At 39.7% G+C, this 52,659-nt stretch overlaps 1 protein-coding gene across 1 annotated transcript; it reads right to left on the bottom strand.

The window, feature by feature from the left end:
• Window positions 1–5,219: 5,219 nt before the first annotated feature.
• zswim7 (zinc finger, SWIM-type containing 7) lies at window positions 5,220–52,441 on the bottom strand. The gene is made up of 6 exons (XM_004911686.4): window positions 52,242–52,441; window positions 48,637–48,712; window positions 32,838–32,859; window positions 32,323–32,425; window positions 11,740–11,844; window positions 5,220–7,305 (listed from the first exon to the last, which is right to left on the bottom strand). Exons 2-6 carry the CDS (start codon window positions 48,710–48,712, stop codon window positions 7,198–7,200), a joined length of 414 nt encoding a protein of 137 aa, XP_004911743.1. The 5' UTR covers window positions 52,242–52,441; the 3' UTR covers window positions 5,220–7,197.
• Between the last annotated feature and the right edge of the window lie 218 nt (window positions 52,442–52,659).

The raw sequence follows: 52,659 nt of genomic DNA, 5'->3' as shown, positions 1-52,659 counted from the left end.
TACCTTGTACCTGCTAGGCCTGTATATATGCCCCAAATATTCCCCAGATGCTTTCGGGTGTGCATCCAAATATACAAGGATTCTGAGACAGACAGAGGCTGTGTTTGGACATGCAGCTGGAGATATATCCATTCCATTCTATTGCTTGATATATGTTTCCTTTTGCTGTTAGCACATTCACCATAGCTGGGAAGGGATAATGCTAATCCATTATTCTCTTTTTTGTCCTAATGAAGAAAGGACAAAGGGTGCAATTGTAAAGCAGATGATTTTAGAAGGTCCTTGCTCAACCTCCATTTTTTCCAGCAAGGATGCTGAAAACTGGCTCAAAAACCACAATTCAAACATGCATTTATACTAAAGAGTCAATTGTTTATAAAATCCATAAACCATATACACAAATATAGCGTCAGTGTTTATAAATGGCAACAAGACTTGTCATAAACATGCCAGATGAGAGACATCAGTTCTATGAAGAAACACTTCTATTACTGGTGCTTTCTGTAAGTGGTGCTTCCTAGCTCTACCCATAATGCATGCAAATAAAGAAAAACAAGGCACCCCAATATAGAAAATATTACAAAATTATAATGCAAAATATTCCACCTTTTGACCATAAAGGGAACAGCCGACCTTATAGTTGTTGGGAAAACATCCCATAAAGTTATTTTACACAAAAGATATTTCTGGCACTTAGAACATTTGGTGCAGTCTTGACATAAACGTATTGCTGAAATTATAAGGGGAAAAAAATCATGTTCCAGCAAGTATTTGGCAATTGTGATACCTAAATGCTGAGTTAAAGCCTGTACTTGTTTTTAAGCCCAAAGGATGAGTTAAAGGTAACGAAAGGAGCCATTAATCCCAGTGCCATGGCTGCAGGAGATTGGCTGTGCAGCACCATTTGTAATTTTTTATTTTAATCTGAGACGGGAGAAGAATTTCCTTCCAAGCAGTAGTCAAACCCTTTAATCTAATTCAGATCTAATGTCCCATAAATTAATTAAACTTATTATTTTCCAATATATTCATTAGAAACAAAGCTCAGCTGTAATAACAAACAGCCTCATTATTCATCTGCACGCATGCTACCAAGGCGAACCACAGAGAAAAACAATTAAAGGGAAGGTCACAAGGCCCTGGGACAACTTAAACGTGCTGCCCCATATCTCATATAGTTCCATAAGCATTACATTGCTCTCCATATACTGAGAGACCTCTGAACCACTCAGAGTAATTTACTGGCTTTGAATTGTTTTGTTGTTCAGGGTTCAGTGGGAGAGCAGTGCTCCATTTTATGAAGGATGAACTCAGGCTTGAACCCAATAGATGAAATGAAGCCCAAAAAGGGAAAAAGCTCAAAAACACCACCATGTCATTTGTTTTAGGTTGGTAAATATATATTTATATTTTTGGTGGAAGAACCCTACTGTAAATAATGTCAAAAAAATCTAGCTTTGTGAATGAACCCAACATTTATTATTTGTCACTGTATTTCATTTTGTTACAGACAATCCAAGAGTAGTCAAGGGCTACACACTATTGTGATCCTACGTCCACGTGACAATTTAATACTATATTGTTTGGTTATATGAAGAACATTCCTAGTGATCAGTGTAAGCTTATGGAGTTGCATATAGCAGGCATAATGTTTGCTCTAGGACTAGTAACCCAAAGCATCTAATAAGAAGCTTGGTTTCAAACAGCAGAACTGTAAAATGTTACCAGCTTATTGATTTCTATATTACTAGAATGGAAGCAGTTGATCTCTATGGGTAATTAGAATGGGAACGGTTGGTTTCTATCACAAAAATGGGAGCAGTTGGTTTCTCTAAGTTACTAGAATGGAAGTAATTAGTTTTTTAGGTTAGTAGAATGGCAAAAGTTGGTTTCTGTGGGTTTCTACAATGGGACTGCTTGCTTTCTGTGGGTTACTAGGAAGAGACTGATTAGTTTCTATGGATACTAGAATGGGAGCAGCTGATTTCAAATGGTTACTAGGATGGAAATGAGCTAGAATAAATGTGGTTGGTTTTTATGGGTTAGTAGAATGGGACTGGTTGATTTCTATGGGTTACTAGAATAAAAGTGTTTGATTTCTATGGGTTACTAGAATGGGGCTGGTTGATTTATATGGCTTACTAGGATGGGAGTGATTGATTTCTGTGGGTTACTAGGATGGGACTGGTTGATTTCTATGGGTTACTAGGATGGGACTGGTTGATGTCTGTGGGTTACTAGGATGGGAGTGATTGATTTCTGTGGGTTACTAGGATGGGGCTGGTTGATTTCTGTGGGTTACTAGGATGGGAGTGATTGATTTCTGTGGGTTACTAGGATGGGACTGGTTGATTTCTGTGGGTTACTAGGATGGGAGTGATTGATTTCTATGGGTTACTAGGATGGGAGTGATTGATTTCTATGGGTTACTAGGATGGGACTGGTTGATGTCTGTGGGTTACTAGGATGGGAGTGACTGATTTCTGTGGGTTACTAGGATGGGACTGGTTGATTTCTGTGGGTTACTAGGATGGGAGTGATTGATTTCTATGGGTTACTAGGATGGGACTGGTTGATGTCTGTGGGTTACTAGGATGGGAGTGACTGATTTCTGTGGGTTACTAGGATGGGAGTGATTGATTTCTATGGGTTACTAGGATGGGACTGGTTGATGTCTGTGGGTTACTAGGATGGGAGTGACTGATTTCTGTGGGTTACTAGGATGGGACTGGTTGATGTCTGTGGGTTACTAGGATGGGAGTGACTGATTTCTGTGGGTTACTAGAATGGTAGCAAACATTCTTCCTGCTAAACAATCCCACATGAGCTCAAGATTTACCAATGAAAAATGAGAGCACAACAGAAGTCTTTTTACATCCAGTGCAGTCTCATTACATACCAAGTGTTTCACAAATTGTTAACTTTTTGATATATTAACTTTATTTTAATACTGTGATTTTTTAAATGCTGTACTGTTTTGCACTTTAATGAAGGAAAAAAACATGGCATCATTTTACAATATTTATAATGGACGTGTTTGGTTTTGGTCTTGTACATTCCCAGGAAATACAGAAATATTGTCTTTAGGTCTTATGTCTTTCTTGTTTTTATTTTGAAGGGGGGAAAAAAGTTTATTTTAGATAAAATAGCAAACACACAGAATAAAAAAAAAGTGCTTTATAGTTAGGCAGCTAAATCTGTGTGATCATGTCTGTACCGTGTGTGACATGTAGAACAGTCTTTGCTTTGTGATTTGAAGCAAAATCAATGGACAGCGTTTCTTGTTCCTCGGCGCGAGGTCACAAACTGTACCCAGCTCACTACTTGGTGAGGAACACTCATGTGCAGCACCTCTATGATACTAGTGGACTCTACTTTTCTGTTCAGGACATGCTTAATATTTTATGCTGTGGGAAAATAAAAGCAAGTGCCGGACATTTTGGGGGCTCTTTTGGACTACAGTGACTATAAAAAAATGCAATGCCTCAGATCAACACGACACATTAAAGGAAAAACTATGAATGACCACGCGCCGTGAAGTCTTAGATGAACAATATGTAACTGTTCCAGGTTACTCAGAGCCTTAATGCTATGCTTCCTGTATGTACATGTGTAGTAACTAATGGTGTCATTGTATTAGTTACAGGAACGGGGGTGACAACACTCCCACTAAACATTACTGTTGTGTGTGCAATACAAAGCTAAAGCTAATTTAATCATAGGAATATTATTTATTAAAATATATTTTTATCATACCATAATCATCAGGGACCAGGGCACCTCTTTTTTTTTTTTTTTAACAGATGGAACAATGAAAGGGAAAGTTCTATATGGTGGACAGCACTGGGGTTGCTAGCACTGGGTGGCAATTCCAAAAACTTGCAGAAGCACTTGGACCTGCCACATTGAACTGAGTTGGATATAATTACATCATTTGCATAGTTAATACTTAATCCACTAGTAAAATGTATTGTAGACCTCTAGTTGAGTCACTTAATATACCAAGATAAAGGCTGATGTTATATAGCAGGGGTTAAGCGATCATGAAGCATTCAGTAGCCCTGCCTTTAGACATGTTCTCCAAAAGTTCTTGGTTCAGTCAGTCCAACAAAATCCTTACTTGCCTCAAGCTCCAACACTTTCTTGTAAGCCCTGCTGCTTCTCAGGTTGGGTCTCCACACTGGAAATGTCCCACCTAGATAAGGACAGTATGGATTATATCTAATCACATACATTGTAAAAGTTGAGGGCAGTCAAAATGGAAAAAAAGTAAATTAGTGGCTAATTAAATCAGTGCCACTATATAATCGGGTTTTTAAAATTTACATATGAATTTATATCATGTACATTAAATGGCAGGTCTGCTTTAAAGGTGAAAGTGATTCCCCCAAAAAGCACGGTTTAGGCATTTATGCTTTCATATATGAGAGGGAGTAGCTTATTGCTTCTATATGTAGATACTTTCTCATTGAAAAGTTGCAACATATTTATGACCTCTAGGGTTGTTGTTTTAGTAAAATCTACAGAGAATAATAGAAATGACAGAAATGATATAATTAAATGTACAATAGGAAATGTGTTAATGACCTGACTGTATAAAGCTGAAAGAGAAAGTAATTCTGGGAAATCTACAATGGAGCACTTGGTCACCAATCTTTTTCCGGATGTAACATTTTATACAATAATGGCTAGACTTCCTTCATAAGTAGACAGGGATATAGTGGATGTCTTAATCATGTCCCCAGTCTTTCATCAATTATAGTCAATTTTCTTTAAGACAATAGCTACAGGCATAGCACAGCAGTGGTCATGGTAAAATATCTTGGAACGTCACAAATAAGATCCTGATTTTAATCAAGGGATTCTGCAGTAACAAAGGAGACTATGTGCATCGTGACTTAGTTTTTCATAAAGCCAATTTGGGACTGTAGCCTTTGGGTCAGAGTCTCCCTCTAGTGTTGTACCACTACAACCTTCAGGAATTTCCATTTTGTGCAATTAATTGCCATTTCCCCCATGTCCTAGCCCTAATACAATCCATTTCCTGTATCTTGTTAAAATGTACTGTTGCGCTGTTCTACTTCATGCATATTTCAGAAGCACTTATTTTCTTGCTTTCTTTTTAGCTAATAAACATTCTCTCCAAATAGGCTTATTTCTGTATCAATGCTCTCTGTTTCCCCCCGTGAGAAGTAATTTCATAAAATTAATATATCCCATAAGACTTCATGTGTTTAATTTATTTCTCATTAATACAAAACATCTTGGATGCATTCATTGGTTGAGGATGTTGACATGAACAAACATGGCTTTTGGCAAAGCAATGTCTTGGTGACACCCTCCTATCTGAAGTGTCCTATAACAACTGTCTTATTAGTGATGTACCTGTGACATCTGACCCATTACTGTAATGTTTATTGACACTTGTATATAAAAAGGAATACAGATTTTACATAAAACACAAAGCATTTGTCTCTCATTATTCTTTTTGAAACCTTATCAGTGACTATGGGGCATATTTATTATAGTATGTAAGCCAACATCACCAGTGATGTTGCCCACAGCAACCAATCGGCATTTAGATTTGAATGGTAACAAGATAAGCAAAGATCTGATTGGTTACTATGGGCAAAGTCACCAGTGATGTTGGCTTACACACTATAATATATATGCCCCTAAATGTTTAGTTTGGTTCTCCAATAGAAATGTCACAGCTTTTGGAACAGCTGCAGAGTTACAGTATGTTCTTCTACTCAGGGTTCTGCTACGCTGCACAATGCATTTAAACGGAAGATCAAGGCAGTAACTACAGTATGTCATGCAGAAACTGTTTGCAGTTTGTAGCTGTATGTGTTTCTATATATATATATTTGCTTGTCCAGATTTCAACACTGAGCCATGTATTCTTTTGTGGTACTGTAGCTATAAAACAAATATAAGAATGAAGGTTATTTATTAACAACTGGGGGTTATTATGGCGCTGAGGGAAGAAGAGCATAACAGTTTTGCCTTCTTAAAATATATAAGTTGGGGTGTACACAAAGCTCAGAGTCAAGGTTGGCGTGATGGGCTTCACACAAAACACAAGGCAAAAGCAGCATAATGTTTTGAAAATAAAATTTGGATAATGTGATTTTGCTTAAACCGCATTTATATTTACCATGATCCCACATGATGTTCCTTTGCAGCATGACTAGTACTGGTCCGTGTCCAGCAGAATATTAACTTCTGTACTGAAGTGAGAGATAAGCAAAGCACTGCAGCATAAAGAAATGAAACGCACCAAAACACACAAGCAAAGCAGCTAACCAAACTGTAAAGCAGGCCATACACATATACGTTTTAGTCGTCTTACGATAAATGTTTGGGTATTGGTTGTAGCTTTTAATGCAAGTATCTAGAACTAACATTCAGATTGCAATTGTATGATTAAAGTTCAAAAATAACAAATCTGATGATGTTCTGATCATTAATAATAGCCAGACAACAATCGTACGAATGTTATGTCCCGGAAATACTTTGGAGGTCAGCCAGGGATATCGTCAGATACCATACATGCACAGATATTATCGTTTTTCGACCAAAATTTTCTAACCTGTTTGATCGCCATGGTAAGAAAACTGTTGGGGCAATAATTCACGCGGTGTAAAAATTGTTTTATATCAGTGAGTGCATGGTCAGCTTTTGCCAACCCTAAGGTAAGTCACTTCTTCTACAAAGCTTATCTGCCCTGACAGTCTGGATACAGTGACAAAAACAGCACTGCTTCACCATTCCCACTGTTTCCACATTACAGGAAGTCTCAAGGGGCCCCCCTTTGTGTATCTACAATCTATTCTGTCTCTAACTTTACTTACCGATATCTCCTTTCTTTAAGTTGATTTGTGCATGTCTATGTAAAACAAACACAGCTACAACATAAATACAAACTCATTTTAATAAACCTCTTAATATTAAATAATTCACATGTCACATAGGACCCAACTCCTTTGGAGTTACTCCATTACTATCTTTCACCACTAAAGGACACCCTCTGAAGCTGACCCACTTGTACCCAAAGGTTATCCACTCCAGCAGTCTGTGATGTTTGTCGACATGAACAAGAGAACTGAGGGCCCCAGGCAGGTTGGCTACTTGGATAATAAAAAAATAAAAAAAAAAAAACACATCTGGCTCCATTCCGGTATATTCCACACACTAATCCTCTTTGGGGAACAGTATGTCGCACATCTGCTTATCAGTCACAGTGAGTTCCTGGCAAAGTCCCATGGCTTGGCTGAGGTAGATTGCTAGGATGTGCTTGCACTAGGATTAAAAAAAATCAACAAGTTAAAAAACTGTAGGAGAACCAAAGGGATTCAGTGTTATTATCAGTATCACTTTAACCAATACATTCTAAACCTTTAAAGTTTAAGGGACAAAATATCTGACAAAGGATGGATTTACTTGTGCTTAAATTATTTGTAAGTTAAAACAGTGTTTCCCAAACTGAGCTTTTGACAACTGATGAGACCAGAGGACACTACTTTTTCCATGAACTCTAATGGGGTTATGTAATAAAAGGCACTAAGTTTGCCCAGGAGCAGTCAAAATTTAGCGGTCACCTTAGGCAAACTTAGTGCCTTTTATTACGTGTAGGGGTAAATATTCTGGTTAGAAATCTTTCTTTGGAGAAAACTAAGGAGCAAATCAAACAGTTATGTTTACAGATCACAGAAACCCAAACATGGCTGGCACAGGTATCAGGATACCTGAATGAAGGTGTTTCTGAATGAAGTAGGCAGATTGGTTTCTTAGGAAACACGCTTACAATTGAGGATTAAAGAAAGAGATAATGAACAGATAAACTCAAAGATCCATTACAATCACTCGCCATACTGAGCCATATCACTATGACTGTGTTTCCTGCTGTGGTGGCATTAAATGCCATGAATAGCTGATGATTAATCCCCCCACTCCAAGCTTTACTTCTTCAAATAGTAATTCACTGTTTTGAAAATATGACAGTTACATTTTTTATTTTAAAGAAGATGAAATGTTTTTAGTACTACATAGAAGGAACAACACTGGACACAAACCCAAGTTTTATTTTCTAATTTTATTTTCCCAGGATCATGACAGCAAGGGCACACTATTCCTATTGTTTGCACGAAACACTCTCCCCTTGCCTTTATTTGATGCTTCACCTGTAGCAGAATATTTTTCACTAACTGCACTAAGTGGTGGGGAATGTTTACACTACCAGTGTTTTATGGTATCTCTCCCACGTGATTATACTGTACCTTTCATTCCCCTTGAAAGTGCCACTGACTAACTTACAAACTGACAAACAATACAAGTCACATTTGTTTATATTAGAAACACTAGTTTTGTTAGTTCGGTAAGCTGCTATTGGTACTGACAACATGAAAGCAATAGCAAGGTTTCGAACAATAACTATTATTACCATAGCTGCCAAGGCAAATATTTTGTATCAGTGAGAAAGCAAAATGTTTCTAATAAAAATAAAATGGTAACCCTACCTTTATGGTCTGCTCCCCCTGTTATACCCTATACTGGACAGCTCAGCAGAATATAATCGTACTTTATAAATAAAGGATTAGAATAATAATAATTGGAGTTACACATTCTATATGTGCCATTACAAGCTATTTTTATTGCTTTTATCCTGCTCGAGAGCACAACAGATTTATATGTTTGTTACCACTATTCTTATAATACGCAAAGCTTAAACAAAGCTATATACACAGTGCCACATTACTAAGAAATAATGTAACACCTATTTAAGATATAAGGGCGGTGGCAGACAGGGAGATTAGTCGCCCAAAGTTGCCTTGAGAGGAAACTTTGACGATTTCGGTGCCGCCTATGCCATCCCACCGCCGATTTACATTCTAGCCGGGGGGATGGCATATCGGGGAGATTAGTCGCCTACGACAAGGGAGATTTGTCGCGTGGCGACTAATCTCCCCGTCTGCCACGGCCCTAAGGAGACTAGAAAACAACTCAGAAGTACCCAGGCAGGGCACACATGGACTGCTTACATGGTTAGAATAATAAAAACTGTGTGTGTGTGCAAGTGAGAGCTGGACCAGTTGAACCCCACTCTGCTGGATGTCTAGGAGCAGGGAGTGAAGGGACATGTTTAAATGCCAGTCCTCATACATGGAAGCTATGTGCAAAGACAATCTGGTTTGACTATGCCACATGTTGCAGTCCCATTACAGTAAGGTAACTGCTTCACTGCCGACTGGAGATACTCTATAATACATACAAGTCATGGGAAAGACAGACGTGTTGCCCTGATCTATTCTTAGAATCCACTTAACAAAAACTCCTGAACCAGCCCTTTATTTAATGGACAGTTTGTTTTTTATGGTTTTCTTGGACATCAGCACATAGAAAGGATAATTCTCTTGTGTAGGCTCCAGACTAATGAAATACTGCAGAAGGAGAAACTCAGACTGACTTTATGACATTAATAGAGTTGTTGTTCTTAAGGTCTCCATAACAACTATGAACATGACTATCTGACTCTAACAAACCGACATATTTCTTTTGATTTTTCTCTTTAAATAATTCACAAGGACGAGTTAGTGGTTTTGCCTTACACATCTATTGTAAATAAGGAGATTTTAATGGCTGGATCGTGGCTGGCCAAGCATTATATGTATTGACTGGGCCCTTCAGTTTGGTTTCTTTATTAGATGATGCAAGCAAAAAGGCTTTTCATTAGCCTGATGGAACAGGGAAGACAGCCCATTGTGCATTTATAGCACAAACCAAAAGAGCACGTCAAGGCCTGGAAGCCCAAAATCATGGGCTATGCTTCTGCTTTGCTGGACTGTGCATTCTTATATTAACCCAGCAATACTATTGTATGTGCTTGGATTTTCGCTTTGGGTGGCTGGGTCTCCCAAATTAATGCCTGCCCTACCCTGCTTGTGTATGCCATACTCTGCCTGCCCTACCCTGCCTGTGTGTGCCATACTGTGCCTGCCCTACCCTGCCTGTGTGTGCCATACTGTGCCTGCCCTACCCTGCCTATGTGTGCCATACTCTGCCTGCCCTACCCTGCCTGTGTGTGCCATACTCTGCCTGCCCTACCCTGCCTGTGTGTGCCATACTGTGCCTGCCCTACCCTGCCTATGTGTGCCATACTCTGCCTGCCCTACTCTGCCTGTGTGTGCCATACTCTGCCTGCCCTACCCTGCCTTTGTGTGCCATACTCTGCCTGCCCTACCCTGCCTGTGTGTGCCATACTCTGCCTGCCCTACCCTGCCTATGTGCTGCCTGTGCGTGCCATACTCGGCCTGCTCTACCCTGCCTGTGTGTGCCATACTCTCCCTGCCCTACCCTGCCTGTGTGTGCCATACTCTCCCTGCCCTAACCCCCGTGTGTGCCATACTCTCCCTGCCCTACCCTGCCTGTGTGTGCCATACTCTGCCTGCCCTATGCTGCCTGTGTGTGTCCTATTCTGCCTGCCCTATGCTGCCTGTGTGTCCTATTCTGCCTGCCCTATGCTGCCTGTGTGTCCTATTCTGCCTGCCCTATGCTGCCTGTGTGTCCTATTCTGCCTGCCCTATGCTGCCTGTGTGTGCCATACTCTGCCTGCCCTACCCTGTCTGTGTGTGCCATACTCTGCCTGTGTGTGCCATACTCTGCCTGCCCTACCCTGCCTGTGTGTGCCATACTTCTGCCTGCCCTACCCTGCCTATGTGCTGCCTGTGTGTGCCATATTCTGCCTGCCCTATGCTGCCTGTGTGTCCTACTCTGCCTGCCCTGTGCTGCCTGTGTGTACCATACTCGGCCTGCTCTACCCTGCCTGTGTGTGCCATACTCTGCCTGCCCTACCCTGCCTGTGTGTGCCATACTCTGCCTGCCCTACCCTGCCTATGTGCTGCCTGTGTGTGCCATATTCTGCCTGCCCTATGCTGCCTGTGTGTCCTACTCTGCCTGCCCTGTGCTGCCTGTGTGCCTTATTCTGCCTGCCCTGTGCTGCCTGTGTGTCATATTCTGCCTGCCCTATGCTGCCTGTGTGTCATATTCTGCCTGCCCTATGCTGCCTGTGTGTGGCATACTCTGCCTGCCCTACCCTGCCTGTGTGTGCCATCCTCTGCCTGCCCTATGCTGCCTGTGTGTGCCATCCTCTGCCTGTGTGTGTCATATTCTGCCTGGTCTATGCTGCCTGTGTGTCATATTCTGCCTGCCCTATGCTGCCTGTGTGTGCCATACTCTGCCTGCCCTGTGTATGCCATACTCTGCCTGCCCTGTGTATGCCATACTCTGCCTGCGTGTGTCATATTCTGCCTGCCCTATGCTGCCAGTGTGCCATACCCTGCCTGCCCTATGCTGCCTGTGTATAACAAGGTGGCTTGGTATAATTTACAGTAGCAAAACAAGCACACATTTCCCCCTAATATACACTTGCGAGCTATGCTTGTGTATAGGTTTTGCGTTAAACATTTTGCCTATCGTTTTAATTTTTTTACTTAGGGGTAAGTAGTCCAGATAAGCCCTCTGTATAATGAGCTGCAGTATTAGATCAGGTATTTTAATAGATAAAAAGCAGGGTAAATCAGCTGGTACTGATAAATAGAAAAAAAACCCACTGATTCAGAAATACAGCAGATAATTGTGCAAATGGAAGCAGCAGAAAACTGTAAGCACCACATACATAAAAGCATTACATTTGCTGCTGTCTGTGCAGCTATGTATTAAGACATAAAAACAACTTACCAGCATGTTGTCATTCTTCCTTAGCACAGAAAAGGAGAAAGCGGGGCAGGAACAATAATGACAAGAGGCAAAACACGTGTACATTTTACCCGAGCTTCCAACTACCTAACACAGGGATGAAAAAGAGAAGAAATCTAATTAGGCCTGGAGTCTCCATCAAGTGGATATGTCAGAGAAGGATATTAGCCTTAACCTAAGGAGCGTTAATAGGAAAAATGTATTTATAAAGTGCTACAAGGATATTCAGTGCTGTATAATATTACAGTGTACAAAAGAACACACAGGGAGGACAATTATTATAATAAATACAACAAATAAATATTATTGAAAGCCTATTAAACATATCCTGTAGTTATCACTAGTACAGACCTTTACCATTTCCAGCTGCATTGTACTTTTATTGGTCAGTGCTTTGTTAATGCTTTAATCATTGCTTTATTAATACACAGTTGAGGCTACCCTATATGGATGTTTGGCCCCGTGCCACATTGGGACATTAGTCTAACAGATCACAAGTGAGTGTATGACTGGCCAGCCCGGGGATGACTTTGATATAGATGGCCAGCTTGTAGTATATTGCAATATATGGACAAATAATCCCTATTTTGCTTAAAGGAAAGGCATTTCTTAGTAGTGTAACAGGCAGGCAAGTGAGTACTGTGCAAATGTCACCTCCAGCCTGCAGAGGGCAGCCTTAGACAACCTGGAAACAGTAAGGCTGATACCATGTGACTTTGCAAGGGGAGATGGGAAAGAGGAAGTGAAGGCAATAAGGCAAGGAGAGAGCAGGCACAGATCTGGCAGCAGGGAGAGACCCCCTGGGATGCATGGTTGGAAAAAGTGCAGGAAAGGCTGCACCAACTGCAGGTTCCCCTTAGTGTGCCAGTAAGTGTCAGTCAGGGAAGGATTTTACGTTCCTTGCACCTTAGGACCATTAGGTTCCAGTTCCAATAGGCCCTCATTGTAACTAGTGCAGATTTAGGGCCCAGTTAGGGATTTAGGGAATTGGTTTATAAGAACCAGAAGGTTCAGTAGTCAGGTCCCTTCTCTGATCAGAGTAGGTTAGAGCCCCAGGTTCCGGTGCCGGTTAGTGGGCGGAGCTGGGGAGCTAGTGGCTCTTGGGTGCGTAGTTGTAGGTGTTTGGGCGCGTTTCGCGGTTGTGCTGCTGATTTTCCAGGACTACAATGAATCCAATGAGAAGGAATATATTTGATGATTTTGGAGACATGGAAGATAATTGTTCAGATATGTTCAATGGATGCAGCAAATTTGATATTGGCATTCAGAATGAAGCAGCTTTGCTTGCTTTAATCGAAAAGACCAGTTACAACACGGTACAAGAAAATGGACAGAGGAAATTTGGTGACCCTCCTCCTGGTTGGGAAGGACCTCCACCTCCACGAGGCTGTGAAGTTTTTGTAGGAAAAATTGGTTCCTTTGTTTGAAGGGGCTGGAAAAATATACGAGTTTAGGCTGATGATGGAATTTAGTGGTGAGAATAGAGGCTATGCTTTTGTCATGTACACAAACAAAGAAGAAGCCTTGTTAGCCTTTCGAATGCTAAATAATTATGAAAATCGCCAAGGAAAGTTTATTGGAGTCTGTGTCAGTTTAGACAACTGCAGACTGTTTATTGGCTGTATCCCAAAGGAAAAGAAAAAAGAAGAAATTTTAGAGGAAATGAAGAAACAAAAGTAGTGATGGATGTTATTGTGTACCCTAGTGCAACAGAGAAAACCAAAAATCGTGGTTTTGCTTTTGTGAAGTATGAATCTCACAGAGCAGCTGCCATGGCACGAAGAAAGCTAATTCCAGGAACGTTCCAGTTTTGGGGACATACAATAAAGGTTGACTGGGCAGATCCAGAGAGAAGTTGATGAAGAAACAATGCAGAAAGTAAAGGTTCTGTATGTTAGAAATTTAATGATGTCAACGACTGAGGAAACAATTAAAGCTGAATTCAACAGATACAAACCTGGAGTTGTTGAACGTGTCAAAAAAAGAAGAGACTATGCATTTGTGCACTTTTTCAGACGTGATTATGCCATTGCTGCTATGTCAATAATGAATGGAAGATTAATTGATGGAGCGAGGATAGAGGTAACACTGGCAAAGCCGGTGAATAAAGAAGCAGCCTGGAGGCAGAATGGAAATGGTCACATGAATCCTAATTCTGAATGCTTACTGAATTTTGCAAATAAAGAAGGATCCCAGAAGCCTCTTGATATGTGTTCAAATGTCCCAGCATATTTGAACAATCAGAACAGCCCAACATTCCCAGAGACAGAGAAAGGCACCCAAGTGGCATTCAGACTATTGTGCTCAGTTAACAAGATGCGAGTACTGTGCAAATGTCACCTCCAGCCTGCAGATGGGCAGCCTTAGACAACCTGGAAACAGTAAGGCTGATACTATGTGACTTTGCAAGGAGAGATGGGAAAGAGGAAGTGAAGGCAATAAGGCAAGGAGAGAGCAGGCACAGATCTGGCAGCAGGGAGAGAGAGAGACCCCCTGGGATGCATGGTTGGAAAAAGTGCAGGAAAGGCTGCACCAACTGCAGGCCCTCATTGTAACTAGTGCAGATTTAGGGCCCAGTTAGGGATTTAGGGAATTGGTTTATAAGAACCAGAAGGTTCAGTAGTCAGATCCCTTCTCTGATCAGAGTAGGTTAGAGCCCCGTTAGTGGGCGGAGCTGGGTAGCTAGTGGCTCTTGGGTGCGTAGTTGTAGGTGTTTGGGCGCGGTTCGCTGTTGTGCTGCTGATTTTCCAGGACTACAATGAATCCAATTACAAGGAATATATTTGATGATTTTGCTTAGTTAGTGACCCAGTTCTACCCAAGAGGAGAACCAGGACTAAATATTGGGAACACTGAATAGATTTCCATCACCGGATTATAAACTAATGTACTGGATCTTATGGATGTCACACCTTGGATTACAGATAAGTGCGCACCAACATAAAGTGTACACAACAAGCAGGCCTGAACTCTCAGTTGGTAAAGATAACACAAGTAAACACAAAATGCAGTTTTTAAATGAGGGTTTTTATTATTTAGGGAGAAAAAAAATCCAAACCTACATGGCCCTGTGTGAAAAAGTAATTGCCCCCTAAACCTAATAACTGGTTGGGCCACCCTTAGCAGCAATAACTGCAATCAAGCGTTTGCGATAACTTGCAACGAGTCTTTTACAGCGCTCTGGAGGAATTTTGGCCCACTCATCTTTGCAGAATTGTTGTAATTCAGCTTTATTTGAGGGTTTTCTAGTATGAACCGCCTTTTTAAGGTCATGCCACAACATCTCAATAGGATTCAGGTCAGGACTTTGACTAGGCCACTCCAAAGTCTTCATTTTGTTTTTCTTCAGCCATTCAGAGGTGGATTTGCTGGTGTGTTTTGGGTCATTGTCCTGCTGCAGCACCCAAGATCGCTTCAGCTTGAGTTGACGAACAGATGGCCGGACATTCTCCTTCAGGATTTTTTGGTAGACAGTAGAATTCATGGTTCCATCTATCACAGCAAGCCTTCCAGGTCCTGAAGCAGCAAAACAACCCCAGACCATCACACTACCACCACCATATTTTACTGTTGGTATGATGTTCTTTTTCTGAAATGCTGTGTTACTTTTATGCCAGATGTAACGGGACACGCACCTTCCAAAAAGTTCAACTTTTGTCTCATCGGTCCACAAGGTATTTTCCCAAAAGTCTTGGCAATCACTGAGATGTTTTTTAGCAAAATTGAGACGAGCCATAATGTTCTTTTTGCTTAAAAGTGGCTTTCGCCTTGGAAATCTGCCATGCAGGCAGTTTTTGCCCAGTCTCTTTCTTATGGTGATTTCTTGATTGAAACAGGTGTGGCAGTAATCAGGCCTGGGGGTGACTACAGAAATTGATATTGAAATTGAAAATTGAAATTGATAAACCACAGTTGGTTAACAAGTAATGTATACTGTATTGGTTTGTTCTTCCTGATATTATTTGTACGTGTTCTCTTATGGTTTTCATTTACCTGTTCCAGTAAAATAGAGAGAGTGCTGCATTCACTCTCACCATAAATTCAGCAAGTGTGTCATTTCTACTTTGTACCAGGCTATTAAAGGAACCCATACCTTGCCAGGCTACCCAGAAGGTAACATAATTTGGTACAGTAGCTTAATGCACAGAATGTCTTAATGTCCTATATATATATTGATAATGGGTGAGTGCAGAGGACCTTTTGTTGCTGTCTATATGTATTTTGTGGTCACAGCCTCATTGCTCCCCCATGTAATGGTTTACAAATGTCAGATGATTTTGCTAAATCAGTTTCAGTGTGATACATTATACAATCCAGAGAACATCTTAATTAAAAGAAAATTAATAGAGGTTAAACGATGAGTGTTCCATTTCAGTTTATTTCAAGCTTCTGAATTATGCAAAAAGAACAAGGGATTAGCCATATCTCTAAAATGCACAATATGCACAAGCAATTCCTCTGTAAACTAGGAGCACACTGGCAGAATCCTAATACACAGCAATCAAATATATCAGAACTGTAAACCTTGCTATGCAATTGTCATCTAAGCAGCTAAGTATAGTGTAAGCATGGGCTAAGACTGGCGATGGCTATGGTATACAGAGATTCCAGCTTCCCATTAACTGTCCCAAGAGATGAAACAAGGAAATGTCTAACTGCACACAGCTTGCCAAGTTCTAAATCTGACCCTTGGCAGGAAACCAAGTCTCGGCTTGTGTATGGTTCTGCCTGAATAATGTTTTTAAAATAATGTTTATAGCCAAACTGGTCTGTGCACATGTACTTGTTACTGGATTGGGGGGAAAAGCAACACCCACCCCTCTGTGGGAAATAATGTAAGAACGTTGATCTCTGTTTATATACAAAAACTATAAGTGGGGCTTTATTTGTTTAGCACCAATATATTTCATAGAGCTTTACAGAGATTATACATCATTCACACACACACTTGTATGTTTTTGGAGTGTGCAAGGAAAATAGAGTATTTGGAGGAAACCCACGTAAGAACAAGGAAAATATACAACCTTTTTACAAACAATCCTGTGGCTGAAATCAAACCAAGGACCCCAGCTCTGCAAAGCAGCAAATGTTAATCACTGCACCAGTGCCGCTGGATTTCACTCAGATTCTGGCACCTAAATGAGAAAGTGGGACACAGGGAAGTAAAGCTAAAATGGTGTATATGGCACTGCAAAACAATAGAGGCCCAGGTTCCCTTAGTGGGTTGCATCTACTGCAGCTAATGACTTGCACTACATGAATAAGACATTATAACCCGGCAACTCAACCATATAATTCTCTGTTTGCCAGTGGCCGCATTTGTATATCCAGAGGAATCATAGGTCAACTAGTTATTCTGGTTTTGGAGATCATATAAAGGGGTGTCGAACTCAATCACATAAGGGGGCCGAAATCTAAAACACAGGCTGAGTCATTGCCCAAATTTTTTATTAAGATTCTGAACGGTCAGGCGATTGGTGGTGCAGTCAGGCCCAGTCACCAGGGGTCACAGCCTGAAAGGCCGTACCACTGTCTTTCTTTCTCACCTCCTCAGTCTGACCCTCACCCAACCTGCCATGGTTGCCCAAATTTCAACCCTAACCCGCCCGACTTAAGGATAAACCTGCAGGTTTGGAGTCAATCTGCACATCTCCAATCTATACAGTCAGCAGCTTACCTACCTGAGTATAGGGCACTCCACCTCAAGGTGAGCATATCAGGGAAAGATCTGCTCATTTGGTGACCTCGCTAAACAAGTGGATCTTTCAACGTATGGCCAACTTCAGGATGGGATGTGTACTAGCCAGTGGCTGAAGTGTATGAGTAAATCTGTGTACTCGTATCATAGATTTACAGAACCAATTTAGACAACTTAGGGTTTCTGTGTATTATCTGATAGAGCTATTGCAGCTTGGTGCATATAACCCTGTACTTTTCAGAGGATGAAATCAAATCGCATTATGCCTTTGCTGTTGCCATGTCAGGAGCAGGTAATGTGCTCATTAAGCCCAGCCGTTAGCTGGGAGAGATCCAGTGTGCATGGAGACTTCAGTACTTAGGGCAGCTCCCACACTAAGCACCACTAGATCAGGTTGCACCCAGGAACATAAGCAATGAAGCACAGGACAGGGAATCATAAGAAGTACATTTTATTTCTATATTTAATCAGATCTGCATTTTTTTTGTAAGCCTTGACTGCCCCACGCTTGCACTGGCACGCAATTAGAATGTGGCATAATCAGAGGTGTAGAGATAAAGTGGGTCAGCAGGAAATACAATGTAAAGTTATATGTACCAAGGCGGCAGCGTGTATATATACGTGCAGGGTTAATTAGACCAGTTTCATTTAGCACTTCCAGTCCCAAAGAGCAGATAAAGGACTGATAACACCAGTTACTAGTCCAATGAGAATACCTTGATTATGAGTTGCTCAATGGCTTAGCTTAAGCCTTGCTTATTCTAAGGCCTGTGCACAGTTACACAGAGCAGATATTGGCACTGAAACATGCTCCATGTAGCTGCAGACAGCCCAACACCATGCCTGTCAGTGTAGCTATAAGAAGGAGTGGATTCACTTCTCTCCACCTGTGTACAAAATCCTAGCGGAGTCAAGACAATGATCTACATTCTGCCCTTAGCCTAAAGGGAGAGGAGGGAGAAAGTTCAGTGAAATAAATCCCAGTTTTGAAATACAGGTATCGGACCCCTTATCCGGAAACCCATTATCCAGAAAGCTCCGAATTACGGAATGCCCGTCTCCCATAGACTCCATTTTAATCAAATAATTCAGAATTTTAAAACTGATTTCCTTTTTCTATGTAGAAATAAAACAGAACCTTGTAATTGATCCCAACTAAGATATAAGTAATCCTTGTTGGATGCAAAACAATCCTGTTGGGTTTAATTAATGTTTTATTGATTTTTTAGTAGACTTAAGGTATGGAGATCCAAATTACGGAAAGACCCCTTATCCGGAACACCCTAGGTCCTGAGCATTCTGGATAATGGGTCCTATACCTGTAGTGCTTTATAAATGCAAAAACATTAGTAAAATCTGGATTTTTTTTCATTAAAAGGATAGGCAGATTTCATTTTCAGCACAATCCAGTTTATTTTGCTCATTTTTAGAAAAGGTATATACTGTCCCTCAGAGAACTGATCCACACATGGAGTGGGCTAGTGCAGTGAAACCCATTGCTGCAGTCACACATCCAGCTGTGCCCTATTACTATGTGTGGAGACTGCAAGCTTAGCATTAGCCTGGTAACAAAACAGTGTTATGTTTCTGGAGTAGATTGTAAGCTCTTTTAAGCAGTGCCCTTTTTACCATCTGTATCAGATGAGCTTAATGTGTATTTTAATGTATGTTTTAAGCATATACCTTTTATTTAAGGTGCTGCACAATAGCTACAACTACAGGTTGCTCCACTGGTCTTATCGCTGATTACTGAACTAGCCCACTATGGCAGTGTGACACTTGTGCCTTTGAGCCTGGCAGCCTGTCCATAGTCTGCATGTGTGTGTGCGTCCGTATCAGAGTATGATCTGCCCAGGAAACAGGCAGGAAAAAGTCTATTTATTTATATATAAAGAGTATTGCATAAAACACATTTATTCTTAGCAAGTTACTAGATTAGTTACTGAAACACAGAAAGAGGCTGGCAACAGCGACAATGGTGTTTGCCACTATTTCCCATCCAGCAATATGACATTCTTTCATATGAAGGTGACTGTCAGTTTATCAAAGAATACCATGATTGGTTTTGAGCAACATGTTTAAGCCGAAACTTAGTACAGGTATGGGATCCCTTATCCGGAAACCTGTTATCCAGAAAGTTCCTAATTAGGGAAAGGCCATCTCCCAAAGACTCCATTATAAGCAATAATTCTAATTTTTAAAAATGATTTCCTTTTTCTCTGTAATAATAAAACAGTACCTTGTACTTGATCCCAACTAAGATATAGTTAATCCTTATTGGAAGCAAAACAATCCTATTGGGTTTATTCAATATTTTAATGATTTTTAGCAGATTTAAGTTACGGAGATCCAAACTACAGAAAGATCCCTTATCCGGAAAACCCATAGTTCTCAAGAGTGCATCTTAACTGTACAAAGATGGCACGCTCATCAAGATGCATGCAAGTATAAAATGCAATTTGCCTGAGCATTTAAATCATGAGATAGATGGTCTATGAAATATGTTGTGCTTCTGCCAAGGGAATCCAGTTTAATCCTTGTGCTTTATCTGCAGTCATGCAGAAATGTAATTTCCCAGAAACAGATTTATAAATAATAGCCCACAAGACTAAATACACTTTCTAAAACAAACTATCATTATGTAGTTACAGCCATATTAAAGTATTTGCAGAGATACTAATGGCAAGATTCAAAGTCATTATGTTTCATTTACAGCATACATGTTAAACTCACTGCCCTCCATATGGAAGCAATAGACTTAGGAATCACTATCCAACCAATAGCAGGTAGCAATAATCTGGAATACATGGCATACCATGGAGTTTAAGTAGCAGTGCCTGGTGTATTTTAGCACCGCTTATTTGCACACATTGGTATATAGGTCTTTTGTTTACAGATGTATGTGTAAAAGTTTAGATGCCATGAAAGAGAATTTGTGTAACTAAAGAACATTTTCGTTGCCTTTAAATCTAGCATATATTTTATAATGGGGATTGAGGCAGCAAATTGAATTTTACCAAATAACTTGAGAAGAGACAGAGTTCTCACTGTGCTCTACTCCCACACAGGCAGGGTTTCTAGTGAATAGAAAATGCATATGATGCACCTTACGCCACATTAGTGCAAAAAGTGTTTATTTGGACCCAAAACATTAATGTATGCAAAGTTTTAGCCCTGACTAAATTAATGTCTCCAAAAACAATAGAGTAAAGGTACCTTATGGATCCATACTTGCAACAAATAAATGGTTCCTGTGACAGCACATTCAGATTGGATCCAGTAGGAATTGTGTATATAGTCCATCAGCAATACCCCTGGCATGGTTACCTAGAAAATGTTCCACATAATCTAAAAATGTTTGTGTCTGTGCATAAGTTGTGACAGCAGTGCACACAAAAATTGTGAAGAGCATACAAAATATTAAAAGAATACAAATTATTTTGTACTAAATTAGTACCTTTTTCCACAAGTGAAATAAAAGCTACAGGGATAACTGTGTTGCCATGATTTACTATTGCTCAATGTTGCCCATGGGTAACTGAACTGGACCGTTTTGGGGACCTGGGCAGTTTGAAGCTGGCTACACACATCTCTGGCTAAGCTGCTCAGATGCAGTATTTAAACACAAGGTTAAAAAGATCACCAGCCCCCACAAAAAGCAGTTGGGGGTGGAGATATACACATACATACTTGATTTTTACACTACTGAACAATCAAAATCTGAGCCTATACGCAGAGTCATTCAATTTGGCTAACAAAGCTGTGCAACAATACTTACTGACACTTGAGAAATACAAGTCTATCCATTATCTTGGGATACATTCAAATATTATATGTAGTTATTTATATGAGTAATCTGCAATCTGCAAGTGAGGCCTCTCATTGGACACCCAGCCAGAGAAGCAGTAGCAACATGCCCTGGGATAGATTCCATACGCTTCACATTCTGACAGCTCTCTCAAGATGCTCTCCAAAGTTCAAGGCAATTACACAGAAGAGAAATGATTATGTCCACAATAAACTAGCCTTTATAGATAAGCATTACAAATATCCATGTAAATGTGAAATACACAACCACATATGTATTATTTGTCAAAGTAACAAAATGCCTTTACATGCTTAGGAAACATTTACTGTATTGTTTATTTTGGCTTGATATCAAATTTCACAAGACAATAAAACTACAAGCAAATACAAAAAAAAACTGCTATTTCCCCAAATCCCAATAAGGCAGCTTTTGATCTATGATTGTTTCATTTACTGAACACTCTCAACGGCCCAGATGCTGGATCTTTTTCTTCTGTTTCTGAGCAGGGATGTCAGCATGAAGCAAGTCATTACTAAGCAGACAGCAGAATCTTTAATCAGCTGGATTTATGAATTCGCAAAATGTCAGATTTTCTGGTTACAAACCAAGATACAGTAGCAAATGTTAATGATCTCTCTCCCGTTACCCTGTGTTGTTGCTTTTGGAGATATTTCCTCAGAGTAAACATGCACAGATAAGCACAGGACAGTTTTAAAGCCCTATGTGTGTGGCCTTTTCTTTCTAAAGGGCTGAACCCTGTTTATTTCAGAGAAATTACTAATGATGAGAGGCAAAAGGGATCAGAAGCATGAAAATAACACAAAAAAATAATATATACAAGTCTCTGTTTTATCTGTGTTAGTAAGAAACTGTTGTTATTGCTGCATGGCAATACCTTAGCAAATGGCTTTCTAAAGGACTGAAGAACCCTTTTTTTTAGTGATTAGACAATAGCTAGGTATTTTCTGCTGTTTGTAGCTGCAACGATAGTCCCTTAGACCGATTCGGCAGCTAATCGGCCCATGTATGGGTACTACCGACGGGACTGGCCGACCAATATCTTGCCTGAAATCGGCCAGATCTCGATCGGGCAGGTTTAAAAATCTAGTCGCATCGGGGACCGCATCAGCTTGTTGATGCGGCCCCCGATCCGACTGCCCCATTGCCGCTGGGGCCAAATGATCGAATTAGCCTACACGTTCCCCGATATCGCCCACCCTGTAGGTGGGGATATTGGGTGAAGATCAGCATATAATCATATGGATACTAGATGCTTAAAATAGAATACAAAATGCCCACTTTTGGGCTACTTTAAATAAAACCCATAACAACATATTTATAACTGTGAACCTTTCAGAAAAGTGATGTGTACACAAGCGGCTTTCGTCATGCACAAGCGTGACTGCTTGGCTCTGATATTCACATGTCCAAGTTACTGTTATGTACAAAGCTGATGAAACATTATGGAAAGATGAGCTCATCTGGCGAGGTCATTAAACAGACTTGGTGGGCCATCCATTGTTTGGGTCTTGGGCTCATAATTCATATTGTAAATAAACAAATAAATATTAGGGGACCATGAAGACATATTAAGAGACCGCTACAACAATGAAAAAATGGGGATCTTGCCAAGAAGATTTCAAACCTGTCTCATCCCTGACCATGTATAGGGCCAAAAGAATAACTGGCAAGTCTGAGACCCACTGCAGGAATATTTTTTGGGCTCCTGCTGCACAAAAACCACTAGTGTGCTGACTACTTTGTAATACATGAGCATAGAACACAAAAGGGTTTTAATCTAAGAAACTGTCCAATTCTCAGGACGTCATAATTAAAGCACAAATCCAGCAATATGGCTCTCATCACATACACTGGTGCTGGAATATTATGATTCATTACCAAGTTCCTTTTGTACCATATTTCAAATCAACAGTTTTAATACATTTGGTGCACTTTATCTATATGGGGGCTCATCAAATAAAATGTGAAACAGCAGAACGTATCAGTCTCACAAAAAAAAAAGATTTTTTTTTTTAAGAAAATGTAATAAAAACATAGCTGACTGCATGTTACTAATACGTCAGTAATGATCTCTGCACAATCTATAAGATGTACAATAAACAAAAGCATCACATGCAGAGACTACAAAATGTGCAGGGAAGGAAATAGTTTATAAATGTCCAAACATTTAAGAAAAAAATGAGGCCAATGGGTCAACAGATGGGTTGGTTAGAAGCCATGAGATCTACAGAGCAGGGGGTCTCTTGTGAAAGGTTTCCTGTCTTTATAGCACATACTATTCTTATTAAAATAAATAGCGCAACTGTCCCACAGAGACCAATTTTGATAGAGGGACAATATATACCTGACAAAGTTCATGTTTGTAATATAATTGGCTTGTTTTCAAATTAACCACTACATGTATAGTACATATGGTTTTGTAATTGCATTATGACAGATCAAAGGTCACCCTCCAGGTCTTTGTTCTACAATAAGGCGTGGTATATGCTACAACATGCCTGCCATTGTGTGCTACTCTGCCTCCTACTGAGCACATTAGTGCAATTAATTTAACTCCAAACAATTACGGTTCTCCACATGACACCATCCATGGCTCAAATGCACGTTTTTTTGGACAAAACCTGCCTTTCACCACTAGTATCAGACAGATTCAAGTCCGTTAAATGGAAAGCTGCGCTGCTATAATACAGTGTTTGTCTGCCGGCTGAAAATACACCTAACTCACCATTGTGAACTCTAAGAACCATGTGGGGGAAAGTGCATCTGCACCCCTCCTGTAGCTCCATTGAAAGGAATGGTGTCAGCCTGTGTGGAGCTACATAGAGCAGATATAGTTGCACGGAAGTCAACATCATGTCTGTCAATGGAGCTACAAGGTGGGGGGCATGACAGCAGATCTGCTTTCTTTGCCAGAGTAAAACATATGATCTGCTCTGTGTGCCCCTGGCAACTGTTAAATGGCAACTGAATAAATAATGCCTAATTATATTTGTATTGGAGAGGGCAGGTAAATATGGCATATATGAATGCCACTGTGGGTGTACTGGCTTGTAAATGAAGTGCTGTGAATGATCATAAAAAATGTAACCCAAACAGTGTTTGGCTGTTTTTGACCCAGACTTAAAGTGACAGCGCCAGTGTCTGCGCAGAAGACGGAAGGACAAAAGGTAATGGCTACTGTCTGTTCCATAGGGGTGGTGAACACACCACCCACCCTAACCAGCACAGGTTTTGATTCCATTAGACAGTATATGGAGAAAAGTATATGGACACCTGCCTATCAAACATCTCATTCTAAAGCCAAGGGTATTAGGTGGATCGGTCTTTTTTCGCTTCAGCAGTCTGGAAAGGCCCTGTTGGTGGGATTTGCTTATACAAATGTAAGATGTTCGGCACTAGCTCTGGGCTATCAGTTATTCCACAGGTGTTCATTTGGATTGTGGTTATTGTCAGGTAAATTTGAAAGTGCTCTTTGCAGGTCAGTCAAATTCCTCCCACTCCAATCACTGCAAACCAATTCTATGTGGACCTTCACTGTGCACAGGGTTGTTGGTATGCTGAAACAGGAAAGGTTACCACAAAGCAGGGACTGCAGATTAGTCAAGAATGTCATTGTTTAATGCAGTGGCACCGGTGTCTGGAATGATGGGTGTGGCTTAAGTAGCCAATTTCAATAATTAGAAGGGATGTCCACATATGTTTAACCATATAGTATACCTGACCCCCTAGAAAAACCCACACCTTACTCCTTTGGTTATACTAGGAAGGAGAAGAGAAAGGTTTTAGATAAAGCAAAACTTGAAAATCAATTAAATGTGGTCCCAAACAAAAAGAAAAACAAAACTAACTGAGCCACAGTGATACATGATGTGTGACAATGAGTTTCTAAAAACATAACAAGTATGTGTGGGCATGCTAGTTATAAAGTCAGCAAGAAGATATAAAGTATTGCTGAATAAGTAAGGCTTTTCATAATGAACTACTTTACTAATATACAAATAAATTAGATTTCTGTAATATCTGCAACAACAAAACCACTGAAATGGTTGGGTCAAAGTCCATGGGAAAATGTCATATATTTAGATATCCTACTAACACTAAAAACATTCTTATTTTTGGAGAAGAAAGTTTCACTTCTTAATGTGCCAGATGTGAGATTCCAGGGCAGCAAGTCTCTAATGGCTGAGGCAGGTCAGCTAGAAGATCAAAAGATGCTACATTAATAGTGGAAGGAGAAAAAATGTTTTAAAAGAAATGTAGTCAAAGAAGAAATGACGACCAGGCAGGGAGGGATGCATCTTATTCAGATGTTTGGAATTTCTGGCCTTTGTTTGTTTTGAAGTTTGCAGAGTTCTACATAAAGTGGTGTTCCAAAGAGGCAAAAACATTTCCAGCACCCAAAATGCTGTATAATTTATAGAACACTCCACTGAATAATATAAATGAAGGATTGCTACTGTTATTAAAGGGGTTGTTCACCTTTGAGTTAACTGTTAGTATGATCTGTAGAGTAATATTCTTAGACAATCTGCAATTGGTCTTCATTTTTTATTATTTGTAGATTTTTTAGTTATTTCGTTTTGAGTTCACGAGCTCGCCAGTCTGAAGTTTCAGCAGTTCTTTGGTTGCTAGGGTCCGAGTTACCTTAGCAACCAGAGAGTGGTTTGGATGAGAGACCATTATATGAATAGGAGAGGGCCTAAGTAGAAAAGAAAGTTACAAAAAATAACTGTAACCTTACAGTTTTTTGGCTTCTGGGGCACCCCCAGTTAATGTATTCACTTACCCGATACCCTGGGATGGTGCTCCTGTTAGCAAAAAAAACCCCACCGGCCCAGAGTACATGCAGGCGAGTGATCCTCTTCCATCTACTTTCTTTGCACTGGCTGCGCATTTGCAGTAGAGCGAAAACCAAACTTTAACAAAAATGTCGGGCATTTGACTGCATAACATGGGCCCCAGGATTGCATATCAGTAACTTACTTACCTGATACTTACAGTATCAGGTAAGTGATTGTAAGTAGGTTGAGTTGCAAACAAATATCTGTCTGTTATAGACAAACTCTCACTCTATAAAAGCTTTAATAAGAGACAGAAATATGAATAGGAGAATATAAAACCTGAAAACCAACTGAAAAGCCGTTAAGAACAGGACATTCTAATATATAATAATTCTACTAATAACACTAAAGTTAACGTAAGGTGAACTACCTCTTTAAGACTCCTGTGTGTCTATACATAAACAGTATTCCCTGCATTAAACAGTTGATACAAAAATGACATAGCTAATAGATAAGCTAAACAATCACATTAGTTGAATCAATAACACATTGGAACAGCAGCACACACATCACTGTCAGGGGAGTAATGTTTTGCTGTAAAGTTTTTCATATTAATGTAAGTCAATAGGCTGCTGTTATCTCACTAGGCTTTATAGGCACATAATGGGCACGCACTCACAGACAAGCAACACACCCGTTGTTGGACGTTACTGCTATAGCAAAGGGGGGAGCTGATCTGCTAATTAAGAACACAAATGACTGCTAATTCAGACACAGGGAGAGAAAAGCTGTGCGTAACCTGTAACCCTATATTTGTGTATAATGTTGTTTTACAGTACCCTTCACAAAATTGTTGCATTATGTTTGCTTCAAAGTGACCCCGACACCATTCCTTAACCACTGAATCTAATCTATAATTACCTAAACTGCCCTTTTTAGTTTTTGATTTTTTTTTTATTTTTTTTATTTAAGTTTTAAGTTCTTTTTATGTTTTCAATATTAGGGATGCACAGAATCGCAGATTTGGTTTATGAAATTTTTGGCAGAATTTGGCTGAACCCAGGCGCTTGGCTAAACTGAATCTAAACCCAGGTGTCATTATGTGCTTACATATATTGCCCTTTGTTTGGGTTTTTTTTGGATGCACATTTCCCCTATTAATTATGCTCATATGCATATGCAAATTAGGATTCAGAATCCAGAAAGGGTGAATCCTGTCCAACTTGATTAAATATGAAGAAAAATACATGATTCTAAGTGAGCCTGTTATTTGCAAATGACCCAACCTTTTTGGGAGGGGGTACACTCTTCATAACTAAGGCACTGCCTTACCCGACTGATGTTCCATCAGCACAGGCCTCCCTGTATTGCGTTATAGTCATGACTGCTGCCTGCATGTCAATCAAATTAGGCTCAGTCTTTCCCCTAGTGAAGGAGAGAAAGGCCCTCCATCATCGGGTTTCAGACTGGTTCATTTGTGCAGGTTATATTAGCTGAGGATAAGAATAATGCAGGTTAAGGAATTGTGTCAGGGACACTTTAAAAGGAATGATGTACTTTTTATTTCTAAATTACACTTTTTACATAGCAATAATAGCATAATTCATGCTACCATTTAAAATTATCATTTATTCTTGAACCAACAAATGTATTTTTTTAAATTGTAATATTGGTGTGTAGACGCCATCTCAGTGCCTTGTGCCTGAGCTTTCAGAAGCGCTACACATTAGAACTGCTTTCAGGTAACCTATTGTTTCTCCTACTCCCATGTAACTGGAGGAGTCCCAAGCCGGACTTGGATTTCTTACTATTGAGTGCTATTCTGATATCTACTGGGAGCTGCTATCTTGCTCCCATCCCATTGTTCTGCTGATCAGCTGCTGGGGGGATATCACTCCAACTTGCAGCTCAGGAGTAGTCACTGTCAGAGCACAGGTCACATGGCTGTGGCATGTTGGGAAATGAAGAATATGGCTAGCACCATGTGAAATTTCAAAATAAAATATAAATCTGTTTGTGGATTTCAATGAAAGATTCTGCTGGAGAAGCTCTATTAACGGGTGCATTCCAAAAAAAACCCATGTTTTCCCACAATAGTTTTCTTTTACATAGAGGGGGTTGTATCTAGCCAAAGTATTTTGAGAAGTATTTAGCACATCACTCTGTGCTTTCTTACCTTATGCCAATGACGCAGTACTGATACCAGACACGGTGACTATATATAGACCTCTCCATATATGCAGTGTAATAAGAATAGGCATACTTACAAAGTGTTATGCATTTGTTTTTCTCAAGACACCTACTATAGTCTCTCACACTACAAAGGTGAGGAGTAAAAAGTCCAGAGTTTTACCAACCATAGCTGGAATCCATTACAGATACAAAACAAAATGTTATAATGTAACAATTTCATGCTCAAGATAAAATATTTAAGCTGTTCATTTCTGGCAGCATTTTTACTTTCCGCTAATCTCCTTTGCACTGAGAATAGGACGGAGCATGCCTGAGCCTTTAACAAACTCTCAATCAAAACATACCAGGGATAAAAAAATTACAGCAAATAGGCCCTGTCCTAGTGATCTGGCTGATCATTTGTTAACCAGTCAAATGATGAGAAGTGGACCAACTGAAGGCCTTTTCAGCATATACATGTGGTCACTGGGTAGTCTGGAACTGCATGGGCCCATACTTCCATCAAGTCATCCAACTTCTTGGTCCATCCTGCTAACCTTGTGTGTGACTAATATGTCTTAATATTTGGCAGGGGCCAGGTTGGACAAATACTTTAATACTTTATGCTAAAGGATTACCTGGTAAGAAGCATCAGCTGTGATCCAGTTCAGATTTGTTCATTCTAAATGGTTGCTTTGGGGCTCGTAAACATTGTGATAGATGCTCATTTTGATTAAAACAAACACATTTGCCAGGGAATGCCATGCTTTCTGTTTAAAGGTCAATATATGCACTTTTTAATATCTTTGTAACATTATTTACAGACATACATCACCTTTTGCAAGAATGATAGCCTAAAGCTGGCCATATCGCACGAGAATATGTAAAGTGTTTGTAAAGTGCTGCAGAATTGTTAGTGTTAGCGCTATATAAATACTACAAAATAAAAATTATTTATGATTAAAGGACATGTAAACCCTACATTATCCTAGCATGTATATAAGTTGGACACATTTCCCCCACCCAAACCATTTGCATTGCATAATTCCCTCCGTTCGCCAGTACAGGTATCGGACCCCTTATCCGGAAACCCGTTATCCAGAAAGCTCCGAATTACGGAAAGCCTGTCTCCCATAGACTCCATTTTAATCAAATAATTCAGAATTTTAAAACTGATTTCCTTTTTCTCTGTAATAATAAAACTGTACCGTGTAATTGATCCCAACTAAGATATAAATAATCCTTATTGGGTGCAAAACAATCCTGTTGGGTTTAATTAATGTTTTATTGATTTTTTTGTAGACTTAAGGTGTGGAGATCCAAATTACGGAAAGACCCCTTATCTGGAATACCCTTGGTCCCGAGCATTCTGGATAACAGGTCCTATACCTGTACCATCACATTTTCCTAAAACAAATAGCAGCTTTCACCTTGCGCCCATTTTTCCCCTCACACATCTTCAGCTAAGGAGCTTACAGTAATGACCAAGTAATACAGAGTAACCGATCCATTTGGATAGATCTAGTGAAGTGTATTATTATAAAAGCAAACGTCTGGCTGGTTTCTATGGGTTATCACACTGGTGGAACACTGCAAACGTATTAAATAATTGAGTGTTCAGGTTTGGCTTTAAGTACAGGAGATGTAGAGAATTAGCAATAGCAATGCAGTAAAGAAAATGAAATTTTGACACGCACAGTGTGCTTGAGTATACATTAACAAAACCTGATGGAAAAAAAGGAGGGGCTTCATGCCTTCTTGGTGTGTTTCATGACCATCTATAAACAGGGTCCTTTCTTGTTTAGCCAGAGACTGGCAAGGATCCAAGAACCACCAGTTGATTTATCCCACCATTTGTATTACTTGTCACGTAAATGTCACCTTTATTTTAAGAACCTTCACACCTTCCAAAACGGTTTCAAAATTAGCAAAGCTGAATGACTACATTGCCCTCCTAATTCCCATCTCCAGGATGTTCCGGCTGGGAAAAATCCCTCTTTCACAGAAGGGGCATGGAAATATGTGAATGCATTTAAACTATAATGAGTTTGCGATTAATTACGTCAACTCTTTCATGAGTTACAGGTATGGGAACTTCTATCCAGAAAGTTTGGGCCTAAGGGGTTGCAGTTAAGATGACTTTCTGTAACATGAAGAAGAGTGTTTCAAGGCTACTAATAACAATCCCAAAATTATTTTTTTGCCATCATGGATGCATGGTGCATGCTAGCTTAGAAGTCTAAGATATTCTTTGGTTATTACAAAGAAAAAAGCAAATCAGTCAAATGGTTATTTGTTTAAAGAGAACACTACCGGAACGTTATTGCTATATTTCCGCACTTTCTGAATGATGGGAAGAGCCAGTATAGGTTTGGGCTCTATTATATGGAGACCTGATACAGTGGCTCCCTTGAACTTTTCCACATTTTGTCACATTACAGCCACAAACATGAATCAATTTTATTGGAATGCCACGTGAAAGACCAATACAAAGTGGTGTACACGTGAGAAGTGGAACGAAAATCATACATGCAAAACTGGGGTGTGCAAAGTGGGGTGTGCGTAATTATTCAGCCCCCTGAGTCAATACTTTGTAGAACCCCCTTTTGCTGCAATTACAGCTGCCAGTCTTTTAGGGTATGTCTCTACCAGCTTTGCACATCTAGAGACTGAAATCCTTGCCCATTCTGCTTTGCAAAACAGCTCCAGCTCAGTCAAGATTAGATGGACAGCGTTTGTGAACAGCAGTTTTCAGATCTTGCCACAGATTCTCGATTGGATTTAGATCTGGACTTTGACTAGGCCATTCTAACACATGGATATGTTTTGTTTTAAACCATTCCATTGTTGCCCTGGCTTTATGTTTAGGGTCGTTGTCCTGCTGGAAGGTGAACCTCCGCCCCAGTCTCAAGTCTTTTGCAGACTCCAAGAGGTTTTCTTCCAAGATTGCCCTGTATTTGGCTCCATCCATCTTCCTATCAACTCTGACCAGCTTCCCTGTCCCTGCTGAAGAGAAGCACCCCCAGAGCATGATGCTGCCACCACCATATTTGACAGTGGGGATGGTGTGTTCAGAGTGATGTGCAGTGTTAGTTTTCCGCCACACATAGCGTTTTGCATTTTGGCCAAAAAGTTCCATTTTGGTCTCATCTGACCAGAGCACCTTCTTCCACATGTTTGCTGTGTCCCCCACATGGCTTGTGGCAAACTGCAAACGGGACTTCTTATGGTTTTCTGTTAACAATGGCTTTCTTCTTGCCGCTCTTCCATAAAGGCCAACTTTGTGCAGTGCACGACTAATAGTTGCCCTATGGACAGATTCCCCCACCTGAGCTGTAGATCTCTGCAGCTCCCCCAGAGTCACCATGGGCCTCTTGGCTGCATTTCTGATCAGCGCTCTCCTTGTTCGGCCTGTGAGTTTAGGTGGACGGCCTTGTCTTGGTAGGTTTATAGTTGTGCCATACTTCTTCCATTTCTGAATGATCGCTTGAACAGTGCTCCGTGGGATGTTCAAGGCTTTGGAAATCTTTTTGTAGCCTAAGCCTGCTTTAAATTTCTCAATACCATTATCCCTGACCTGTCTGGTGTGTTCTTTGGACTTCATGGTGTTGTTGCTCCCAATATTCTCTTAGACAACCTCTGAGGCCGTCACAGAGAAGCTGTATTTGTACTGACATTAGATTACACACAGGTGCACTCTATTTAGTCATTAGCACTCATCAGGCAATGTCTATGGGCAACTGACTGCACTCAGACCAAAGGTGCTGAATTATTAGGCACATCCCACTTTGCAGTTATTTATTTGTAAAAAATGTTTGGAATCATGTATGATTTTCGTTCCACTTCTCACGTGTACACCACTTTGTATTGGTCTTTCACATGGAATTCCAATAAAATTGATTCATGTTTGTGGCTGTAATGTGAAAAAATGTGGAAAAGTTCAAGGGGGCCGAATACTTTTGCAAGCCACTGTAAGGAAGTACTTCAGTGTATTTAGGATGACCAAACCATATATTCTCAACAAACCAGAACAGTAGTCATTTGTAGTCATTATAATATATAGGAACACAAATAAGCTGGATAACCTGGAACGTTGACCTTCCACTTGGACTTGTCACATGGCTCACTGAACGCTGATCAACTAAATCCAGCGCGTACAGTGCCGTAGGCCCAAAGATGAACTTTAATCTAGAAAAAAAAAAAAAAACCAACAACATGTAAGACACAAACCATCATGGATAAAGAATATAATTCACATCAGGCAAGCCATTTCCTTGCCTTCCCATGTTCCCCTCAGCCTCCTGAGTTGTGCTCAGAGAAACTGCGGTCTCTCTTTACTGCTGCACTGCAAAATAGTGTGCTCTGGGCAGCTACTGAGAAGCTTTGGGGTAAATGCACTTGTCATACAAGATAATGCTACAGGGCTGATTATTACATTCTGATGCAGTAATGTGAATCTGAATGAATTACTTATCAGCCCTGTACCGTGACATTTACTGTGAGTTGGTCACTACTCTCAGGTAAGTGACAAGGAAGAGTTTGACCATTTCCTCTGTAACAATCAGGGATTTGTATAGGAAATCAGCTACATGCTACTTACCCGAGAAGGAGTTCATCAGTAACTGCAAATAGAAAGACAAATGGAATTTACAAAAGAAATCTCTGCAATGTGGATTTGTTAATAGCATTCTATTTATCAGGCAATCTCCATGCAAAGAGAACACAAAATATGGCTCGTATGAAAAAATAATGATTTTTTTTCAGTACTGCAGTTTGTGTACAGAACATAGAACAGTATTAGAGACATGCACAGGAACGAGAGAGCTGCTATGCTGTGCGAGACACGTGGAATATTTGTCTCCTAATGATTTTCCATTGCCCTGCCCAATGTGTTTTCCACTTTTGCTGGTTACACACCTGGTGAATGGTCTTAAATACCCAATAGCCCACTCAAGCCACCCCCCTTAGTGTATATTCGGTATAGAAACATTTGTACATACAATTTTGACATGTGCAACACCAAAAGTCCATATTGCAAAATGCAAGCACCGTGTTAATAATCACTTGGGTATTTAAGACCAATCACTGTACTGTTTGATACAGGGAGTACAAGGAAACCCGTGGCCAAAAAATATCTCTCTCTATAATTGGCTCTCCCAAAACACATCTATAAACAATTATAAGTAATTATAAATAATACTTATTTTGTAGCTGCTACAAGTAGCTTCATGTGTCTTATCCCTAATACCCCTCATTCCCATAGAATGCATATAGCTTAACGTGTGTAACTATGTTTGCCCTTTCATAACTACCACATATATCACATAAAGACTTTAAACTTATATACAGAACAAATAATACCAATGAAATTACCTATAATTTGCTCTGTATCTAAAGATACATTTTGTGCATGAAAGTTATGGCAATATGATTAGACTAATAATTATATATTGTTTTGTTTTTTTTAAATTATTGCTAAAGGATTTTGGATCTTAATTTGTACTGATTTTTAATTATATGTGGGGTGTAATACTTTCCTGGTAGTATATTAGTGACCATTATTTTTGTTCTCTCATTTTGTCTGCTCTGTTTTCTACGATATTGCAATTGTCTCAACATAGGGGTGAAGTAACCAATTGTTTGCCTTAAAAAAAGAACAGCTAGCAATGGCTTCATCAGCTCTAGTAACTCTTACGGTAATAGGAATTTATATACAGTGTGTCACTCTACAAATTTAAACCAAATAAGCTGTCTGTAATTAATAACATTAATCCAAGCAGAGAAAACATGGAACTGCCACATTTAAAAATGTAAGCAAGGAGCAAAATACCCATCTGGTATCGCCTAAAAAAATCGCCTAAGTGCTTTACAGGCCCCCTATTTGTTATTTTAGCTCAGCTTAGACGACACCACCATGACAGGACTCTTACCAAATTGATTAAAAAATGTAAGCGTTATTGCTTATATGTATAATGTGACACAGATTATACAATATATGATGTGGATAAAAGACATTATGGGGCAGATATTGTAAAATGTGAGATTAGGCTGAGTTAGTCGCCTGTGGTAGCAGAGATCTATCATGGGAGACTTATGCTCTCCGTGTAAAATTTGCCTTTACTAACTAACTTATTAGCGTTTACCACAGGAAACATCCCCCCATTTTCGTTTCACTCCGATGTGAATTTTATATGATTTGTATTTATCTTGTATATGAAGTGTATTTATCAACAGGTGAAAGTTAGAGTTCACCATTTTATAAATATGCTTCTAACAATCCCATAAGAATAAATAGAAAGTAGTTGAATTTTTCTGTGGTGAACTCACAATCTCACATTCTGATAAATCAGCCCCATGTGCCACAAACAGCAGAGACTACGTTCTGCAACACGTTAACACTAGTTTAGAGGTGCTTAAAGGAGAAGGAAAGTCATTTTGGCATTCTACTGCCAATTCGCCGCATTATTGCCGCCTAGAACAATATATTTATTCTGCAGAAAGCATTGCCATACCTGAGTAAACAGCCCTAGAAGCTTTCTCCGTTTGATTAGGACAGCAGCTGCCATTTTAAATAGCTTCCAGCTCCAGTTCTAGCCGTTATAGGTGAGATCACACATTCCTAAGGGAGGGGGGAGAGAGTTCTTGGCATTCTTATGGAAGGAGGAGCAGGAGAGGGGAGAGAGGAGAGGACTGCACAGACTCTGGCCACGGGAATTAAGGATGTATCTGAGAGAGTAAGTCAGACACCTGAACAACATGTTTAGAAAAATGGAGACAAGACATCCTATGTTTCTTTTGATAGAGGACTGCAGCATTACTGTAAGTGCTTATGGCTGTATTTACAGACCTTTCTGATAAAGCTTACTTAGTTTTTACCTTTCCTTCTCCTTTAACTGGCTTTGCCTCTGTTTGCGGCAGAACCCAATAAACAAAGAGCAGAAGGAAAAAATGATTGGTTATCATTAATGCTTATTTTCTGTTTGGAGTAAAATTCTCCTGCCGTTTCATTTTTTTGGTTATATATAAATTGTTGGCATCCTGGAACTCCATTACTCTAAGTTATACATTAAACTGAAGTTCCCCTAATGAAACAGAGCCCCTAGATATAGTAAGAAGCTACTTTGCGCCATTACTGTTACAACTTCAATCATTTTAACCAGCTAAATTTGAAGCTGAATGAGGAGAACATGAAATAGATCATTCCTATATTAAAGTCTTCTTCTCGAAGGAATCACAATTCTCTACAGTGATACTCTTAAGAAAAGCAACAGTTTTAAAATATGATAAATGTCTTCTATTGATCAGCAGGCCTATAATAAGTGAATCGATTCGGCACACAAAAGGAGTGAGAAAACATTGATTAACGATCTGCTTTAAGTAGAGAGACATCTAATTATATGTTCTACCCACAGTGCAACATTGTGGAGCTTTCTCTGTCATGGCTCAGCAGCTTATTTTTAAAGAATCTATTTTTATTAATGTTTTTGTTGCATTTGTACAGGAAAGGAAATGTGTATTGTGCTGTAAAACCATAAAGAAACACATGTTCGTTAAATTAGCCCTGAGTGAAGCAGCACAGGAGTACTTCTTCTAGACTGTAGTTAACTGCATAGAAACATTTTTAAGAAGAAATACAAGCAGCCCGAGAAATAACATAGTAACTAAGGTTAAAAAAAAGACATGTCTATCAATCTTAACCTTTAATGTCTACATGAAACCTGCCTCTCTAAATAGCCTCAAAGGGGAAAAAATTCCTTCCTGATTCCAAGATGGCAATCGGACCAGTCCCTGGATCAACTTGTGCTGTGAGCTATCTCCCATAACCCTGTATTCCCTCACTTGTACTGAGAGCTATCTCCCATAACCCTGTATTCCCTCACTTGTACTAAGAGCTATCTCCCCTACCCCTGTATTCCCTCACTTGTACTGAGAGCTATCCCCCTACCCCTGTATTCCCTCACTTGTACTGAGAGCTATCCCCCCATACCCCTGTATTCCCTCACTTGTACTGAGAGCTATCCCCCCTACCCCTGTATTCCCTCACTTGTACTGAGAGCTATCTCCCATACCCCTGTATTCCCTCACTTGTACTGAGAGCTATCTCCCCTACCCCTGTATTCCCTCACTTGTACTGAGAGCTATCTCCCATAACCCTGTATTCCCTCACTTGTACTGAGAGCTATCTCCCATAACCCTGTATTCCCTCACTTGTACTGAGGGCTATCTCCCCTACCCCTGTATTCCCTCACTTGTACTGAGAGCTATCTCCCATAACCCTGTATTCCCTCACTTGCTAAGAACCTATCCAGCCCCTTCTTAAAGCTATCTAATGTATTAGCCAGTACAACTGGTTCAAGAACAGAATTCCACAACATCACAGCTGTCACTGTTAAAAAAACATTTATATGGAACCGCCTTTTTTCTAACCAGAATAGTTGCCCTCATGTATACTACCTACTGGTAAGTAAAGCATTTGAGTAATTACATGATCCCCTTTCGTATTTATACATAGTTACCGTATGTTCCCTTAAATGCATCTTCTCCAGCATAAACAAATCAACTTGGCCAGTCTTTCTTCATCACGGAGGCTTTTCATTTCCTTTATTAGCTTCCTTGCCCTTTTTTAGACCCTCACTAATTCAATAATATTCAGTTTGAGCACTGGAGACCAAAACTCAATAGCATATTCTAGCTGAAAACCTTGTTTGCCCTTGCAGCTGCAAAGTGTCATTGCTTGTTACAGCCAAGTCTACAAGGGCTCCAACAAAGATCATTCTTTATTATGGATTTGCCCAGTGCAGTACCATTAAGGCGGGGGTGGCCAATACGTCGATGGTGGTCCACCAGTCGATCCCCCGTGGATCACTGGTGGACTGCAATGAAGACGGGGATGCGGAAGTGCTGCGTGAATACATACATATGCTGCGTCGCGTACATACGCATTCACGCCGCACTTCCGCATTCCCCGACATTAGTCGACCGTGGAATGAAAGAGTCTGGCCACCCCTGCATTAACGGTATAAGAGGCATGGATTTGTACTGTTTTCTCCAAGTTACTAAAACATGCTTTAAAATAGTAACTAATATTCTCCCTAATAATACTGCAAATGTAAAAAATGTTGTTTCGAGATGAAGAAAGTAGCACTGAAGTACATTTCCCGAAAATGCATTAAGGGCCAATAAGTAAATAATGGTCTAAAACATGATGTCATTTTTATCTTTCAGTGAATCAATGCCAACACCAAATGAGTTATTTTCATGAGGTACTACTTCCAAGACAATATTGATCTGAGAGATATTAGCATCCAAAACCGTATTACTGCTGGATTCATCAAGCTGAAACCAGCTAAATAACTCACATAATATAAGGCTTTGTCTCCAGTTTAATTACCTACTCCAAACAGAGGAGCTACTGTATATTATATACAGTTTTTGGATGGAAAGCAATTTCACCTTATACAATTATAACTTGGCTCCTTACACCTATTGTTATTCTGGCACAAACAGAAGCTGCTGTCACTACACCAATAACAGGCTGCTTATGCCCAATACAAATCTTGTTATAGTAAGCAGCCGGCATTAAATGGCCCTACGCTGTTGACAACTTGTTCAATAAAGCCATGAAAGGAGAGGCTGCAATTTGTGCTCCTGCACCTTGTCCTTACATCACTGCCCTTGTGTCCCATTTATTGGGGGGAAGGGATTTATTTAACGCTGGCCAAATTTTCAATTTGGGCAGTAACCCATGGCAACCAAACATTCGCCTTCATTATTCTACCTGCAGATGACTGAAAAAAAAGCTAATTACTGATAAGCTAAGGGTTACTGCTCAGGTGCATATTTGCCTAATGTTGATAAATGAGCCCCACCAATTTGTTAACTGGCCCTTAGCCAATTACAGACTTTCCTGTAGTAGACCAAGCACAGTTCTGATTTCATCCCTATACAGGGTAGGTATGCAAGGCTATACACTTAAGCTGGCCATACATGAACCGATGATATTGTACGAAATCTCGTTTCGTACGATATTTGGAGCGTGTATGGCAGAGCTCAACGAGGCGACCGATAATGGAAGATTTTGATTGGGCGCAACTGAAGGTGCCCAAGCAAAATGTACGTTCAGGGCTGAATTGGCAGAAGGAGGTAGAATTCCTATTGTTTCTACCTCCATACCTGGCGATTCAGCAATGGTCACACAAAAGATCGAAATTGGTACGTTTTTAGGGAATTATTTAATTGCACAAACATCACACCCCAGTGTGCACGCTGGGTTGCAAAAATATTGCCCACAAAAGAAAGATCAAGGGGATGTTTAGCGGGTTACCCAGTACAATTCTAATCTTGGAACAAAATGGCACATTTTCTGACGATAATCTTGCATTTAGAGCTACCCTCTGCACTACCAAGGGATGTCAATGGAAGCAATGTGAGATGCTCCATAGGTATTTTGATCTCCACTACAATGAGATGTGGCCAAAGTGTCCCACATGCCATTGCTCCTAACTAGGATCTTTGTAGTTGCTGGCTATTTCCCCAGTAAAATGCTGTAGCAACATACTAAATATTCCTAAACCAATAAAAGTGGTTGCTCATTGGTTTCTGTCTAATTTGTTGTGTTTAGCATGCTGATGGCTCTTGTTTAGTCAAGGGTTTTAGTTTGCTGGGTAAAGTTCTAATACTTGAGGTGGTAGGAAGACGTGTAGACCACAGTCAGTCTCGGCCGGTATTTCCTTCCTAAAATCCCAGTGAACAATAAAACCACAGGTAACCAGACTACAATTCCAAGACCATACTGTGCTAGTCATAATAATCTATTGACGATGAACAGCGCCAGACCTTTGAAGCCCTAAGAATGTAGACGTGTTTGAGAAGAAATGGGTGGCTGCTTTCAATTAATAATGGAATAACTCACTTTAATGTCTTGGCATAAAAATAAAAGTTCAGGCAAGAAATGTGTACAAACAAAAGGAACATTGATGGAGTGAAGGAAAAAAAAAAATAGCTATGACACAGTCGGCCGGCTACGGAATGGATACACAAACCTCATCTCTAATTCGTGTTTGAACTATTATTCCAGTGCTCGGCTTGCAAGTTTAATGATTAGGTACTCAACACTGAACTGAGGACTTTGAATACAAATATTTGAAAAAATATAAATATAATTTTGGTTAAAATTCCCTATTGGTTGTGTTGCTGAAGAGGCTGACATACAGACAACTCATCTAAACAAGCAATACGAAAAACTAAACAAAATACTTGATTTCCAAAGGGAATCTGTAATAATATTCAAGCAACAGAAAGATAATACCTTCAAGCTGCCGAGGTAAAGTCATTTCAGAAACAATAACAAGGGCGCAAGTACACTGTGCGTTCTGCCTTGAACTTTCCCCTGTGCCATTTGAAGCAAACAGTAAGGCGACCAATTCTCTATAATATTAAACCAGCACTTAATAGAGAACTCAATAGCATTTTGTAAGAATGTATTACCTTTTTTACGTGCACAGAAATGCCCAAAAATATCAGAAAGGGACAACATCCATACAGGCCATCTCAAGAAGGCATTGTTCCTTGCTCAATATATAAAAAAAGGTCTCTCAACAAAAGTACATATTTACTCGACCCCTCAAAGCCATTAACTGTATTGTCATTTTGAAAAGGTAAAGGGTATCTCCCCAGTTGTTGTATAACATGCCAAAATTAGAAAATAAATAGTAATATTGTCAATAGTGGCAAATAAGAGTAGGTCTTCACTAGAGCCCAATTGTAGTGCCATAAAAAGTCTGTACCAGGCAGGCAAATAGTGCTAACTCCATGTTTTTTGCAGTTGGTGCACCTTGGCCCACAAAACAAAGATGGTGGCTCTCCATGACCCCCTTCAATAGTGAAATGTTCTGCTACTACAGAACATTTTAATGATAGAAGTCATTAAAATACAGAATACCTTTGGTAGCATTGTCCAAATGCGACCAGGTTTTGGACCAGGATTTATATTATGATTACTAGTGTTACAGGCCTATTACAGAAATCCCCGGCTGAAGCAATGTTACATAAAAGCATTGCAGGTGGGAATAATAAAAGCGTTCACTAATTAAGAATATATTTTCTTATAAATTTATTAGATAATTATTATATACTTATTTAGCAATAGTGCGTCTCACTAGCATTGCTTCAGAGCGCTATGATGCCTTTAGGAAAATATGGGATCCGTGGATTAACCCTTTAAGTGCCAGCCAAATTAGTCATTTCAGTTCCCCCCAGTGCCAGACGTTTTGTAAACATTCTGTGCTCTCTCAATATAGGGGCTTTTACTGGGGGCAGGGTTAAGTTTAGGTAGGCAAACTATATATTGTTTTTTTCAGGAGAACCTGAGATTTCCAAATCTACCTGAGTTTTTGTGTATTTCCACTTCTGGAACAAGATTTAGAGCTTGAAATACAAAAAAAAAAAGAAAAAAATGCTATTTTTCATGATATAAGGATTTCTACCAGAAACATATTTTATTTTATGGACAAAAATTCAACTGATTTGGAAAGCCTTATGTCTCCCGAACGTGCCAATACCTGATATGTATAGTTTTATTGAGATTTCTGACTTCTATAGATCAAAAACTCCCAGCAGTAAATTACTAAATTTTCAAAGCATTACAGCAGAATACGGCATACTTTACATTCCAAAGCCAAAAATCCTGGAACATTAGGTTTACCCCAGGAAACCATACATTTTTGAAAAGTACACATTCTGATGAATCCGAAATGGGTAACTATGTCTTCCTACTCCTAAGTACCAAACGGCAATGCTTTACTGAATTTAGCATTTTCTATAAAAAATTATGAAAATTCTAAAAAATCACCTCAAAGCTTCCACTTTCAAGCACCTTATCTCCCACATAACATTAGGTACCAAAAGAACACACCCTAAATATGAAAGCCAAGGGTCCGCTGAACAGTTTGATGCCCATTGTGCATAGGATCACTAATGTATCTGGCATTTAGAGACCCCATAAGGAAGTTAGTGCATAGAAATTGCCCCAGAGGTCTCTTTAGCTACTGAAAATTCAACACATTTACTGCATTTTCTGTGGGATAAAAACACAAAAAAATACATTGACCCCCCAAAACCATATATTTGTGGAAAGTACACATTCAGACAAATTCAAAATTGGTACCCATGTCTTTCTATTCCAAACTACTGAGTCGCAATGCTTTCCCAAAATTGCCAGTTTTGACGAAATACCTAAAAATCACATCACATCTTCCACTTTCAAGCACCTTATCTCCCACATAACATTAGGTACCAAAAGAACACACCCTAAATATGAAAGCCAAGGGTCCGCTGAACAGTTTGATGCCCATTGTGCATAGGATCACTAATGTATCTGGCATTTAGAGACCCCAAAAGGAAGTTAGTGCATACAAAGTGTATACGCTGCAATATAAGCTACCGGCATGTGCATTATGTGCCATAAGACCCCCTAACAGTACCGAGACCCTAGAAAACCATACATTTTCCGAAAGTACACATTCTGACAAAACAAAAATGGGCAAATACAACTTTCTACTGCAAACTACCAAACTACAAAGCTATGCTAAACAGAACGGTTTTTATGACATTTCTGAAAATCGTCACAAAGCTTGCATGTTACCTCATTTATGTACCCCCACATTTTGTAACGTATCAACATAAAACTTTCTAAATATGAACGCCAGGGGCCTACTGAACAGTTTGATGCCCTATATGCATATATTGGCCAAACTGCGTGCCGTACAGGGGCACCCAAATAAAAATAGTGCATATGAATTTTCACATAAGACACTCCAAATAGTGCATATGAATTTTCACATAAGACACTCCGGCTCATGCAGTTTTTGCACCCGGTATGTGTCACATTCTGACAAAACAAAAATGGGTAAATAAAACTTTCTACTGCAAACTACCAAACTACAAAGCTATGCTAAACAGAACGGTTTATGTGACATTTCTGAAAATCGTCACGAAGCTTGCATGTTGCCCCATTATGTACCCCCACATTTAGTAACGTACCAACATAAAACACTCTGTGAACGTCAGGGGTCTACTGAACAGGATGCCAAATTGAAATACAGCAGACAAAATATCCATGTGCAAAGACAAGTAATAAAAAAACAATGTGAAATGCAATATAATTGATAAAAATAAAAAACAAATCACTAAAATCATTTTTTTTTTTTTGCCTAATAATATTTGTGGTCAGAATAACAGTTTGAGTATTTTGGCTAGGGCAAATAAGTTTTACAGACAAAGTCAAGCGAACAACAACTATGCATAACTGAAAATGCTATAAAATGGCTAAAGATGCAACGAAATAACTAAAAATGCACCAAAATCGCAAAAAATTTAGTAGAAACACCAAAATAATACACAAAAGGTATCGCGCAGTGCGGTTAGCGAATACGCTATCCGCAAAGGCAATGAAACATTTTTTTCAGGCAAGAATAAAAACGATGCGATAAAAAATAAAAAAAAAATACAAAATTACATAAGTGTGTAAGTGAGTGTGTACACATGGTAAAATGTGTTTTTTGTGCATGTGTGTAAGTGTGCAAGTGAGTGTGCAAGTACTGTATATACTCGAGTATAAGCCTAGTTTTTCAGCACCCAAAATGTGCTGAAAAAGTCACCCTCGGCTTATACTCGAGTCGGGTGCCATGGGTCCCTCCAGATTAGCACCCTCTCTCCTTTGTGTGCAAATTAGGCCACCTGCAACCAGACCCTCAAGTGCCCTGTCTCGCTCCCACTAAACAATACTTATTTCCCCTTACATCCCTCTGGGACTGGGTCTGCTGCCAGTTTGCCAATGTGCAATGGGCGTGGGGTAGTACTCATATTGTTTTTGTGATCCTCTTCTCCGCTTTCAGAGCTAGTTTACTGGGGTTTTTTTAAATAAATATTGAAAAACATATACCCCACTGATGCCTCAATTAATGTTATTTTATTTGTATTTACTTTTTTTAGTCAATAAGTTTTTCCAGTTTTCTTAGCTAAAATTAGGTACCTCGGCTTATATTAGGATCGGCTTATACTCGAGTATATACGGTAAGTATGTGTAAGTGTTCTGAATGTGTGAAACCCACCAACTACCCAAAATGTATGTGTTTGTGTGTAAGTGTGAGTATAAGTGTGTATTAGTGTATTATGTGTGTGTATGTGTTTTTTTTACACTTACCTGGGACAAGCAGGCACAGAGATCGTCTGAAGGTGGGAGGAAGGACCCAGGAGCCGCTGCAGCTTCTTCCTGCGACGCCGATCTGTGAGTATGAGAAGGGGGGGCCAGGGGGGAGGGAAGGGAGAGCAGGAAATGTCAGGCACGCATAGACAGCGTGTCCTGACATTTCCTATGGGGCCCCTGGGCGATCGCGACCCAGGGGCCACTCGTTCCCCACCTCTGACTATTGTCTGGAGGCTGGGGAACGAGCGGGGAGTGAAGAAGTGGCTTGAAAAGCCGCTTCTCCACTCCCAAATCCGGAAGTGCAGCAGGACGTAGAATGTACGTTCTGTGGCACTTAAGTACTTTAGTACCCAGGACGTAGATTCTACGTCCTGTGGCACTAAAAAGGTTAAATATATGGGCCTTAACACAGAATGAAGGTTCACAATTTCTATGCTTAACTGATGTCCCCACAACAATGTTTTGGCTCAAAGATTTACCGTATATACTTTCATTTTCTTTGACCCATGGAAGACAGTTTTAATAAGTTTGGTTCCTATAATTTTTTCTTTTCTTTTATTTGTAGGTTAACTCTCATGTCATATGCTGGTCTAAGGTCAGATGTTAACCCCCTGCGACAAATGTAGATTTATTCTGTAATTATTTCAAAACAAAATAAAAAATTAATAATAAAATACAGAATACCACTGATTTAATCTCTGAATCTCATATTTTATGTGTCACCCGACAAAAGTAAAATCCTATTCTAAATACGGTCTCATGTAATCACACATGACTGCATTCACAAACAGTACAGGTATGGGACCCATTATCCAGAATGCTCGGGACCTGGGGTTTTCTGGATAAGGGGTTTCCGGATAAGGGGTCCGATATCTGTACAATATACAACACACGGTATATGATGTGAATATTCTTGTTATACTGAATTGGTTTGCAATGAAAAAACTGACCTTGCTAGAATGTTACCTAGAAGTGCTGTGTTTTTGCTTTCATTCTAGCAGGAATGCAGGAGGATCTCCATTTGGTAGGAGCAAACCTTACACCTTTGCTAATATGAGCTGGATTTGGAAACCACTGACTTCTCTGGGGAGAAGAGAATTAGCCTTTAGGGCACTCTTCCTGGGAAAATGAAACCATGGGGTCAGGAAAGAAAGGCCAGTCTATTCATTAAATCCACAGTAGTATTAGTAAGTAGTATTTGTCTTAATATTCTGGGTTAACATTTTACTAACCCCACCTTGTTTAAAAATAAAATGGCCACCTCAGGATTTGTTGCTGCCTTTGTCGTAGGCCAATCTACTATTCTGTATGGTGCCAGTGTGCTGATCAATGGAAAAAACTTGAATAAGAAAAATAACAAGTTTGAGACTAATTTAAACTTGCAGACTCATTAAAAAACGCTTTATAAATACAAGATTCTGGAAAAAGCAATCTATATTAGGCAAACTAAGTCTAATGAGGCATGAAGCTACTTTGTGTGTATTTAGTAACCTAAAGTTAGATAATAATATAAGTGCTCATTTTGTGCACACTGCAAATAGCTACAGGTCTCCTCACTCTGCTTTGGACTGCAGAGATCTGCGACTCCCTTCACTAAAGCTGGCTATACACACACACAGATATAACGGTACAAAACTATGTTTCTTACAATTTTTGGACTGTGTGTGGGCTCCAAATTATTACCTCTATATTTTTTGTAACATAGATCGGTCAGGTTTGATAATTGTGGTCGGATAATGATTAAAATCTACGCATGAATTTTGTATCTGACGATATCCTTGGGGGACCTACAATGCATTTTTGGGATGTCTCTTTTGTATGATTGGTGTCTGCCAACTATTTCATGTACAGAACATCCTCTGATTTGGTATTTTTAGTACTTTATCCTACGATTTCAGTCTGAATGTTAGTTTCAGATCGTTGCATTTGAACGTACAACTGATATCCAAACATTTGTCAGAAGAAGACTAAAATCTGAACATGTATGGCCACCTTAATACAGCATTGCATTAGTAAGGGGCGGGTGGGGTGAAGACATGTAGGCGCCCGTCCCTCCCTTGCATGTCATTTAGAGGTGTAAGGAGGGGATGGCTGAGGGCGCAGACCACATTGGGGCCCTGTCCTTACTGCCTGCCCTACGGACAGGGCTGAGCTGCACATCTTGATGCTGCTCTCTGAAATAAATGCCAGATGAAAAATTTGGCACTCACATCAAAAAGCAGCAACCCCAGTGGCGCAAGTGCTTTGTAAGACATTATTATGGGTAATCCTTGCACCCCAAGGATTCATAAATGACTCCTATAAACTTTATGTGTTCTAATGTTGCTCTGCTCATTACTGACTAGAGAAACATCAGATGAGTCTAACAATTTTCTAAGCAGAGTAATATCACAAATTTCCTTGCTCAGAGTTAATGTTTTTTCCATAAATGAAATAATTTGTATAATTCATGTAAGTTCTAAAAGTGCTTAAGAGTGATGAGCATTTTGTACAGGAAGTTGTTTTCAGGGTTTACATATCCTTTAATTCCGGAGTTCCTTGCAATAATAAAACCATAATCATTCACTGATCTACAGTCAAAAATTGACAGCAGGTTGCAATCGACCCCAAGAACTGGCTGCCAAATATTCTGTATATTTCGCTTCTATTTCTCAAAAGAGTTTAAAAAAAAACAAAAAACATTTTTAGGCGCTTTAAAATACACAGGTTTCTGGTCAAACACTGACTATTCCCACAGAAAACGATGTGGGGATGATAAAGCCACTTTAAATGTGTCCTTATGTTAACACTACGTTGCTTTATCAATGATTAATCCATCAGTGCTGGGTACCAGTGACATCAGAGATCCAACCTTGGGAAAATATATGATATATAGATTAGATTTGTTTTAATGGCTCCCATACACAAAGAATTCAGGCACTGCTTATTTTCCAGAAGAACTTGAGTAAGTGACAAACTACGTATGGCGGTGACGCACTTATAAATAATAAAGTAGCAAAGAATGATCTTCAGAGGAACAATTTGATGATTACAAACGATAACATTCAATGCAAAAAAAAAATTCCTTTCAAAAAGAATGTTCAAACAATTTCTTACGGCTGTAAAGTGTGTTATTTATAAACGCAAAAAAGGTACCAAGCTTAGCCCTGACATTGGCTCTAACCCTCTCACTGCCAGCTGGTTTTCTACATACAATTTTTTGACATTTCATGTTACTCACTTATATAGGGGTATTTCCTAGAGTTAACATTTAGTTTGACAGTTTCTTTTTTCAGGACATCCTAAATTTTCTAATTCTCGCTCGGAGTGCAGTTCAGCATACCCTGACAGAATGGAACGATGTTAGGTCATGGGGAGCATACAAATAAAGGCATCATGATAATATCCGTATACGTTGCTCTTAAAAGCAAAATGGGGCCCACACTTCTATGTTGTCCACTGTGCTCTTCTTACTAATTGTACTCCTCTTCTACCTACCAGTTTTCTTCTCCTTACTGTCTTGCTCTCCAGCATTTACACCGATCTTCTCTCTTTCTCTCATTTCATTTTCTTCCCTTTACAATACTTTCTTCCTACTTATTCCTTCCCCTCAGTTATGGCCTCTGCTTTCTCACCACTTATATTTTTACACTCTCCCCTTCTACCCTCATCTATCATTCTCTCCATGTCAATACTTCCTTTCTTCTTCTGCTCTCATAACTTCCCCTCTTTTGTTTTCCTCTTTGTTTATATTCTGCTTTCCCCTTCCCTCTGCTCACCTCCTTTCCCTTAATTCTTGTGTTATGCAATCCCCTTTTCCCTGTAATGCACCATTCCCTATGCTTTACCTTACTCCATCCATCAATCTTAAGCTGGCCATACACGCACCGATAATATCGTACGAAACCTCGTTTCGTACAATATTCGGTGCGAGTATGGCAAGTCGACCGATATCAGCACTCGCTGATCGGGCGGGTTAAAAGATTTTGATCGACGCCATAGAAGGCACCTGAGCAAAATCTACCTTCAGGGCTGAATCGGCAGAAGGAGGTAGAAAGCCTATTGTTTCTACCTCCTTATCTGCCGTTTCAGCCCTGAACGTTAGTGGCGGATTAAAGATCGAAAATCACCACGTGTGTGGCCACCTTTAGGGGCAGATTTATCAGGATGTGAGTTTAGAGCTTAATACTTAAAAACTCACCCAGTTTCTATTCATTCCCATGGCATTTGCAGAAGTGTATTTATCAAATGGTGAACTCCAACTTTCATTCATTGATAAATACATTCTAAAAATCCTATAGGAACAAATAGAAACTGGGTGAGTTTTTATGTATTACGCTCTAATCACATTTTGATAAATCTGCCCCTAAGGCTAATAAAGAGTTAATCTTAACCTGCAGGCATACCTTCAGTTCTCTCAATAGTGCCCTTAAGTCTCCCCATATTTCTCCCTTTCAGATGATCAGAAGCCAAACAGGAAGAAAAAACGCTGAGCTCTGTAAAGAAAGTTCCCATAATGCCTCACTCCTGCACCAAGAGCAAGACCGGTGTACATGCTCAGTTAGTTAGACTATGAGGAAGCTTCCTGCTGATTGGCTCAGATTCACATTCCTAAGGGGGGGAGTGAGTTCTTAGCATTCCTTCTGGAGGGGGGAGAGAGGAGAGGAGCTGCGTGTCTCTGGCAGAGGAAAACTGACACAATAAATCTTTTGACAGAGAAGTGCAGTGTTTCTGTAAGTGTTTATGACCTTTCTGATAAAGCTTGCTTAGTTTTTACCTTTCTTTCTCCTTTAATGTCCTTTCCCATTTCTTTAATGCTGAACTTTAACATGCCAATCCCATACACTCAGGGTTCTGGTTAAAATCAGGATGCAGCCAAATCCTCACTGAAAGATCTGGGGTTTGGTCTGGCCAAATCTTTAAAACAGAGCAGAGCATTTCTACTCCCCAAATTCAGAACTTGGTTTAGGATTCGGATTCAGCCAAATGCTAACACCTTGGCCAAAGGAAACCCAACCTCTTAAAATTGTTTGACTCTACTGAAAGTGACAAATATTTGTTCAGAAAAGATAGCATTTTTCTTAAATCTGAATATGAAAATTGGGGGTCCAGATTTAGCTCAAACTTTAGTAGAGGGTTTGGGCAAATTCAAAAATGATGGATTCGGTGCAACCCTGCTCTGTATATCTGCACTCATAGCAATAATTCAACCTACTTTGTGAGGTTTCTTGATAATTCCGTTTAATTTCACGGAGAAGTTCTTCTGCCACTGTGGGCAAGATGGCATCCATCTGTCACAGATATGAAAAAGTTGAAAGTTAGTTGATTTCCAGTGATCAGAAGGTATATTATTTAAATAGCAAAAGTCCTAAGAAGAGCAACTGGGTGTATAAATGCCGATTTCAAACATAGTGGACACCAAGCGCTCCGGACTCCGGGGTCTCTCATAAAATCAAATCTTTATTGTTGCATTAAAAGAAGGAACGCCTAACGCGTTTCGTATGCCAAGCACACTTACTCATAGGCTTAAGACAACTGTACAACAAGGAAGTGTTTAAATAGCATATACAGAGTGAATGACATAATTAGCAAGCTAATTCACCTGAAAAGGGGCGGAGAAATGCAAATCCACTCAAACACATCCTAATGAAAAAAAAACTTTAAACAACTTTAATGAAACTCAAGAAATGACACACAATACTAAGAGAACCCCACTATACAGATATATATATATATATATATATATAATAATAAACAAATTCACTCTCACATGTGTACTAACATGCAAATATCCCAGAGAGACTATTACATAAACACTTTGCAATGATTTACAAAAAGTCAGCATATATTTAGTGAACTAGTTCACTCTCACGCATGTGCAAATAAATATCTTTAAAAAGTCACGATGTAACTACCCTATAACAAGTTACAAAAGATCAAAACACTGATTCTGGTTAGAGTTATAAATACTATGATCAGCTAATAAAAGCTAGATAAGTCAATAAAATTTGTAAGAAATATAATACGAAAATAAAAAACAATGATGTAATCAGACTAGCAAAATGAATTAGTATACAGAAAACTAAACATAGCAACTAACATCAAAAACTGAATTCAACCCTCTCGGGTGACGTGTATCCAAAATAAAAATCCATTTAACTTCAGACCTTAAGAGCTTTGCATACATATCAGTTCGTCTTTCATCAGGAGTTATTTTCTCTATAGCCTGGATCTGTAAAAATGTTACATCCAAATTACTACACTGGACAAAGTGCCTAGATAATGGACTATTGCCATCTGTTGCTACTATGTGTCTTATATGTTCCCTCATATGACACTTCAAAGACCGAGTTGTGCAACCAACGTACTGCATTCCACATTTAGAGCAAGTCAAAAGATAAACCACGTATCGTGTGTTGCAATTAGCATACGACTGCATATCATAAGATCTACCAGTAACTGTACTATTAAAACTAACTGACTGCTTAATGTAAGTGCACGTAACACATCTGCGAGCTCCACAGCGATAAGTTCCCTTTACATTTAGCCAGGAAGTTTTTCGGGGTTGCGACTTCCATAGGGTAGGTGACAGTAAATTGCCTAGAGTAGGCACCCTACGGGCCACTACATTACAACCATCCTGCAATACCACCGCTAAAACTGGATCGTTATATAAAACCGGGATCAGATCATACAATATGCGCTTAACCTTATAAAATTGATTACTAAAAGCCGTCACAAAAGTAGGCAGGTCCCTGCTCTTTATGGTCCTATTATCACTACCCTTATTCCGATTCGCTAAAAGCTCAGATCTATCAGTACGTAAGGCTTTAATGAACGCTTGCGACAGTGATTTAATACTGTATCCCCGACTCAAAAATCTATCACGTAGATAAATCGCCTGTTCCAGGAAGTCGTGTTCTGTACTACAATTCCTCCGTAAACGGTAGAATCGTCCGAGGGGAATGCCTTTAAACATATGAAAGGGATGGCAAGAATCTGCCCTCAATAGCGAATTTCCGGAACAGGGTTTTCTGAATACTGTGGTCACAACCGAAGAACCTGAGACCGTAAGTTTCAAATCTAAAAAGGAAATAGAGTCCCTACTGAACTCACTAGTGAATCTTAAGTTCAGAGTGTTGTGATTCAAATAACCCAAAAAGTGCCTAAATTCTGATTCAGAGCCACGCCAAATAAACAAAAGATCATCAACATAGCGTTTGTAAAACACTATGTTAGATGAATATAAAGAACTACCTCCATAGATGTGGGACTCTTCCCACCAACCCATGTAAAGGTTGGCATAAGTGGGCGCGAACCTAGCCCCCATTGACGTCCCACATTTCTGGAGGTAGAATACCCCATCAAAAAGAAAAAAATTATGAGTAAATAGTTAATAGAATCTAAAATGAAATTTTTAGTGACTATATCATATGTGCTATAATTATCCAAGTGATAAGAAATGGCTTGCAAGCCCCTATCATGGGCCACAGTTGATGTGGCCTCACTGTATTCTTGCGTCCCACATGATAGGGGCTTGCAAGCCATTTCTTATCACTTGGATAATTATAGCACATATGATATAGTCACTAAAAATTTCATTTTAGATTCTATTAACTATTTACTCACTCATAATTTTTTTCTTTTTGATGGGGTATTCTACCTCCAGAAATGTGGGACGTCAATGGGGGCTAGGTTCACGCCCACTTATGCCAACCTTTACATGGGTAACTATGCATAAATTGGAGACAGCTTCAGATGACTTTTTTGCCTTTCCTTCAGCTTCATCTATGTTCCTTCTTTTAAAGGGGAAGTTTCGCCCTAATAACTTTTACCACAAAATCTGCATTTCAAAAGTCTGCGATTTCTCATTTTTTTAAAAAAAAAAATCTTTTTAGTTTTTTCAGAACAAAAATGAAACCGTACAAAATATATCTGTCATTATACACTAAATCCAAATTATCTCATACTTTTATTAAACCTTTTATTTTATTAATTTTCCACAGCTCCCTAGCAATCAGGGAGCAGTTATAAGGGCTTGAAGGTTCAATATATTTCCTTGCTGAAGATAAATGCAATGAATAAGACACAAGCTGAATTTTTTGCCAGTTTTAATTATGAAAAATCTGTGCTTTTTTGTTATTTCTTGAGCTAAACAGGGTTAATAAAGCTACTCCATGTTTAGCTCTTGTGAGGTAAGGGTCACAATGGGGAAAATGTAACTATTTGTCTGCCAAAGGCATCATTAAAAAGCAAAGTGATAGACTGCCAATGATGTAGCACATACTGTAAGTTTCAGGGTTTAAAAGGGTAGTTCACCCCTTGCAATTTATTTTCCTTTTTTAATTTTGTGTCATTTATGAATGATATCTCTTTTTGTTCAGCAGCTCTTAAGTTTGGAATTTCAGAAGCTATGTGGTTGCTATGGTCCAATTAGCCCTAGCAACCAAGCAGTGGTTTTAATGAGAGACTACAATATTAATGGGAGTGGGTCTGAATGTAACGTGAAGGTTAACTTCCCCTTTAAGGTTGTGCTATGGAATTACACATTACAATGCCCTTTTCCCAAAGCCCCCCTAACCTGGGGAAACTGCTGGAAGAGAAATGGCTAATGAGAGTTCAACGCTACAGTTATAAAGTGCTCACCCGTTTAAAAGCAAACCTCTAATTGGCTGCTATGAGTAACCACACCATGGCAATTCTGCACTACTAATTACATATCCCCAGCACAGATAGAAGACACGCTTAACTTTCCACACAGCGCATGTTCCAGAAATATGCATTTGTCTTGCACTCTATCGAAACGCTAAAACTCCTCACCTCCCCATACAGTTCACATTAGCACTTGCAGGTTCAGGTTTGCGCCAGGTACAATGGGCGGAGCTACTTGCAGCGATAAGTTCCACTCCTGGCAGAATATGGGCGCGCTGAATTTGTGTGACGCGGGCAAAACTCTCCTGGGTGCAGTGATTGGATCAAGATATCACGTGATGCGACTTGCCGCTTGCGGGGCCTTCTGGGTGTTTGGGGGGGGACTTTGGCAGTGACGTAGAGCAAATGGGTTGCGTTGTGGTGCGTACGGGGCTTCCCTCCAGCCTGGGAGAGGGATATAAGCGCAGCCTGCGGCGTGTTGCTAGGAGTGAGAGGGATATAAGCGCAGCCTGCTGTGTGTTGCTAGGAGTGAGAGGGATATAAGCGCAGCCTGCGGCGTGTTGCTAGGAGTGAGAGGGATATAAGC

Source organism: Xenopus tropicalis, chromosome 2, assembly GCF_000004195.4.
Source record: "Xenopus tropicalis strain Nigerian chromosome 2, UCB_Xtro_10.0, whole genome shotgun sequence".
NCBI classification, from domain to species: Eukaryota; Metazoa; Chordata; class Amphibia; order Anura; family Pipidae; genus Xenopus; species Xenopus tropicalis.
This window is presented reverse-complemented; position numbering and strand designations above follow the sequence as displayed.

What these genes read in the sequence shown, in the direction of transcription:
- zswim7 (XM_004911686.4), bottom strand. Translation starts at nt 48,712, where the DNA reads ATGGATGCCATCTTGCCCACAGTGGCAGAAGAACTTCTCCGTGAAATT. An exon ending in TTATCAAGAAACCTCACAAA is followed by an intron (nt 32,860 to 48,636) that starts GTAGGTTGAATT and finishes TTCTATTTGCAG; the next exon opens with TTACTGATGAACTCCTTCTC. An exon ending in GTGGAAGGTCAACGTTCCAG is followed by an intron (nt 11,845 to 32,322) that starts GTTATCCAGCTT and finishes TCCCTGTGTTAG; the next exon opens with GTAGTTGGAAGCTCGGGTAA.